The sequence below is a fragment of the Dipteris shenzhenensis genome, chromosome 8 (genome assembly GCF_047967505.1).
Source record: "Dipteris shenzhenensis isolate YYH24624 ecotype China chromosome 8, Dip_SZ_1.0, whole genome shotgun sequence".
NCBI classification, from domain to species: domain Eukaryota; kingdom Viridiplantae; phylum Streptophyta; class Polypodiopsida; order Gleicheniales; family Dipteridaceae; genus Dipteris; species Dipteris shenzhenensis.
The window spans coordinates 3,313,309-3,385,397 of NC_141603.1; the positions used below are offsets into that span (position 1 = coordinate 3,313,309).

At 42.3% G+C, this 72,089-nt stretch overlaps 2 protein-coding genes across 4 annotated transcripts; one reads left to right on the forward strand and one right to left on the reverse strand.

The window, feature by feature from the left end:
• Nucleotides 1–9,131: 9,131 nt before the first annotated feature.
• Nucleotides 9,132–33,331, reverse strand: LOC147898973 (uncharacterized). The gene is made up of 2 exons (XM_087378429.1): nucleotides 32,985–33,331; nucleotides 9,132–9,591 (listed from the first exon to the last, which is right to left on the reverse strand). Exons 1-2 carry the CDS (start codon nucleotides 33,139–33,141, stop codon nucleotides 9,491–9,493), a joined length of 258 nt encoding a protein of 85 aa, XP_087234555.1. The 5' UTR covers nucleotides 33,142–33,331; the 3' UTR covers nucleotides 9,132–9,490.
• A 30,649-nt stretch (nucleotides 33,332–63,980) lies between these two features.
• Nucleotides 63,981–69,873, forward strand: SDH5 (succinate dehydrogenase 5). 3 transcript variants are annotated; one of them, XM_087378122.1, is made up of 6 exons: nucleotides 63,981–64,024; nucleotides 64,140–64,290; nucleotides 64,439–64,761; nucleotides 65,040–65,225; nucleotides 65,334–65,402; nucleotides 69,437–69,873. In XM_087378122.1, exons 2-5 carry the CDS (start codon nucleotides 64,152–64,154, stop codon nucleotides 65,394–65,396), a joined length of 711 nt encoding a protein of 236 aa, XP_087234248.1. In that variant the 5' UTR covers nucleotides 63,981–64,024; nucleotides 64,140–64,151; the 3' UTR covers nucleotides 65,397–65,402; nucleotides 69,437–69,873. The 3 variants fall into 3 exon arrangements, with proteins under 3 accessions (XP_087234248.1, XP_087234247.1, XP_087234246.1); XM_087378121.1 differs by having other exon boundaries at nucleotides 69,446–69,873; XM_087378120.1 differs by having other exon boundaries at nucleotides 69,454–69,873.
• Nucleotides 69,874–72,089: the final 2,216 nt, after the last annotated feature.

Sequence of the window (72,089 nt, forward strand, 5' to 3'; positions counted from 1 at the left end):
GCACCACTATAGCAAACAGGGGTTGGAACAAGGTTGGTTGTAGGGCAACAAAGGCCCTACAACAGGGCCTTATATAGGCCTAGAGAAGGGCTTGGTTGGTTGAACAAATACCTGACTACAAGGGTACCTCATTGGGAGGCTAGCCAGGTCGGTGGAAGGGGCTGAGTCAACCCCTTCTCATCGGTTGGTTTGCCCCAGCCCCAGGGCTATAAAAGGGGGTCCTATCCCTCCTCATTCCTCACTCACTCCATCCCACTGAGTCTAAAAGGACAACGCATCCTAGGACAAAAGTGAGGAGAGTTTTGCAGCACAGTCTTGCCTAAGTTTGTGAGGTGTTTTGAGATCACCTTGAGATCAGTTTTCCCACACTTGGTGGATGAATATGCTCTCAATTTCTCTCTCTTGTAGTCTACATAGATCTCTATATGTGAGTGTTTTTTAGTGTACTTTGAGCTAAAGGTTACTAAAGGTCAATGAGAGTTGTGAGAGATTCTATCCTCCAAATTCTAACACGTTACCCATTAGCCCCTTGTTGTTTGCTAAAGTAGATGACTCCTAGGCTAGCTCATCCATTAGCAAGTTGAGGAAGGACAAATTATGGCATCAACCTTCCTTCTAGTAAGCATCTAGTCAACCAATAGCTTGGTAACGGCACAAATTTGACCCCAATAACACCCCTCAAGATGTAGCTGGGACCTTGGAATTCTTAAACACCTTTGAGGGTCAATAATTAGTCATGCCAAAATAGATTATTGTACCCTCATTTCATTAGGTTGTTAGAAATCCCAAATAGGACTATTTTGCAGATTGCTTGGGATTCCAATGGATTTTATGTTTTAATGAAAGATAGGTTGGAAAGTTTTCTTGAGAGGTTAAAAGAATAGCTACAAGAATGGAGAGGTTTCCAAGCAAATTAAGCTGGGAGGACGTTAGTCTCAAATCATTACATCATCTTATAGCCATCTTCTATTTATCATGTTGGTACCCTCCCTTTAAGGGTTGAAGAAAATTATTAGACAATTAGGGTCCTTATGGGGTGTGAGAACTAACATAAAATATATATCTTCTTTTTAAAATAAAAAAAATGGTCCTGTTTAAATGGTCCTTCTATACTAACATAAAAATATGTATCCTTTTTTAAGTGGTCTTTTCTTCTACATTGCCTTTTAATAGATGATTCGTCTCTCTCATTTTTATTTTTTGTATTATTTATTGTTTGAACCGTGCTTTGAAATATTCCATTATTGAAATGGCTTTGAATTCTAAGAATGAGAATGTAGGAATTATTGTATCTAGTAGTGATACTGCCATTAAAGAAGGAGATATGTTCAAGCATAGAATTTCGTAAGGAGTGACATCATTGACAAGTGGCAGAAGCAATATGACGACAAGCCAAAATCTGTCCAAATGGAAGAACCCCAAGAAAAACTTGCCATAAGAAAAAGATTCACCTAAGACGGCGGAGCTTAGAAGCCCAAATATGCTACGATCTTTTTTGCCACCACCAAGAAGAACATGTCATAGATCTGATGTGATTGGCATGAAGAGAAACCCAAGGAGTAGACAACAAAGCCTAATACAATGATGTAACCACCGTGATATCAGCTAAACAATAGGGCACCACTAACATGATCATGTGATTGTAGAACCCAATCTTTGAGGCAGTCAAGAGTCTCAAGACGAGGTAATGAATCCATAATGTCTCTACTATAATTTCCTTGAGATCATCTCTTTTCTAGGGCTAGCCCCTTTTTTGAATAATAATTGGCCATTAGAAAGTCATTATATTAGTGAGGGTATTGATCTTGAAGAATCATCTATTAAAATGCAATGTAGAAGAAAAGACCTCTCACCCAAGGACTTGGCCTCGTATCCATTGGAAAGCACCTCACACTCATACTCTAGAAACTTCTCAAGTTTGTACAGGTACACACTCCCCTGAATCAGATTTCCTAACTCACGTTTAGGCTGAATCTTGTCCATAGGTATCCACATCATAAATTTATTTTTGGGCAAACTCTTGCTACCCATTACGCTCTAATTCTTGGTCACTTTGTGTAGTATCGACATGTAGAAGATGATTCACTTCCTTGTCAAACATGGAAAGCGTGCACTTCTTCCAATGCTCAAAGCTAAGAGGTTTTTTTCTTTCTTCCTCTATGAAAATTGCATAGCATCCTTGGGCATTTCCCCCCAAAAATCACCATCAATTAATCCCATCTGGTGCACACTAGAGAGAGTGGTTGGGAAAGGCTGGGAAGTGACTCGGGTAGTGGAATTAGATTGTAAACAAGGGAAAGGAAGAATAGAGAATTGATTTACACTACATATTTCATAACTAATAAAGTAATAATCCTACTCAAGAATCCTATTAAAGCATAACCCCACTAAGGTCTCTCCACCATAATTTCTTGCATGTGTGATAATTTTTATATTTCATGTATCATCTAAAACTATACCAATTATACATCAAGTTTCTATGCACATATGATCATCATATTGAGATTCTCATTTGAACACCCTCCCTTAATATTAGCATGTGCATGTGTGTTTGCATGTGCATACATGTATGCACGTGTGTGTGTATGTGTGCATGCGTGCGTGTGTGTGTGTATGCATGTGTGTGTGTGTGTGTGTGTGTGTGTGTGTGTGTGTGTGTGTGTGTACATGCACATGTGTGTGCACGATCACACACCCACACAAGGACGTGCATGATTAATATGGTATGCTACTAGGCATCCTCACATTTGATCGAATAGACTAAACCTAGTAAGTTTTTCTCATACTCCACCTATAAAAGGTAACCCTAGTATGTTCTTCTCATCAAACCTATTAGGTCAAGAGTTTTTTCTTTCTTTCCTAATAAAATACTCTCCTCGAACATTCTTTTTAACTCTCTTTGAAAATATTTCCCTAGCCTAGTGTTCTCTCCCTAAGCTGATATAGTATAAGTAAAATCAATGATAGCTGGTCAAAGCTTTGCCATATAAAAATTTGAACTTAACACAAAAATTGCCTTTAAATCACATTCCCCTACACTAGTAAGACATTACATCAAGAGTAGGGTATAAGGACCATCTTCTAGTGACCTTGGTCTTGATCTGACAATAGACCCTAGATTATAAGGCACTTCTAGACAAAGGGTGTCTACTTCTAACATTATCTACAATTGGTTAGGACAAACTTCCCTCAAAGGTAACTCCCTACTCACAATTGCATAACAAGAACTAACTTGAGTACATCATGGAATGATATGGGATGAACATGCGTAGTAGAACAAACTCTTTAAGACATTGGCATTTGACATGGTGGAGGAGCCGTTTCTAGTGGGACAAGTAACTTGAGTGCATCATGCAATGGTATGGATGGACGTGGTAGTATGTAAGACATTGAATATCAGAATGGGGGAGTAGCTGTTTCTAGTAGTGCCTATCAGGACTCAGAACCCACATTTCTTCTTTTTTTAAGGTTCACAAACTATAGGTATGGGATAGGATACTTAAATCCCCTATCCCCCCACTCTATGAGTGCTAGCATCTTCCCTTCTCTCCTTTGCTTTCCATGATATGACAACCTTAGTTCACCTTAGACTGGTAAATAAGATCATTATGCTTCATCCCCTCTAGTTGCAAATCTATATCAGAAGCTCAACTAAGTCAAATGAAGGTCCAGAGGTTTTATACCATTGGATCTTTGAAGTAGATCAGCACTTGATTTGATTTTTTTCTTGCTCTTCGTATCAGTCTTGATAAAATTGAAAATTCCCTTTTTTTCCTTTTCTCAACTAAAGCAATTATTTTTCCTGACCAGGCTAGACACTCTTCTCTCTCACCACCCATGCCTTGTCCAGACCATTGTGATAAGTTTTTTTTTATCTCACATATCTTACAACTCCTAGACAATGGTGGCAATAAGATTAGTTAGATAGCCTACACAAATAAATTATACATGGAACTGATGAATTACAACTTGACATATTTCCTCACCCCTTTTGCATTTGTATTCTTGTCATAGCCACATGTAATGGCTTTTAAGACTTGTTGTCACTTGAATAGCACTTCAACTCGAGGAACTTTTGATAAAGCTATTCTTATTCCATCACCTTGCTATGTAGAATCATGTATACATATAGGTAAGGCAAGGCTTCTGCTATATCTAAATTGTTTACTTAAGTATGGAACCAATGGAATTGTTTTTCCCACTCATTGACTTTACTTTCATAAACATTGATATAGTATTAAATCTTTGTGTAATGGTGTGTCTTTCATAAACGCTAATATATTATTAGATACTAGTAGACACTAGTGCATAGAGACTATTGCACTAATGCAACTTGTTTCTTATTATACTACTTTCTTGGGTTTTGATGGGATGTCATTTATGTCATTCCTTTGTATAAATAGTTTAATCACGGAAAGTGATCACTTCTAGATAAGATATTATTACACCCCTAGCTAGCCTTATTAGCTAGCGACTCGTGTATGGGTCAAGGGAAACCTTAGAGGATGGATTTAGGAGGTTACAACGATGAGTAATACTAACTAGAGTGTTATATCTAGATGAGGGAATGGGGCTTATCTGCTAATTATAGCCGTGGATTGTGGCTATATATCACATTGATCATACTTGGATAGTGGGTGCTACTAGAGGCATGGATGTACCTGACAAGCTAGGTCAATGCATCGCAGGCTTCCATGGTATGAGACGCGGAGGGCTACTGATCTAGAGCCGGGCTATGTGTCTTCTCTATGACCTCTAATTCTTGGGGGTGAGCTAAGGGATTTATACTTGGTGGCGAGTTTCTAATGAAGTGCTAAGTGGTTCTTTGCCTAGCTCGTCATTTGGTGAAGATGATCTTTGTAGCAGGCTCATGGAAGGAGGCATCTATATAGATCTGCATCTAGTGTTTTTCGTCTTCAATAGCTTAAAAAAAGCGTCACATGCAGGATTTTTGTCTTGCAACAATGGCAATGGCAATGGCAATTCTATTTCATGTATAACTAATAGCTAGAGTATATCAATACTAAATCCACTAGAGTATCATGATTACTTATGCGCTTATACTAATGGAAACCTTAATAAACCATGTACGAAAGGAAAAAAAACATGACACTTATCTAATGTATGAAAGAAATGCTTGGTGTATGGATCTTTCTCCCTTTGGCGCGTATGCATTTCTTATTTGTTTTTTTATGAAACCTGAGTTTTTGTAGTCCAAATCTAACAACATTGGATTTTTGTCACATGTATCCAATGGATATTCATGTTTTAATGCAAACCCCATGCGAACTTGCTCCTTCAGTCTTTTTGTATGTGAGCATATGTTATTGAGCATACATGTCTCTCCATTAATTTGACTCTCATTTACACTTCCTCTCATAATTCCCACTGGTTTGATTTCCATTTATGCTTCCTCTCATTTCATACCTTTTCGAGCATGGGTTGATGAGAGGTTAAGCTAATGTTTATAGCTTCTGCTTGCTAGAAAGAATTTGCCAAACCATTGTCTACAACATACATCAATCAATTTCACAGATTACCTGATTCTTTCTTTTTGTAAAACCATTCTATTTTATAGTATTTGCTATAGTAGTCTCCCTCACCATGCTATTGCTCTTAAAACACTCAACAAGTCCTTGTGACAAGGACTCCCTACCATTGTCACTTTCACATGTCACATTTCTTCCTAATTAAGCTTTAATGATTTCTTGAAGGCCTTGAACATTTTGAAAGACTCATATCTCTTTTGCATATTAGATGAAGACTTTTCTAGTATAGTCATCAATGAAAATAACAAAACATTTGCTTCCTTCCAATGATAGTGTGTCTAGCATGTATCCTACAATATTTGTGTGAACCTCATCTAGTGGAGCACATGTCCTAGTTCCTCCTTTGGTAGGAGATGGTTCGTTGTGCTACATGTCATCTTTGGTACCCATTCCCTTCTAAAACTTTGCAAAAAAACAAATATGAAACCTAATGTACATGGCTAAGGTGCTAGGGTAGGGTGATAGGCTTCTTAGCCATGTGGCAAGAAAAGCTTTCTAAAGTGGCATGTGACAAAACATCTTATGTGCCCAAGGGTGCGAAATACCTTACCCACATAGGCTATTAGTTGACACGCTTGTATGGAACATCTATAACGAAACATTTAACTTCTACAAAAGTATAATGTGAGAATCAAAAGGTCAAGCCTGTTCTTGTAAGGGAAGACTCACACCCTCAACAAGTTCAATCTTGTAATATTAAAAACTGCAAGCGATCATATAGGGGATTGTTTAAACTATACGAGCCCCATCCACTTAAAATTTTGACATACTCAAATCCACGCATGAGTGAGTAGTGGCACTATTCGATCAAGTCCATAGTACATACAAATGGGGAGAACATTCCGCATGCAGAGCCTTCAAAGGGACTACACCTGGGGGATGGTGGCGTGGTTGACTAAGGGAGGTAATGCATTCCAGATATAGGCTATTAGTTGACGCGCTTGTATGGAACATCTATAACAAAACATTTAACTTCTACGAAAGTATAATGTGAGAATCAAAAGGTCAAGCATGTTCTTGTAAGGGAAGACTTATACCCTCAACAAGCTCAATCTTGTAAGATTAAAAACCACAAGCAAACCTAAGCATCATATAGGGAATTGTTTAAACTATGCGAGCCCCATCCACTTAAATTTTTGGCATACCCATATCCACACACGAGTGAGTGGTGGCACTACTCGATCAAGTCCATAGTACATTTAAATGGGGAGAACATTTCCTCATCATTCAATGAGATTACAAGCATCAAACTCAAAGCAGTGACAATCCATCTCATAAGAACATAACATCAAGACTTTCCTATTTACAAACAAAAAATATCACATTAAAATTTTATTAGTTGTAGAAAAAGTGACTTTACAAGAGGTGTAGCCATGATGGAGAGTGAGTTGCACTTGTTAAAGATGGATGATAATAACATATAGAGGTACCCACTTTTTATTATGGAGAGGCATCATAAATGAAGCCCATAAAGGGCAATCATGATTCTACAAATATCTGCATGCCTCAAGTTGATCAATTCTACAAATATCTACATACTACTGAATGGCCTCACGAACAAGCAAATGTCTCCAATCTATTATCTTGATGATACCTTTTCAACACAAGTACTAGAGGTACCGTATAAATTTTCAAAAAATCCCAATGTTTTCCATATTTTCATTACCAATAACTATAAAATACAAAAAAATCTTACAACATCTTCACAAAATATGGTTCCATTACTTGGCAGTGATTGCATAATCATGAGAAATTATAGATATAAAGGCACGTAAGTTGGATGAAATGAAGTTAGGAACATTGAAGGTGAACGTTGGCTATTAATAGGAAGGACACCCCATTGCCTTGTGCTATGTGCATAAAAAGGCAAAGGCAAGTAGTGTGATCAAGACATCAAGACATAAGGGTTGCCTTTTTCACGTTTTGTCCAAGTGCACTATGTATGGTTAAGCAATACAATGCATCAAGGTTGCCCGCATGCACACAAGGTTGCATACAATTGGCTTTCTATGAGTGCCCTAAGGAGCACGAGGATTGTTGAGGAACAAGAAGGGTCAACACCTAGATTGGGCTTGGCTTGTTCCCCCAATGCAGAGAATGCTTTGGGAATTGTAGGCTGGATTTTTTTTTTTTTAATTACTCATCGGTGAGTAATGTTTTGATGCAACGCTCCATACAATACCTTCCCCGGAACAAATTTGAATTGTGTGAAAGCAATTCATGTAACCCTCGTCCACCATTGATGATCTCATGCCCCAGTCGATATTAGCTAGCCGCTATAACTAGCTAACCGATATTGCAAGTAACAAAACAAAACATATTAACTTCTAAATGACAAAGAAAGCAACAAGCCATACTGCCCTTTTTTCCAAGTTCACGGGAGTCTCGAAGTATGCAAATAAGTCATGTGCTCAAGAGGAATGACAACATTTTTCTAGTATTGGCATACCAACATTCCTAGGCATACGTACTAACAATAACGACCATTCAGCATCCTCACCAAAGGATGGGAGACACCAAACAGTTGAAAGCAATTCCAGGAAGGTAATAACTCTAACACCCAAAGTGTAAATATCACAACTATCTTCTCACAAAAAAAGTAAATATCACAACTATCACTTCTTTCTTAATATGGACACCACTATTCTGCACTTGAAAATGCATATTAACACTCATTAGAATTTTACTGATAGATCTAGCATTTGAGACATCATTCTAGACTTGTAGAGCATATTGGTCAATATTATGCTACTTTGACAAAGCAGAGAACGTACTTTGAGAAAAACATTAATAGAATGTACTGGTCAACATTATGCCAATTTGACAAGCTCCTCTCTTGTATGTTATTGAGCATAACTTTGCATGATTCAGAAGTACTGAAGATGTTCCAAAGAGAGTTGAAGATGCTTCTACAGAATTATTGAATTCCTTATGCAGACTTACAACAAGTAAAATATGCCAAATGTTTATTGCCTTCTTAAGTGTTAAGAATTGATAGTGTACAATCCCAAAAAACGTGTAGCTAACTCCTCCAAAGCCCATCAGGGTGGCCAAGCTTGCAGGTTGATGCTCTAGATCATAAGGACTTCGGAATCCTTACAACCCAAGCCCTAGAGATAGCAAACACGTGTCTGAAATGCATGCTGATACTTGCAAGAATAAACATTGGTAGTCTCTGCATGTATGAGTTTACACAAATGGCGGGAAAAATCTCATGGCTGAAGCGAACATTGCAATGAAGCGTTTTGTGCTTGATTTAGTACATGCTCCCCTGATACCAAACAACGGCTGAAAGGCTGCATCAAAAAAAAACTCTGGGCAACTAAATGTTTTTCCACCCAAACATGAATAACAGTCGTGATGATGGGATTATAATGTACCTTATTCAGCTATAAATGCTCCAACAGAAAACTAAATTCCTGGAAAGGACATATACACGTGCCCTATAATTCCGGCATTCCAACTTGAATGCAACCCTATAAATGCTCCAAAGAGACCCTTCGAAGGGCGAATCCATTTACCAAACAAAAAGCGTGTGCTTACAGAATCTTGACAACATTCTGAAAATAACTTGCTGGACAATTAATGGAGAAGCAATCTAAATTCATGAATGTATGAGAAATTCTTGATGAAGGCTACAGACACCCCCCACGGAGAAACCCATTTATTGGCTTGGAAAGCATGTATGCATGTGAGAAGATTGGAAACAGCTGAACAACTTATGAGAGGATTAAGAAAGAAGCTACAATTCCCAATGAGCAAGAACTAGCCTGTCTGCTTCAGGCTTCAGCTGGAAATAGACATACAAGACTTACGTTTCTGGAAAGGAATTACATGAGATACTGGAAGATTTGTGAATCTGATAAAAAGTGTAGGCATAAACCAAAATATGCCAGCTGACAGTCCCAAGACTACAAAAATCATCTCAATGCTGTAGGCACTCAAGATGTGGAGGAAGATTGTGCTGGCGATGAGGACAGCCTCGCTTGCCGTGCTTTCTCTGCCCTGTCCATATAGTCTGCATGAGATTGATGCTTCGCATCTACAAAACGTAAAATAAAAGCCCCAGTTAGAAAGAAATTGTGTTCAAAAGCTTGTTATTCTGGCAGGCTTTCATACTGTGGCAGAGGAAAAAGACAGCTATATTAATTCATTTATGCATCGGAGAAAAGTCCTAGAGAGATATATCAACTTGGAAGCACCAACTACATTCTTACAGTAACTAAAATACAGCATGAAGATACCTATATGGAACCGGCCTCTAGCAAGCTAAAGGGCAGTAGACTGTAACTAACAAGACTTCCACACTATTCACAGAAACAATGCATCATTTCCAGCCACTTCCATTAATTAAATATCACTTAGAAACAATCTTTGAAAACACTGAAAGGGAGGCTAGACTGCCCCTGCTCAAAAACCAAACACAAGAAACGCAGATTGGCCCCAAACGCTTTGACACCCCTTTTGGTATTTATTTAATTCTTCTGGCAATGGAAAATGCTTTTACAACAAGGTCTCACCCCTTGCACTCTGCTTCACTAGCAGTTTCATTGTCCAAGCCAATTCCCGGCTTCAAAAGGCATCTAATCCCTAGCACACACTAGAACCCAACTGCCAAGGCAAGGCTAAGGCCTTTCCCCCTGTTTGTGTCCAACTGAAAGCTGTCAATGCATTCCACAAGGCATCCAGCTTGCTCTAGAGGGTTTGGCAGCCCCACAATCCACTGTCCAGCCTCTCAGGGCAACAAGGCAATAACACAGATCTCAAACTGAACACGGGACCTCAAGGCAGGAAGAAATCCACAACACTCTCTCTCTGGCACCAATCTAGGCTCACCCTCTGTGTCTGGGCGAAAAGAGAACTTCGAACAACAAAAGAGCAAGGAAAAGCTTCAAAAATGACAAATGGAAACCAAATGAAGGTCAGAACGACCATACCCGCTGTCCTTGGAAGAGGGCGAGCTCTGCCCTCGCACCTGTCCTTTTTCCAGGCCCCCAGCAATGCAGAGTTGACCCTCAGTCACGAGCAAATGAAGAAATAGTAGCAAATGAGCTTGAATCCGCTCCAAATGCCATCAAAACAACTCCCATGTGTCCTATTCCAGGCTGGAACACCTCCAGGAGGCAGCAGATCCACCAAGCAAGAGGCAGCAAGAGGGATGGGCAGCTAGGGGAGAGAGAGAGAGAGGAAGAGAGAGGATGTTCTGGAACCAGAGAGAGAGCAGAAGGATCACGGGCAGGAGAGGGAGAGCGTACAGCTAGCAAAGAGCGTTGGGGAGTGTAAATGGGCCGTACAAACAGCCAAAACAGCCTTGGGCTGTGTGAAAACAGTCCGTGCAGCAATAACCACACCTTGGGATGCATGCTAACTGATCCGTACAGCCAGGAATCAATCTCAGGTGGCATGCAGCAATTCTGAACAGCAGCAGCAGCAGCTCCGTACACAGCCTCGTATAGTGTGCCCGAATGGTCTATACAACCCATACCGCTAATCAACGCGCCTTGGGATGCGTGAGATATCCGTACGACCTTCAAATGCGTGCCAGCAGCCTCAATTTGCGTGCCAATGCTCACAAGGGAGAGGAGAAGTCACTGTACATTCACATAACAGCCTCAAGGTGCAAAGTAGAGAGAGAAAACCACAAGGTAGAGAGAGAATATAACACTTGCAAGCACATGCACACCAAAGACTGCCACGTGGCTCATTAAACCTCTAACCCTCTTACCAATGACACACTTATGCTTTCCCTTGGGCCCAACTTTTTGACCGCTCTATTCCTTGCCTTGGCCCTAGCATTTGGGCCTAGTGAGTGCAGCTAGGGGTTGAACCCACTTCTAACATCAAATCCTAGGGGTTTTTAACATCCTCAAGTTTGTTTGTACATAGAAAATCACGACCCTGTGACACCTACAACTTTGCTAATAATAGCAATTTGGTTGCTTGGTAACATAATTAACATATAGCTACACTCTCCGAGAGTTTTACAGCCAAGAACAAAAACAACTATTCCTAGTTCGTCTTGATTGCTACAATGTTTTCTCATAGCCATAAGCTTGACTTGGTTGTCATGAACCTCAAATGTCTTTTTACTTTGAGGCTTAGCAACAAATGCATGTGCAACCGTTTAAACCACAAGCTCAGGATTCACATAGGCATTACATTCAGAAAGCACCTCAAAATTTTAGAAGGGTTGAGGTCAAATATGCTAACCCTACTGGATTATGTCTTAAGTTTACATCTCTCTCTCTCTCTCTCTAAATATAAAAAAAGGAACTTCTACTGATGCTTGGAAAAAGTCAACCATACCAGTCAGCTTTCCCGAAAGCGCCGACCTAGGGAAAAATGAAAGCTTGGCAGAAAGAAAAACTAGCTTGCTTCTTGGGAACCCAGCTCACTACCTAGGGTATCTCGAGGACAAGGGCTAACAACTAACGAGTACCTCGCGGCGTGAAAATGTAAAAAGTGCATACAGGCGATGCCTTGCAGAACTGCTCCGTCTTTCGGCGGTCGCTCTAGAATCCAATGACCTGCACTCCCAAGTTGCACGCAGAGTATAGATGATAACCTGCCAAATAGCAACCAGAGTAGCCGCTGGTGGAACACGGTGCTCGCCCATCGCTAGGCTGCAACACACAACCCAAATTTTCCACACCATGATGTTGGCTACTGTCTCCCACACACCGTCCTCGGGAGAAGGAAGAGGACGCTGCCCAGATGGAGGGGTCCCTCATGCAACTTGATCCAGTGAATGATTTGCCCGTGTATCTTGTAAGCTGGGGAGACCATGTCAATGTGGAAGGCATGCCCCCCACTGTCAACCAGGCCACCATGCCCCAAGTGAAAGCTCAGTGAATACTCTGCATCCGGGTTATGATCTGAAAGGATCCCAGCCAGATCCTCTAGGTGCTCGGGCAGCGCCAAAGGCAGAGTGGGATCATCTCCAAGACACCATCCATGCATCCACCCGCAATTGCTCTAACCAAGGGCCTATGGATAGACCCCGTGGGCAATCAACCAGAAGAAATACGAGTTCTTCCGTGGTCGAACGCTAAACCATAACCGCGTCCCAAAATGAGATATGACCTCCGGGGGCACCTGTTGCTCATCTCAGTGTCTCTCTCGAAGGGGTCTAGACCAATGCCTCCATTTGTAGCCGCCATCCAATCCATGTCGTATAGGAGAAAAAAACCACCTCCTCCACTCTCTCTGTGTGGCCTACCCTGCCAAAACCACGCTCTCCCAAAGCGAGAGGTGCCACAGGGGGCATCCTCGTCCGAGATGCTACGAGGGTCGATACTATGTCCTACCCAAGCGGCCCACCACCCTAATCAACTGCCAATGAAGCGAACCCAGTTGCAGCGAGATGGCGCTTGGATGAGTCCTACCAATCTCTGACACACCTTGAAAAGACTCTGCATCAATGCGGATCCCCTTCCCCGTGAGGGACACCTCCAAAAAAAAGCCATCAATGAGACCTACTGCCACCACTAAACGCCTATGCATGGGATATTCCTGAGAAGCCCCCTCTACAGGAGGAGCGTCCAAGGCTCTGCGGCTGGAAAGAGACCACGTACCACTAGCTTGCCCAGAAGGGCTCTGCTCAATCTCTGGATCAATGATGCCCAAACCTCCTCACGCTTACGACATCATCATTGTCTACCAACTTCCAAGCAACTCGGGCTCCGGTGTTCCTCATGCCATCCAAAACGGCCTAGAGGAAATTGCGCACCAAGCGCTTACTGCCCTCTACAACATCTGGGCTCCTACTTGGGCTCTGATACCATGTTAGAAATCAACCAATAGAGGGTACGCACAGCGGAAGACTGATAGAATTGCCCAGGAGCTCACAGACTGTGGTGTGGGGTGTGGAATCACAAACTTCTTAAACTTATGTGCATAGCATAGGTGTTCAGACGAACCAATTGACAATGAACCAGCCAGATATAGAAGACACCAAAATAATATATTTCCGTCCAAAGCTATGGACACAATACAAAAGAGATAGATCCAGAGTCCCACCAACGGTGTGGTTCTTTGATCGTACCACAAGGTCCTTCTCCTATCTGCCGGCTATCTCTAGACTTGAGCCCGGGTGCTCCTCAAGCATAAGTAGACTTTCCGTCCAGATCTGCAAACCAGCCTAGGTGGGCAGCCCTCTGAGTGAGCTAAGTCTGCAGGTCTCCAGCCAGGCTCAACTCCAGAATGAGGCCGAACTGCTGCTGCTCCTCAAAGGCTTCTCCAAGTGATCATGAATGAGGGCCTGGAGGCCCTCCTTTTATAGGCCCCCAAGGGGCAGCAATAAACCGACCAGCCAGCAGCATCCTGGCCGACCAGTCTACTTGCTGGCCGACTAGGTTGGCTGGTCCAACCAGTCCTATAAAAGGGCCTTTGGCAGGCCCTTTTGGGCTGCTGCCTTTGCGCCTTCTGTCAGGCCTGCTGCAGGCACCGAGCCTGCCCATGTTCTCTGCCAGATAGCCCTCCATGCAAGCGCCTCCAGCCTGCTCATCTGCTGCAGCATCTCCACCTCTGTTCAAGGCTATTCCAGCCCTTTGATCCCACACCACTGTTCTGTACAAACAGCTCCAAAGCTCTGTACTGTTGCAAGTCCCTTCGTGGCAGATCCGTGTAGATTGAGGCTTCCAAATCCTCTCCAACCTTCAAGGTATGTTCTGAGGCGTGCTACCCACATGGCAGCCCATGTGCTGCCCATGTGGCAGCCCCTCCTCTCCTTTTCTTTTGGGCACATGCCCTAGGTCTCCCTCCCCCACGCTCTCCTCATATGGAGGCTTACAGATGGGGAGGTGACCTTTCCAACAAAGGCAGCTTACCAAGGGGAGTCCACATCAACATGTGACCCAAGGCCTGGAAGCCCCTAGGGTTGCCTAGTCTTTTGGCATGTAATTAGTCAATAGTTAGAATTGTCACACGTGGCAATTACCAAGTTTGAGAAGCTGCCTCCTCTCCTTTGTAAAGGATTCACGTAAGGAAAAAGAGAACACTTTTAACCTTGGTTAGTGACCTGGTTAGAGCTCCAGTTAGCTTGACCTCACCAGACAAGTCTGGTCACTGTAACCAGACTGTGCCCAGTTCAGTTACCTTGATCAGTGGTTCCGTTAGTGGTCTAGTTACAGACCAACTAGACTGTTTTTCTAACCAGACCAAAACAACACTAGTCTGGTTAGTGTAACCAGTCGGTTACAAATCCAGTTACTGTCACAAAAAAAAAAAAGACAGTTGCAGAGAGTTTCTGCCATTAGTTTTCCACCTACCTGTCAGACTTTCACTGTCAGAAAAGCAGCAGAAACACAGTAAAATCAGAGATTTGCAGAAAAAGAATATGCATGCCTTTGAGTAGTGAAAAAGGGGAAAAACAGAGGCTTTTTGAATGTCACTTGCAATAGCCAGAAAAGGGGCACACAGCTTTGAGTTTATGCCTTGAGTTGACAGCCCGGCACCGGCACAAGTTGTGAATGCAAGACGAGGTATTTTTCTCTTTGAAAAGCAAAGGCTGATTGCATCAGTTGCATACACAGTCTGTGTGAGTTGCAGATCTCAGACAAGTTGCAGAGATGGCTTCACAGCAGCATGCCCAATCATCCCATGAGGGAATGGCAGAGTCCCATACAGTTATGCTAACGGTAGGCCTCTCTCTGTGAGCTATCCAGGACCGTGGTTCCTTCAGAAAGGAACTTGAGCTGCGCTCTGATATCAATGAATATGATGGAACTGATGAGACAATTCTCTCAGTGAATGTATGAAAACGATGGAACGGATGAGACAATTCTCTCACCAAATCTCTCTCTCTCTCTCTGTGCAAGCACACTAGGGCCCAGAACCCAATCAGGCTGGACCCCCCCCCCCCCGGGAAAGATACTTCTATTGCAAAAAGATTGCTGAGTACATTCCACAGACTCAGCTCTAGACCAGAGTTACACTAACCACTGGTCTGCCACCTCAGCAGTTTTGTTGGCTGCCACATCAGCTGTCTGCCAGCATGGATTGCAATGTCAGTGCCACATGTCAATTGTGTGTCTTCCACGTCAACGCTGAGCATGCATATGCCACGTCATCTCTACTTGCAGTCCACTGCCACGTCACCCTAAAGTCAAGAAGCGACGGAAAATTTTCCCTGCAGCGTCACGCGTCAACGGAGATACCCATGGGCATGCCGGAACGCCTTTCTGTAGTGCACGCACGACACCTTACGAGGTCATCGTCGGAGCATTGCCTGAACGTTCCAGTCAGATGACCTGTGCAAAATCAATGAGCGTAGACACCTCCGCTGTTGACAACGTCACGCGACGGATCGCTGGCAATTCCGACACCCTGCATGAAACCATCTCGCCAGTGTTTTCTGCCTCCAGTCCTAGTGTCAAACGATGAGTGTATTCGGTGAGTTCACGTATCCCGAGCTTGGTTATCAACGTTTCGAGCCTTCACAAGAGTTCATCGGCAATCTCTGTCAACATCTCTGGAAGGCAATGCAAATAACCACCATTTTCCCGCCGTTTGTCACTTCACGAAAATACCCGGAAGAACACGACGCCGCCTGGACTCTTGCCTATCATATCGACCTCCACTCTTGGCTTGCTTTCCGTCAGAGGCGTCCTTATCGTGTCGCGTTGGTCATTGTGATGAGGCCCCATGCCTACCAACTAGCACCTCTTGAGCCCACACCATCGCCATCGTATGTGAAACTTGGTCGATTCCATCTGCTCTCTTGCTGGATCATCACAAACCTAAGAAGTCCATGAGCCTTTGCTCTGATACCAATGAAATCCTCCCAAAATCTCGTAGCAAATTACTGCAAAAACTCTCCTTCGCTCTCTCTCTCTCTCTCTCTCTCTCTCTCTCTCTCTCTCTCTCTCTCTCTCTCTACAAACACACTAGGGCCCACGACAATCATCGGGCTGGACCCCCCTGAAGGTTTTTATTCATGAAGAGAGAATTTGAGTACATAGTTCAACGTAGAGCTGTCTGCTACAAATTTCAAACGTGAATCCCTTTTACAGGAGCTTCAAGCTCATTTCAAAATGGCAACATGCCACTTGTCAAAAATCTAGATTTTAAATCCTATTACATGCCTCTGAGGGCAATTTCTGGGATCTTCGTAGCACTTGGTCATGCGGGTGGCCTTCGAAATGCTTGCTACGCTCCAAATTGCTTGGGTCTTTAGCCCCTCATAGTACCTGCAAATTAATTAAAGCGCACCACCATGGCACCCATTAATTGTTAGCGCTTTGCACGCAAATAATAAACTGTGGACTAATCCTAGTCACGGTGGGCATCTCCACGAAACAAACATGTGAACAAAACATAGAACACAATTCTTGGTCGACCGAAGTCAACCCTCTTGGTCGTAATTAAGGGACTTTGACCAATGGTCGTGGCGCCTTAATTATGGCACATCTCTCCAACCGAAGTTGGCACAACTTGGATAACTATAGTTAACCCTCTTGGCACATGCCAAGTCTCGTTGACCGGAGTCAACACTCTCTGACCGTAGTCAGCTCTGTGGTTCTCTGTTAACCGCAGTTAACCCTCTTGGTAATAAACCAAGTCTCCCAACCAAAATCAGGCTTACTTAACCAAAGTCAAGTATCTTTGACCGTAGTCAATTCTTTGACCATTAAGAAAACTCTTTGACCATAATTAACACAAATGAAAACTCTTTAATTATGATCAGATAAATGGTCAACTTTACTTTGACTTAGGATATTTACATTGTGGTCACACACAGTTATGTGCACAAGATACAATTCCGCACTACTTTTGGTTTGTATGAATACTTAGTAATGGCATTCGGGTTGACAAATGCCCCTGCTAGCTTTAATCGAATGATGGATTGCTTCTTCCATTTTTCTAGGTAGTTCATCGGTACCTTCTTCGATGACATCATAGTTTTTTCCAAGTCCAAAGAAGAGCACAAGGAACACCTTGCTACTGCTTCCAAGAGCTGCGTAATCATCAACTCTATGCCAATAGCAAGAATAGTGAATTCTTCCTAAAAGAGATCCACTATGTGGGGCATACCATTTCCAAGAATGGAATTCAAATGGATCCTGCTAAGATTCAAGCTATCCAAGAATGGCCTGAGTTGAAAAGTGTGCATGAAGTACACAGCTTTCTGGGCCTTTGCTCATACTATAGAAGGTTTATCAAGCACTTTGCTGATATAGCTGCCCTATCAGAATTATTATCATATTCCAGTGGCCAATGTAACGTAATAAGTGGGTTAGGGGCACTTTTCCCTCATTGAGGTTTTTCCCCCTAACCACAGTCTAATCCCTAACTACGGTTAGTGGATAAGATAGGATTTTGTCACTTAGACAAAACCCCTCACTTCTCTTCTGTACTCACTTCATTTCAGTCCACTATTCAGCAGACTTACGTTCAGCTCACTCTCTTGCTCACTCTTGCTCTCATTTTGTTCACATTTGGTATCAGAGAGGGTTCTCCCGGTTCTTGCTCCTGCTACACAACTATACGGATTCCGTATTGCTGCCCGTACCGCCTGTATGATTCCGTACCATCCACCCTGCACGCTTCTGCGTCATTCATCCATACTATTTGCCACTGCCATCCGTAGAACGTACGAATTTCGTACCACGTACGAATTCCATACCTAACGGCGCACATACTGCATGTGCGAACTGTTGAGTTCCCGTACCTGCATACTGTACCTGTCTGAGTGCCATACCACACGTGCGAGTTCCGTACAGCTCCGTCTATCAGCCGTACAGCTTCGTTCGTACTACAGGTTCCGTACACTTCCTGTCAGCACCATGCAGATTCGTCGTACTTCTGTACCAATCATCCGTACACTGTACGATTTCGTACATTGACTGTTCGTACTAGCTCGCTAATAGAGTTCGTACTGCACATACGGATCCGTACTGTCAGCTCGGTGAAAGCTGAAGGTGTTCATACACATTTGCAGGTGTTTTTTGGCAAGGTCCATTTGCAGGCATTCGTGCATTGAGCCATTGTTTGGCTGTGGACTCTAGCAGGCATTTCTTTGCAGCAAGTGGAAGTTTGGGGCTTTTGTAGGGGACTTGAAATTTGAGTGACATTTGCTCAATTTCACCCCAAAATTTGGGGCTTTTGGTTTTGAACTGCAATTTCAGGCATTTTTTAGGGTTTTAGTTAATTCGCCCTCTCTTGGATGCAATTTTCCTGAAGAAATTGGGACTTTTGGCATTCGGATGCAATTTGGCAGTCGAAAGAGCATTTTGGAGATTTGCAAGTACTTTTGGTGAGTCAATTTGCAGACTTTTGCCACTTTTTTAGTTGCAAATTTTTGGGCATTTGCAGAACATTATGGTGCATTTCGAGCCTTTGATAGGCTATGACAGTATTTGTCACTATGGGCAGATTTTCTTTGGCAGATTTTGGCTATGCATTTTGCATCCCAAGAAGGGATTTTACTTGTTCAGTTTGCTGTATTTTTTAGTTTATCTGGCGAAAATGGCTCAAAACAACCCCAATGAGGTGTTTGGAGTCCTCACGGAGGATAAGTTGGATGGCACCAACTACTCCTTGTGGAGTTTTATAATTCGCAACATCTTGGTTGGCAGACATCTTTGGGATTATGTCAATGGAGATGAAGCAAGGCCACATTATGTGGCTACACCTGTCACTCCTACAGCTGGAGGCAAGGGTAGAGGTCAAAATGCAGCACAAGTAATTGGAGCTGCTGCTCCAGTTGCTCCCACAGCAGAGCAGAAAAGATGGGATTCTAAGGATGCACAAGCTCTATCAGTGATTTCTCTTTCTGTCAAGAGGTTCATTATGCCTCACATTCGGTCATGCAAGACCTCAAAGGCAACTTGGGAGATATTAAAGAGTATGTTTGCAGCAAGAAATGATGTCAGAGTTTCCTTCCTGAAGAGAGAGCTATCTCATACGCATATGGATGAGGGAGATTCCATGAATACTCACCTTACAAAGCTTCAGGATTTGAGGGAGCAGTTGCTGAATATTGATGAAGTTATTATGTCAATGGAGATGAAGCAAGGCCACATTATGTGGCTACACCTGTCACTCCTACAGCTGGAGGCAAGGGTAGAGGTCAAAATGCAGCACAAGTAATTGGAGCTGCTGCACCAGTTGCTCCCACAGCAGAGCAGAAAAGATGGGATTCTAGGGATGCACAAGCTCTATCACTGATTTCTCTTTCTGTCAAGAGGTTCATTATGCCTCACATTCGGTCATGCAAGACCTCAAAGGCAACTTGGGAGATATTAAAGAGTATGTTTGCAGCAAGAAATGATGCCAGAGTTTCCTTCCTGAAGAGAGAGCTATCTCATACGCATATGGATGAGGGAGATTCCATGAATACTCACCTTACAAAGCTTCAGGATTTGAGGGAGCAGTTGCTGAATATTGATGAAGTTATTCCAGATTCAGAAATGATTACCACCACTCTGAATTCTCTTCCTGACCTATCTTGGTTTCCACACCTTGCTGAATTTGTCATTGAGGGGGGGCAGCAATCCTCTCTCTTTTCACGAGTTGGTAGGACTTCTGTTGCAGGAAGAGCAGACACGAAGAAATATGGCAACACAGGCTGGTGAGCACGGCAACAAAAGCAACATGCCAATCAGCCCGCACATCAGCATAAAGCTGATTCAGGACAGCCCTCTTATAGAGTTCCTTTTAAGAAGGATGGTGCCGTGAGAGCTACACGTAAATTACAGCTCATTCACAGTGATGTCTGTGGTCCCATGAGGACACCTGCTTTTGGTGGTTATCTCTATTATGTTACATTCATAGATGACTTCACCAACTACACTTGGGTCTATGGTCTTAAGGCTAAATTAGAAGTGTTTATGCATTTCAAACACTTTGTGGCTATGGTTGAGAATGAGACAAGACTAAAGGTGCAAACACTTCGCACAGATAGAGGGGGGGAGTATATGTCTCATGAGTTTGAGGCATTTTTGAAGGAGAAAGGCATCACGCATCAGCTTACAGTGAGGCTTACACCTCAGCAAAATGGTAAAGCTAAGAGCAAGAATCGCACTCTTATGGAGATGGATAGATGCATGCTTACCAGTAAAAAGTTGCCTTACAAGTTTTGGCTCGAAGGCCTCATGTGTGCAAACTATGTTTTGAATCAGGCTCCCACAAAGGCTTTGAAGACAATCACTCCCTATGAGGCATGGCATGGGAGAAAGCCTTCAGTGGATCACTTTAGGGTTTTTGGTTGTGTTGCATATGCCCACGTGCCTATGGAGTTTCGACATAAGTTGTCAGATAAGGCACTTAAATGCATTTTTGTTGGGTACAGTGCACAAAGCAAAGGCTATCGTCTCTACAATCCTGCTTCTCGCAAGATTTTTGTGAGTAGAGATGTTATATTTTCATAGAATTCAGCACATACACATGCTAAATTTACTATTCCAGCTTCTTCAGATGATATTGCTTCCTATAGCATTTGATTCCCCACCTGGGACTCATGCTGGAAATCAGAATTTACAGCAACCTCCTCCTCATCCACATGCCCCGAATCGGCTGATTTTGTACCTCCACAAGGTGTGGATGAAGTTGTTAGGCAGAATTCAAGAGATACACGCAGCCAAAACAGTCCCGAATTGGTTGCTACAGACTCTCAGGGAGAGTAGGCTTGAGGCCCCATTGCCTGGCAGGACTTTTAGTGCAGTAAGGCACACAGGGGGGGCTCTTTCAGTTGAGACAGCTTATGCAGATACTCTTCTTGATGAAGAAGAACCTAACTCTTTTGAAGAAGCAAAGGATAATGTGCATTGGATGCATGCCATGCACAATGAATTGCAGTCCATTGAGAAAAATCAAACTTGGGATGTTGTGGATTTGCCACCAGGTAAGCATGCCATTGTTACCAAGTGGGTTTGTAAAGTGAAAAGGAAGCCAAATGGGTCCATTGACAGGTACAAGGCAAGGCTGGTTGCCAAAGGCTATGCACAGAAGAAGGGCATAGATTATGAGGAGACTTTTGCTCCTACATCCCGGATGACCACCATAAGGTCAGTTATTGCCATGGCTGCAAATTTTGTTTGGAATGTCCATCAGTTGGACATAAAAACAGCTTTCCTTAATGGGGACTTGCAGGAAGAGGTTTATGTCTAACAACCTCCTGCATTTGAACTTTCTGGCAATGCACTTCAGGTTTGCAAGCTTAACAAAGCTTTATATGGGCTCAAACAAGCCCCACGTGCATGGTATGCCAAGATTAATGCATTCCTGGCAAGTAAGGGGTTACATAATAGTCCCACGAAAAGCACCCTCTAATCTACAGTGGCTACTTCCTCATGTGAAGCTGAGTATAAGGCAGCCTTCACGACGACAATTGAATGTATTTGGTTGCGACGTTTGTTCGCTGATCTTCGTCTCTTATTGGAGGGTCCTTCTCCAATTCTCACTAATAGTCAGAGTGCTATAGCAGTGGTAAAGAATCATGTGTTTCATGCTCGCACGAAGCACATTGAGGTTCATTATCATTATGTCAAAGAGAAGTTGCATGCAAGGGAGATCAGTATGATCTATGTGTAAACACATGACAATGTTGTAGACATCTTCACCAAAGCACTTCCACGTGAGAAGTTTGAGGCATTTCGCAGTGCCCTAAACTTATCTCCTTTTGGTGATTGATCACTACCTTGTACACCACATTGGCACTGCAGGGGGGTGTTAGAATTATTATCATATTCTAGGCAGTGGCCAATGTAATGTAATAAGTGGGTTAGGGGCACTTTTCCCTCATTGAGGTTTTTCTCCCTAACCACAGTCTATATCCCTAACTATGGTTAGTGGATAAGATAAGGTTTTGTCTAAGTACTTAGACAAAACCCCTCACTTCTCTTTTGTACTCACTTCATTTCAGTCCACTATTTAGCAGACTTACGTTCAGCTCACTCTCTTGCTCACTCTTGCTCTCATTTGTTCACATGCCCCACTTCATGACTTGACTCAAAAGAATGCAGCCTTCAGATGGCATGAGCCACAAAGGACAGCATTCAATACACTCAAAAGCAAGCTAACTACAGAACCAATTCCGGTAGCCTCTTGATGTGAATTGTGATGCTTGCGGAGAATGTGTTGGGGCTGCACTTCATCAGAATGGCCATGTAGCAGCTCATGAAAGCCGGAGACTACGGGATGCTGAGAGATGCTTGGGAATCTATGAAAAAGAATTGCTAGCTGTGATTCATGCCATTAATACATGGAAACACTATCTCTTGAGTGCAGATTCTACTATAAAGACTGACCACCAAAGTTTGAGATACTTCTTGACATAGACTAAACTCTCAAAGAAACACATGAAATGGGCAAATAAGTTGTCAATGTAACATTTTCAGATTGTCCATACACTGGGAGCTCAAAATAGAGTAGTTGATGCTTTATCTCGAAGACCCCACATCAATAATGTGACTATCGCCTATCACAGGGATCTTGAAAAGATGAGGAAGCACTACACCACTAATCCAAACCTTGGAAAGATTATGCAGCAAATGCAAGAGGGGCAAACGACAAGTCAGTATTCCATGAAGGATGGCTACTTAATGAAATATTACTGCCTATACATCACCCAAGATTTAAGGCAAAAGATTATGGAGGAATGCCATGCACCTCCATATGTTGGGCATAGAGGAACTACAGCTACCACTCAAACTTTATAGAGGTATTTCTATTGGCCAGCTATGCGTAAAGATATACACCAGTTTGTTACGGAATGCCTTACTTGTCAAAAAGGTCAAATATGACAGACGAAAGGAACCTGGCCTACTAATGCCTCTTCCTGTGCCTCATGTACCATGGGAAAGTATAGCAATGGACTTCATCTTTGATTTACCACGATCAAAGTCAGGGAATGATGGGATATGGACTATCATTGATAGATTCAGCAAACATGCCCATTTCATTCCAGTACTCAAAGCCATAAAGGCAATTCATATGGCCAAGGTTTTTATGGCACAGATCTTCAAGCACCATGGTATGCCAAAGTCCATTGTCAGTGACCGAGAGTCCAAAATGACCAGCCTATTCTGGAGAGCCTTATTTGATAATATAGGGACGAATCTAAATTTTTCTTCTTCTTTCCATCCCGGACATATGGTCAAAGTGAAGTAGCAAATTCAAAAGTGTTAGATCTTTTGAAATGCTACGTGGTTGACCAAAAATCAGATTGGGAAAAGTACCTTCCACAGGTGGAGTTTGCATATAACAATACTAATCACAGCTCCACAAGGATTTCCCCCTTTGAGGTCATTTATGGAAAATTATGCCGCCTATCCTGGGGACTGAAGACGAGATATTGCAGCTGATCTGTAATTCACAGACCTCTAGACGGCATTCAGCCAGGTTCGGGCAGCGATAGAAGGGTCTTAGGAGAAGCAAGCAAGCTGCAAATAAGCACAGGAGATAGCTAGATCTCAAGCGAGGGAATTGGGTACTTTTGAAGTTTGAAAAAGCCACACTCCGCAAGCTTAAGGGCAAAGAGAAGGTGTATGCCAAGCTATCTACCAGGTATTATGGCCCTTTCAAAGTCATTGAGGAGATTAATGAGGTAGCATATAGACTGGAGTTGTCAAAGCATTGGAAGATTCACAATGCCTTTCATGTGAGTCTTCTAAAGAAATATCAAGGACCGGAGCCTACAGAACCTGTAATGGAAGATCCACCGGAAGTGGATGACTAGAGAAGGCCCCTCAGCCAGGGGCAGATTGTGTACCACACTGTACGCAAAGGCCCTCAAGGCAAGAAATGTTACAGGTACATTGTACAATTCAAGAATGATTCGGCATTGAATGCGAAGTGGATGGATGAAGACATGTTGTCACACTATCCACAAGTTTTAGATACTTACAAAGAAGCTTTTCAGTTGAGGTCAACTGATTAGAAGCCGAGGGGATGTCACCAAGTTGTAAATACTCCAAGTCAAAGTACCAATTGAGCTTTTAATTGGCCAATTAAAGAGTTTCCTAATGTTTTTATATTTTTCAATTTTTTCTAAAATCTTCTTGAAATTTTCCTATTTTTAATTATGGTCAAAGAGTTTTCTTAATTGGTCAAAGAATTAACTTTGGTCAAAGATACTTGACTCCAATCAAATAGACCTAACCTCGGTCAAGGAGACTTGGCTTAGGCCAAGAGGGTTGACTTCAGTCAACCAAGAGAGTCCAACCTCGGTTGGAGAGACTTGGCCATAATTAAGGTGCCTTGACTATCAATAAAATTAATAATGATCAAGAGGGTTGACCTTTGTCAACCAAAGAAATTAATGTATGTTATGTGCGCACGTGTTTAGTGGGGACGCCCACAATGACTAGGACTAGTCTAAAGTTTTATTTTGCATGGGTGCCATCGTGGTATACTTCATTAACTTTGTTGGAGGTACCAAGAGGGGTAAAGAAATGCCCTATGTTTAAGGGTTAGGACGACGTACGTCCACATCAACATGTGACCCAAGGCCTGGAAGCCCCTAGAGTTGCCTAGTCTTTTGGCATGTAATTAGTCAATAGCTAGAATTGTCACACGTGCCAGTTACCAAGTTTGAGAAGCTCCTTTGTAAAGGATTCACGTAAGGAAAAAGGGAACACTGAGCTGAGTCTATGGATTGTACTTAGCAAACTTTTTACAATAAAAGTAAGGGGGTCCAGTCTGATTGGCTTTTGGGCCCTAGTGTACTTGTAGAGAGAGAGAGAGAGAGAGAGAGAGAGTGAGAATTGTCTCGTCAGTTCCATCGTTTTCATAGATTCAATGAGAGAATTGTCTCGCCAGTTCCATCGTTTTCAGCTCCTGCTTGAGACAATGACATTGACTCGCCCCAAATCTTGGCCCCCTTTTGCTATTTCTTTATTATTTCGAGATCCTTGCATATAAGATACACAGTGCATTCAAGCACACTTGCATTCAATGCACATTACGCATCCGTGTCCCAGGCAACAACCCTGTTGGGCTCCATGCACACCATGCATTCTAATAAGCATCCAATCAGTTCCCAGTAATAGCATAAAGCCCAAAATTGTCACTAGCCTATTTCAGGATGAATCAAGAAACATGCCCAAACTGATCCTCTAAAAACACAACATAGTGCAGTTTCAATCTCATGATAGTCAATCATAAGGTTGAAAACCATAAACTTCATCACGCATACCAAGGACTAGCTACTATGACATCCCCACTAATGTCATCAGCGCCCAAAAGTGGATGTAGACCATAGTATAAACATATGCTCTCACACATACTGGAGCATCCATTTATACAAAGTCTTCCCACTGAGTTTCTGTCCGCACTCCGGAGGTGAAGGGTAGACTCAACCACGACAAAGGCTAGCACTAAAGGAGATGGCTAATAAAAAAGTAGCCCAAAATCTCTTCATTCAAGCTATACTACTTGTGAAGACTAAACGATTTCATTTTAGTATTTCCCAGATGAGCATTTAAATCTAGCAGCCCAAAGTTGTTACTAGCAATCCAAATGGGATCACACAACTCCCTTGCCAACCTCAGATACCCACTGGATCACTGATGTGCCCGAAGGAATAAATGATAGAATTTAAAACCATCTTGCATTAGAATTGCTCCACGGCCGTTCTTCCCACATGCACCATAGAGGAGATGAAAGCTTTTAAAAGATCTGGTAAGATAACACTAGATCCGAAGTAAGCTTTGCTCTGTTCTTCTGCAGGTGAAGCAATCTCAGCAAAATTACGTATAAAGAGTCTGTAATACGAGCATAAACCCAAAAAGCTCCATACATCATGTAGACTTCTCAGCTGTAGGCTGTGGCCAATTGTGGATTGCTTCCTATCTTAGTAGAGCTCTATCCTTGGAGACAATGTGTCCCAGAAAGTAAATCTCATGCATAAAGAATTCACTTTTCTTTGCATTAACAACCAGCCTATGGTTTCTGAGGTCTTGAAACACTATGGCCAAATGCTTCTTATGCTATGCCTCATCCCGTGAGTATACAATCATATCATCAAAGAAAGTACCCACAAAGGATCTGTGCTCAAGAAAGATTATGTCCATCATTCGGTTAAAGGTGGCAAGAGCATTTGTAAGCCCAAATGGCATCACTAAGAACTCATACAACCCAAACGACATCCTACAAGCTGTCTTGGACATACCCTGTAATTGAATGTGTATCTGCTGATGCCCTCTCTTCAAATCTATGCGCTGAACACAGTCGATCCCTCCAACTGATCCAAGATATCATCAATTCTCAGAATGGGGAATCAATTCTTAATTGTAAGAATTGTAATCTTGTTCAAGGTGCGATAATCTATGCACATACGCTATGAACCGTCCTTCTTTTGGACTAACAAGACCCAATATTGAGCAGTAGGCTGAATCAGCCAAGTCCTTCACCTGGCTCCTAATCTCTTCCTAGGCTGTACTAACCCTGTATGGTGGCTTGTTTGGCAGGCTGCTACCTGGTATGATATCTATGCCATGATTCTCAAGCCTCTCGGGTGGAAGTTCCCTTGGCAAAGAGTCATAAAAACAGTCCCCAAACTGTTTTAGGAAACCTGTCCGTGCTTTATCCAGCTTAGATAAAACAATTTGAGGATCATCAAACTCAATATCCTTTACAAATACTAAGTAGGCAGAATATGACTTTTCATTACTAAAGAAATTGCAGAGGCGAATACAATACGGATTGACTCTCCCTGGAGTTTGACATCCAATACATGGCTCTTCCCTCTATGCATCAGGGTAATTTCCAATTGAAGCCCTAAAAGTGTGGGCCATAAAGGCCTAGTTTTGTGAGCCCTTAAAGGGCTGGACCAGCAGCAGACTGGTCGGCCAGTGTGGTCGGCCAGTATGAAGCTGGCTGGTCGGTTTTCTACAGCAGGCCTTAGGGCCTATAAAAGGAGAGGCTCAGGCCTCATTTTATCATCCAGCCTAGCAGCACTTCAGGGAGCAGGAAGGAGCAGCAGAGCAGCAGCAGTTGGGCCTATGGCCAGGAGGTGAACTGTGCTGAGGTGCTGCAGACTTAGCTCAGGGAGAGGCTGAACCTAGACTGTCTTCTAGGGCAGAAGGTTGCTGAGATCATCATCTTCTGGAGCAGCCATTCACAAGCAGGTTGGAGCAGTGGAACAGGGATCTGTGTGCTGCAGACAAAGCTTGGCAAGGGCTGCCCACCTAGGCTGATTCACAGGCAGTAAGGTGGAGAAGAACACACTAGACGGAAAGTCTACAGACGCTCGAGGTGGAGCACGCGGGCTCAAGTCTAGAGATAGCCAGCAGATAGGAGAAGGATCTTGTGGTAAGATCAGAGGACCACACCATTGGTGGGACTCTGGATCTATCTCTTTTGTATTGTGTCCATAGTTGTGAACGGAAATATATATTTTGGTGGTTTCTCTATCTGGTTGGTTCATTGTCTATTGATGAGTTTGCACACCTATTGTATGCACATAAGTAAAGAAGTCTGTGATTCCACACCCACACCGCACACTGTGTGAGATCCTGGGCATTACTATAAGTCTTCCGTTGCGTGTACCCTCTGTTGGGTATTTTCTAACATGGTATCAGAGCCCAAGTAGGAGGCTCACAGGTGTGGGAGCCTGAAGGCAGGGACCTTGCTGAAGGATGACCCTGATTCAGAAGCTCTAGGGAATCGACTTCCACGACTGGAGGATTGTGTCCTTGCAAGAAGGAGGGTGACTCAGGTTCAGTCAGGTGCGTTTAAAGTTCGGGTCCAGGTTATCTGGAGATGTACTTTTGTTGCAGACCTTGCCAGAGGAAGGACGGGTTGAAACAGACCCTCAGAGCATGGTGCCTGGAAGACTCCAGGTTGTTCACTCATTATGAGGGGGACGACTGGAAGATCGTGACGGATGGATTGCTCGAGTTCAAAGGCAGGAATGTGACAGAAGATGGTGGTGCCAGGAGGTGCTACCAGAGTTGGACCTGTGTACCAGGATGGTGTGCGGAAGCGGAACCGGACCTGGTGGAGCAGGAGCCACTGGATGAAAAGCCAAGAAAAGATTTTGACACCGAAAGGTTCCAGAGGACTACGACCAAGGAGTTACTGGAGCATCTTCATCGACGTGTTGGCATTGGGCCGAGATGTGTCGGTGAGAGGGGGTGTTGGAAAGGTCACCTCCCCATCTGTAAGCCCCCAAATGAGGAGAGCGTGGGGGAGGGAGACCTAGGGCAGAAGATGCCCAGAGAAGAGAAAGGGAGGGGGACTGCCACATGGGCAGCACCTCACACAAAGCAAGAAGGGTACCTGGCAAGTCGTGGAGCTCCTGATGTACGGGGCAGACACGTGGACATCAGGGACCTGCAGCAGCCTGATTGCATAGGGATTTCCAGCAAGGACAGACGGCGCTTCAGTACGGAGAAGGTATGGGATGCATATGTGACTGTATGGAGCTGGTATAGACCTGGCAGGAGGCAGGGATGCTGCAGCAGAGAGGCGCAACCATGGCGCTGCAAACAGGGCAGGCTGGAGCCTACAGGAAGGCCCGCAATAGGGCGCATAGGGCCTGGACCAGTGGCGCAATGCCACGTGGCAAGGCATGTACAGATGGGCCTGCAAGTAGGCAGATCAGAGTGGCGCAGCAGAGGCGGGACAGACCAGCACATGGGTCGGCCAGGAGAGAGGCTGGTTGGGCTGCTTTGAGGCAGCCAACCAGGCCTTATATAGGGCTGACCTAGGGGCTGGGCCCTTGCCTAGGTTGGAGGGCCAAAAGCCCTAAAAGTGTGGGCCATAAAGGCCTAGTTTTGTGAGCCCTTAAAGGGCTGGACCAGCAGCAGACTGGTCGGCCAGTGTGGTCGGCCAGTATGAAGCTGGCTGGTCGGTTTTCTACAGCAGGCCTTAGGGCCTATAAAAGGAGAGGCTCAGGCCTCATTTTATCATCCAGCCTAGCAGCACTTCAGGGAGCAGGAAGGAGCAGCAGAGCAGCAGCAGTTGGGCCTATGACCAGGAGGTGAACTGTGCTGAGGTGCTGCAGACTTAGCTCAGGGAGAGGCTGAACCTAGACTGTCTTCTAGGGCAGAAGGTTGCTGAGATCATCATCTTCTGGAGCAGCCATTCACAAGCAGGTTGGAGCAGTGGAACAGGGATCTGTGTGCTGCAGACAAAGCTTGGCAGGGGCTGCCCACCTAGGCTGATTCACAGGCAATAAGGTGGAGAAGAACACACTAGACGGAAAGTCTACAGACGCTCGAGGTGGAGCACGCGGGCTCAAGTCTAGAGATAGCCAGCAGATAGGAGAAGGATCTTGTGGTAAGATCAGAGGACCACACCATTGGTGGGACTCTGGATCTATCTCTTTTGTATTGTGTCCATAGTTGTGGACGGAAATATATATTTTGGTGGTTTCTCTATCTGGTTGGTTCATTGTCTATTGATGAGTTTGCACACCTATTGTATGCACATAAGTAAAGAAGTCTGTGACTCCACACCCACACCGCACACTGTGTGAGCTCCTGGGCATTACTATAAGTCTTCCGCTGCGTATACCCTCTGTTGGGTATTTTCTAACACCTAAAGGGTCTCAACCACCCCCACTCTCTTTCCCACGCCCTTCCTCCTATGACTCCTTTCTTCCCAGTATATCCTTGTGTTGAGTTGGTGGTGTTTATTTTGTTTCAATAAGTAACTTTAATCTCTCTCTCTCTCTCTCTGCGTTTCTTTCTCCTTCTTCTTCTTCTTCCTTTCATTGTTGTACTATTTTTGCATTTGATTTATTATTTCAAATGCATTGGATTTACTCAAGGGATTCTGAAATTTTTTGAAAAAGTGTCCATGTGAGGCATTCCTGTAGTATTCAAAATCCATACTAAGGTTTTAACCTTAAGAAATTTGAGAAATGCTAAGATTTAAAATTTTATAAGAACTTCCGCTTGCTATACAATTAAGATTTAAAAATTCGGCGATAAACTCCTCCACCAAAGAAATTAGACGTTTGTAAGATTTTTAAAGTTTGGAAGGTCTAGGACAAATAAGTCATCTATGAGCCTCCTAACCTAACTGAGTTTATAAGGAACCAGCGCACATGTTTCAGAAGAGATCAATCTTTGCATAGACTCATAAGTAAAAGGTAGGAGTTCACTAAGAACAGAACAGAGTTAAAGCCAATGGAAATACTAATTCTTTGTTGACACAAAGAGTTCCTAGAGTTATGATCTTCTACACTCCTTGAAGAGTACAATACTTTATCACAGAGTTTACCCCCACAAAGTCATTCAAAATCCAACTTAAAACTCTACATCAGCCTCTCTCAAAAGATTTCTCCGAAGCTGACGGACCATTGGTAACATGACTTTGAAACAATAACTAACCACTTCGAGAAATCTATTACAAATGTCATATTTGCAGCCACAATGAATTTAGGTTCCAAGCTGCACAAAGATGAGAACAACTTGTAATTCGGCTCTGGATCATCGGTAAACTCAAGAGGTTAGATGATGATATCAATGCTGTCAAACCATTTGATAAGCTGCAGATGCAGCAGCTCTCGGTCGTAGTCCAAGAGTAAATTAAAGAGCTTGAGCTTTTGTCTAGCAAGGGTACGTTCTACACGAGGTATCTTGTATACATTGGGTAGGTTGCCAACTGAAATTCGATGTTCCTGGGATGTTCTATCCAGAGTGTTGGTTGTGACGTCTCAATACTCGAATGCTTTTGGTATTTCAGAACCACACTATTTTGAGATATACAATATTTATAATCCCTTCTAGAATAAGTAAATTGTATAGCAAAAAAATTTGTGGATAGTATTTGTAATCCCTTCTAGGATAAGTTAATTGTATAGCAAAAAAATAGGTGTCCTTCGAAATAGTCCACATTTCGAAGGATGTCACCACAAAGCTGTATGTGAGAGATCACAGAGTTTTCCATCATCTTGATGATGAGAGAAAGCACCTCGGTAATTTTGTCTTCCACTCCTCTATCTTATTCTGAATAGCTTCCTTCCAATCATAATGCCTTTTGGGGTTTTGTCACCACACCTTCTAGATCTTCCTTGCAATCAAGTAGCTCCAAATTTCTTAGATAGTTGGTACCATCCAACTTGCTCCCCTTCATAACGTTGGAAATAGCAGAGAGAAGCAATCTCAAAACGGGTCTGTCAACAGGTCAAGTTCTACCATGTGAAGCAAACAGTTTGCTTCCTCCCCTTCATACTCCAGGTCAGCCTGTTGGACAAATACCCATGGACTCGTCATGAGAACAACACGATCTGCTATAACTATAAAGCCTAGGCAAAGTCCCAAACTGACATAAGCTGACATAAGCTGGCCCCCACCATACGTTAGAACAGAATACCAGGATTTTAGTGCAAACAATCAGTTGGCCCCAGGTGGGAAGATTTGCAGAGAAGGCACTTCTCCCTTGTAGTCAACCAAAGGAGCAAAGAGCTGAACCCTGTAGGCAGCCCCTGTATGGTCTATAGGACTAGGATTCTAGTGCAAACAATCAGTTGCCCCAGGTGGGAAGATTTGCAGAGAAGGCACTTCTCCCTAGTAGTCAACCAAAGGAGCCAAGAGAACAGAATACCAGGATCTCGTGCAAACAATCGGTTGCCCCCAGGATTCTAGTGCAAACAATGAGTTGGCCCCTAGTAGTCAACCAAAGGAGCCAAGAGGTCAACGATGTAGGCAGCCCATGTATGGTCATCGGACTGGGAATCAGCCACTTAGATGCCCTCTTGCTTGCCTTAAAGGGCACTACTCCCCCTTTATTCTCACATTCAATCTCTAGGTTGGAGAGGTCAATGGAGAATAGTTCAAATTGCAGCCTTGATCTCTTTTAGCCTTTGGAGATCTTGGTCAAATGCCGTTTGCTGTTTCATTTCAGCCTTGTGATTTCAGCCACCAGATTGTACATGCTCTCGTTCTCTCCATCTTCCCTCACTTTCAATTTCAAGAAGCTCCCATTGCAGAGAGATCAGCTTCTCGAAATAAGAGTATTAAAGAAGAAGATACTGCTCTTACGGTCAAGAAGATAGTGCTATTACGGTCAGATAAATGGCTCAGCCATGTGCGAAAAGACTTTGGCTGCTGCTATTCGTCCACATATATGATAGACATATGCACACACATACGTGTGTATGTATGCAAGTAAATGTTTATAAATAAGATATCATTTGATCCTACAGATTGAGTTTTTGAATTTTGCTAAGAACTGCATCCTCTTTTTCTGTAACGTTCCTCCATCTACCAGTTTCAATTACATGTTTATGTCGTAACACCTTCTTTGAGAGCTATAAGATTGAAAAGCATTATCCTCACAGCAGATACAAAGAAATTGTGGTCTGTGCCATTGATCTCAATATTAAAGGGTCGGACTTAACGCGTGTGTGCGCACACACGCACTCGCAGAACCGTAAAGGGTCTGGCAATCAGCTCTACATTCGTTCCCATATTACTTCAATTGTAAAGGTTGACGAAAGCATGTTGAAGACACAGAAATCTCTACGCCAGAAAGACCCACCCCGAGTGAAAAGCAGCCAAGGGATGGCCCCGATGGCTGCAACGATGAGGATGCCAGCTAGCACATGCTTCTTGTCGCCGCTATTGAGGTAATAATCTAAGCGGGAGGGCACCTTGCCACCGCTTCTGCCTCCACCATTGGTGCTGCTACTGGTCATAGCGAGGAAACCTGAGCGAATAATACGCTTTTTTGGTCGATTGCTGGCAAACTCCCTACTTAGATCGAATTCAATCGGATGCTAACAAATGCCATCCAGTACCTTTTTGGCATGCCATAGCGTCTGTTTTGGGTTCGGAAATTGTGCAAGGGCCTTAAATGAATGCTATGATAGAAGAGTAACTTGACTTTGTCACATCAATTTTTACCTCCTTCTTCTATGCAAAGGGTGGGAATTTTGGCCGTGGGTTGGGACGGGCTTAGTGGAGGGTTAGTGGACTCCTTATGGCTGGTGGTTTAGGTTTCTTTGTTGGTCCTCCACTTGCTGTGGGGCGGCTCCTTCTCTTACACCTCCATTTGTTGCGGCTCCAGCTCCACATGGGTCTCTTGTGATGTTTCTATCTTGCTATTCGGGGGTTTACATTGCTATGCAAGATTGTTGCTATATCTCCCTATGCGGGGGTCTATTGCGGTGGTTTGACAAGGCATGCTGGCAACTAGCGAGGAGAATGAAGGGGCTTGTATGTTAGCAAAGTCATCTTTGCATACAAATGCTTTCACAATTTTAGTGGCCATGGAGGCACTTCAATAGACTTCTTCTCTCTTCGGCATTGCTTTTGTGATGTTGGTGGGCTTTGAGATGTTTCGATAGACTTCTTCTCTTTGATGCGCATTGGCGAGGTGTTGTGGGGCATTGTGGTGTGTCGTGGTCATAGATTTGATGGATTTCTTGTGTTCTCGAAGTGTATCTACCTTGTCCCGGTGTCAAGTTTGGATTCCCTTGGACTCCTTAGATGCAGCAAGCTTATTGGTTGCATGATGTTGTTTAGGGGTATAGCAAAGCAGTGTTTCTAGTATCGTCTCATGTTGCGTGTGGTCTGTGTAGCAACTATAGAAGGGTCTAGAGGTCAGTTATGTGCTGTTGTGGTGCTATTTCAACATGTGCAACATTTGCAGAAGAGTCTGGTTGATTCGGATAGTATGTGCTAATAAGATTGCTTGTTCGATAGTTTCTCTTGCTTGGATGTTTCCTATATAAGGATAGAGATGAGAGTCTGTTGCATTGAAAGTGAGCTTCGAAATTCGTACAATGAGCGTGTCAGACGTGGACATGGTGGAGATGGGAGGTGCTTCCCTTATGCCACTTTATTGTATCTTTATTTAGTTGTGATCTTTGTCATGGTTTGTGTTTATAGGAAGTGTCAATGTTCATGATACGTTTGTTGGTTTTCAAAAGCTACTGTGCTACGTAGAAACTCCTACATTTTTCTCATGTTGGTGCTCTTACATATGTCTATAATGCTATGAGATTATTGTGTTTTATGATGAAGTTAAAGAAGGTGACCTTTGAACGATCTGAAAAGGCCTCTTTTATCGCATTCACCATGCAAAAAAGTCCCTAGTGCAGGTAGTAGACTTGATTGATCGGCTGGCATCCCTTATGGAGAAACTAGACATTCACCTCTTGGTGTTGTTTTTCTAATATTCTTAGCGATGTTGAGGAGAGAATGGGAGGGCATGGATAGGCCTCACTTGGATAAGTTCCATCTTTTGCTTAGAAAATACATGTCATATGTTTGTGGTTCTTGATATGCATGGATGGGCAATGGAAGTAATGAAAAGGTTCATGGATGCGTTTTTGGAAAGGACGTTTTTGGGCCTACCTTAGAAAAGGGTGGGTTTTTTGGCCGTGGGTTGGGAAAGTGGGGTTTTTGCATGTTTTTGACTACCGATCGAACTGAGGTGGATGGGATTAATCTTTATATTCAAGTTGATATTTTCCTTCATGACTTCAAAATTTTAGTTCACTTGGCGTAACTCTTTGTATTCAAGCTAATATTTTTCTTCATGACTTCAAAAGTTTTAGTCCACTTCCATTGGATGGCCAATCTCAAGGCAAACTTGAACATCACTTTTACTAAAAGGATTTGTAGTAAATAGAACTTCATGTACGTGATTTTTTGTGTAGTGTTAACTATCAATTATGGCTCTTTTCAGGAGGCTGTTTAAAGTAGATTATTAGCAATTTTTGGAACAGTGATTATAGTTGTAAACCAACTTAATTTCTAGGTTGTAGGTGGCAAGTCTTTATAGTTGCTAGAGCAACTTATACATGACTATTATTAAATTGCCATTTTTGGTTGACTACATGATAGGTTTGCAATCTATAATGTGGCTGATTTTGCTCCTTGAAGGTAACCATGTGTTGTGATGATGACCTTGAATAGAGCTTGATTAGAGAAAGTGATGGTGCGGTTTCAAACCAAGTAGACAACCATCTGTTGTTACAGCTCTGATTTAGGCAATGGCAATGTTTGCCTAGATTTTCCTTGCCAATTGAGAGGGGTTATTGTCTTGAGATTCTAGGATGTTGAGCACCAGTCTCAACATGTCTGAACACCAGTCTCATAAAATAGTCCATACTGCAATGTGGACTTCACATACCTCAGTATGCATCTAGACATCTCATGGCCAATGGAAGCAGTTGAGGATTGACTGAACGGGAAGCCATTTGTCAATCAAGGCAAAAAAGGCCGATTCAATCACAATCAAGATCAGTCTGCTACTACTGTGTGAGGGAAGAGGAGAGGGTCATGAAGAGAGTGAAGGGAGAGAGAAGAAGAGAGGAGGAGGTTAGAGGGAAGGGGGTGACGAAAGGGGCTAGGGTAGAGGGCTGAGAGGAGGGAGGGGGAATGGGAGGGAGAGGCTAGAGGGCTGAGAGGAGAGGGAAGGGGTCTATAGGTCTATATGGTGTAGCCATGGGGAAGGGAGTACCATCTGGAGCCCCTCCCCAAGTCCCATTCAAACTAGAACAAGGGACCATTGGATATGGCAAGGTGCTCTCCCCAAAGTTCATTTGATCAATACCTTACCCCTTGGGACTTGCTGGCCAGAACCTAGGTACCTAGGGCTCAGAAGGAGGGTTCATACTCTCTCTCTCTCTCTCTCTCTCTCTCTCTCTCTCTAGCTCTTGCTTTCTCCTTATCTCATAGGAGACGGAAGGGGGCATGGGTAGAGGGGCTGAGAGGAGAGGGAAGGGGGCGGATTAGAGGGCTGAGATGCAAGGGGAAGGGGGCAGGAGGAGGGGGCTAAGAGCAAGTGGAAGGGGGCATGAGTAGGAAGGGAGAGACGGAGGGGGAAGAAGGCGGGGGAGGGGGAGGGGGGGAGAGGAGGTGAGGGAGGGGCATGGAGGGAGGGGTTAGCTAAGGGGAGGAGGGAGGCTGAGGGGGAGGGATGAGGGAGAGAGGGCTGAGAGGGGGGTTGGCTGAGGGTGAGGGGTAGCTGACGGAGTTGAGGGAGGAGAGTGTGGGGGATAAAGGCCACTATACCTTAGCCCAGGTTATATGCAATACTCAAACACATATATATATGGATGACATAGAAGATTAGGGTGTTTTGCACCCACCAAAAACTTGTGTGGCTCTCTCTCCCTCTCTCTCACCTTCTTCTATTCTGCTTCCATTGTTGAGATCTCTCAACTAGTATCAGAGTGCGGGTGTTCTAGTAGCTGAGCCCGGGTGTGAGCCTGGAGCTCAAAGTTTGCTGGTGCAGCTCTATGGGAGGAAGGAGAAGCTCTATTGGGTGACTTTACCTACATCATATGTGTTGGAACTCGAGTTTGAAGCAACCATTCATAGATTTGTCAATTTTGGTGGACTCAAGAGGTCCTAAAACTTATGTGTTGCTCATGATTCGCACTCCAGTGGTGTTTACAAACATGTCTATTTGCAAAAACCTTTTTTGGTCCATGTGTTGGACCATGTGATTGGGACTACAATTTCCTAAGCCATCTGTTTCATTGCATTTCGAAGGCCCAAAGACCCCTACCTGTCAGCTCTTGCACGATTTCATAGAGATTTGGAGAAGTTTCGTCTCTCTGAGGTACCGAATCATGTATTTCTCTGTCAAAAATCCATTCAAAGGTTCAAACCTTTGATTTTCGGATTACAGGTTAATCAAGGGTTGACTCCCCATTTCCTATTCATCGGATGGGATTTTTGGAGTTCCAATAGAAGAGAGATATTTGCAGATTGTCTTGCTGAGTCCGATTATGCAATGATGCCCATGTTTTGAGGCATCCCAGGTTCTATTTTCACTAGCAGTCATTGTCGTGGGGTCATGATTTCTTGGATATACCTTATGAAGATCACTCTGGAAGCAGTCTGAGCCATGTGCTCTCATTCATGGTTTGCATTGGGTTGCAGTGGATGCTTTATAGGCCATTTGGATGCATTGCGATCCTTGTTGGATGCGTTGATAGGCCCAAATTGCCTTGTGGGATGCTTTATTGATGGGAGTTTAGCACACAGATGCTATTTTATGCTGAGGGAAAGCTTCAACACATTGCAGTTGATGCACTCATAGTGCTATGCTCTCTTGGACGAGACATTATTGATGCTTATGCCCATGGATGGTGTTTATGCTTGAGGCATTTGGCTCTTATTGGCCTCGGGTTTGCCATTGCAGTTGGCATTTTCTTTTGGGCCAGATTTGCTCATATGGATGCATAATATATGCACATGATTCAGATGCATTTTGATGCTTTGAGCCTTTGAGGTTTGGTGATATTACCTTCCGTTTTGGCATACACATTTGGGTGCACCTGGTATTTGGTGTGATCATCCTCTTCCATGTCTGAAAAGGAGTTTTTCAACATTAAAATGTTTGATATACAAACTTTTCTTTATGGAAAGAATAGATAAGGGATGTGCTTATTCAAAAGAAGCAGATATTAAACCCTTGGCAGGGATTGGAGCTAAGCATACAGACATGTCTGAGGATGATTGGAATGAGTTGGATGCATTAGCAAAGTCTACTGCTAGACTTCATCTTGCAGAGTCAGCTTAGTAAATGAGTAAACTACGGAAGATTTGTGGAAGAAATTATGTGCCACTTATGAGAAGGAAACTGCCTCTAATAAAGTTTACCTCATGTAGAGGTTGTTTGAGCTACAGATGAAGGAAGGGGTCTCCATTGCTTCTCACTTGAATGAATTCAATATTATTTTCAGCCAACTTCAAGCTTAGAAGATGAATTTTGATGCGGAGACTAAGGCAATATTTCTCTTATGTTCATTGCCATCCTCACGGGATACCTTTCGTACAGCTGCCAGTAACTCTGCGCCTGGTGGAGTATTGAAGTTTGATGATGTTGTGGGTAACTTGTTGGCTGAGGAGATTAGACAAAAGTCTATGGAAGGCAAAAAGCAGGATGCAGCCTTAAATGTGCAAAGGGGAAGATCACAGTTCAGAGGGAAGTCCCAAGAAAGAGGGAAGTCTATTTCTACCAAGAAAAGCCAGTACTGGGGATTCATGGGTTTTCGCAATCAAAGATTACATTTTGGAAGCTATTGCTGGCACATACTAGAGTATAATATTTTGACCTAAGAACCACAATGAGCAAAATGATCCACAATTTTATGAAACTTTAATACATTTTGAACTCATACTCACATGCAACACCAAATTGATTATATTAACCAATGTTGCCTCAAACAAGTGCCCCTAGATCACACATTCTCACATTTATTCTTCACATAATTCCGGAAAGCACTTTTGCTTGTATACATAGGAAAAGTAGCATACAAAATAAATATAACTCAATCAAAATGGCTAAACCTAAATAGGAAAACACAATGAAGCAAAGATGAAACTATACTCATACAATCTTCAAATGCTAGATCATTACAAAAACATAAAGAAGACATACAAGCCACAGAAGCAATTATAAACTCCAACATTATTTGCTTCCAAGCAACCAAAACCAAACATCGTGATCTGCATGTCCTAAACAAATTCCAATGCATTAACAATCACACTATCTACACCTTAATACAAAACAACATTAACAATGAAAAATAAAATAAAATTGTGCACCATGGCATCAGAATTACAACAAATGCATAAGAGTGAAAAATAAAACCTATGTAATTTCTAACATCTATAGACCACCATCCAAAAACTTCAAAATATTCATTGAATTATGACAAAATCTACTAACACATGCTTTGACAACAAGTAACATTATACTGATAGGAGACTTCAACATTGCCATTTTGCAACAAAGAAGAGAGTCATGGACATTAACAAAAATTGTGAGCACTTTCAATTATACAATATGATTCAATCACATTACAACAATATATGGAACACAACGAGATCACATTTGGACTAACACACCAAATATAACAATCATTGCAGAATAACATATGCATATTAAATAGATCACTTTATAAAGTATATACATGCATGACACCATGCTACATTCCAATAAACTCACCAAAATACTTGATAGTCATAAATTGTCTTACCACCCCATATTAAATACCCTTTTGTACCTACTCCAATGAATCACCCTCAAACTTCAACCATGACCAATTTACCTACTCTTCAAATCCACCCACAATGGTACCTACTTTGCACCCTTAAAAAACAATTAAAACAATTATACCTTCCACCACTTCATCATTCTTAGTGTCCAAAACAACAAGGCAATTCTTCTTTGTGAACACAAATATACAACAAAATAAAGCACTTATTAGTTAATCAACCAAAATACCAACAATAAGTGTACTAATACAAGCCAAAAGCACAACTAATCAAAGTAACATACTAAGCACAAAATAATAGTGTGCTTGACATTTCACCACCTGCCAAATGAAACATAACCTTCCCCCTCATCCAACTATCTATAACATCGAACGACAAAATAACTAATCTTGTTATAAAAATGAACTTGCTCAAAAACAATATTATATAAACTATTGGATGTGGAAGTGAGTGAACAAGTAAGAAATTCATATACAAGATCATTCAGTTTTAGAAAGCATCCTGACTGGTAATCAAAATTCGCACAGCTACTCGAGTTTCACAAACCATCCTGACTAGTTATCAAGATTTCATTGATTATATTGGTAAATCTATTAGGGACTTGACTACAACTCAAGTGGGGGAAGAAGTGTATCATCCCTGAGATGCACTCATTACAACTATGTTTTCATCCATTTCTATTCCTAACTTATAAGGTGCACCTCATGAAGAGTTTTTTGCACCTACGAATGATGACAATACAACTATTGCATTATCTATGCCTACAGCAATGGAATATTTCCACATGGGTCTAAATAAGAGAGATCTTAGTTACTTTAGTAAGTACATCCAATCGAATCCAACACTACTACCTATTAATATTCCACAAGATTTCACTAAACCGTCACCACCTAGTTCCCAACTCTTCAAAAATATATTAGCTGATGAGTTAGTCCCTATGATGCTTCTAGGGTCACAAACACATGCCACTCAAGCTTTGATTCTTGCAAATCTTGTTGCAATTTACATAGTCCACAAATGGTCATCTCACTAACCGAGTTTCAATTTCGATGAATCATTGGATTAAGATACTCATAATTACCTTTGAAACAATTGCAAATAGTTCCTCTCAATATCAAACCGATATAATCTCCTTCTCCCCAGTCCTCTAATCCAATATTAATAGATTTATAGTTCCCACTTCACAATCATCCAACTACAAAGCTTAACATCTCTTGCACCCTCATATCCATACAAAAATTGCATTTGAAGACTTAGATAGATTAACCATGAATAGGCAAATTTATAACTCCTATAATGATCTCTTTTTAAAACTCCATTATGTCACCCCCTTCATTCTAGCCATAGCTTCAAGTATCCACCTCCTATGACTTCAAATGCTACTTCTCAATCCTTTTGACTTCCAAGTAATGTTCTTCCCATTGATGTAGACACTTACCACTGCACAATGGTTCATCTTGCTCATATATGAAAAACTTGTGGAGACCCTCGCTATCAACAGTCATATCTAACAATGCTCAACTCTTCTTCACAAACATTTCCTCAATTTGCACAACCCTCACAAATTTGAAAACTCCTCACAATTCCTCTAAGATGAGGCTCTGATACCAATTGTTGGAAATTGAGTGCATGCAATACCAAACACATTCAATAGAACATCAAGATCTTTACAACAATAGCGACTGTAGCAAACTGAAAAGTCACGTCATATATATTCTAATCTATTGCTTGATTGAAAGAAGAGGAGTGAACATAGTAATTCAACCAAAGACAATATGAATTCATGTAATTCACCTGACCCAATAGAAGACCTCTTGCTCAAGTCAACCAGCTTTGTTGCAAGTTACATAGAATCAAAGGGGTTATGGTGGTTCTTGTGGGCTAAGGAGGCAAGAAGAAATGACTAGATTATGCTCCATGGGATGTATTGAAACTTCACAAGCATCAAGGGGGGCTTGGGGCTTGAGATTTTGGACGCTGGGATCAGGAATAGGGCTTGAATTTGTAAATTTTTGCCATATGTGTTTATCAAATCAACCCCATGGGCACAGATTTTGAAATGGTTTGTGGACCTTGATGTGATTGAATTGGTACCATAGCGTTATCCTATTAAGATTTTTGAGTTGAATTTTTTCTCAGGGATGGTTGAGCCTAGAAAGAATGGGAAGAACAAGTTGTATGCCCTCAATCAATTGGCCCAATTTAGTATCTTATTCTTTTTTGGGAGTGACCACCCCAATAATATAAGGTGGCATTACATTTTTTATTTTAAAAAGCTCCAGATCCTCTATTCCATACACATGAGCATTACCACCACTAAGTTATACAACACTATAACATGCTTATGGGGAACCATACGATTTATAAATGAACCCTCACCAATCGCATGCCCCTCCTTTTAATGCTCCATTTATTAATGTACCCTCCATCATTCCCTCTTCCCCTAAATGGGCACTCCTTCCCTTCCCCCTTAGTTTAATCAAGCACTTGCCCTCTTCCTTTTCACTCCTCTTCTATTATCCACAACTAATAGTCCCCCAATTAATTAGATTTTATTTTTTTGTTCACTGAAGGGACATATTGCAATCGAGGTGAGTTTTTCCTACTAATATATATCATACACTTAGTGCTCCACATAACCGCTCCTTTTTCCCTATGTGTGATTAGCTTATATGGAAATCCAAAGACACAAAGTACCTTAACACCGTGGTTTCAGTTATGGCACTGAGAGAGAGAGAGAGAGAGAGAGAGAGAGAGAGAGAGAGAGAGAGAGAGAGAGAGAGAGAGTGGGGGGGAGGGAGAGGGAGAGGGAGAGGGGGGGGAGAGAGAGAGAGAGAGAGAGAGAGAGAGAGAGAGAGAGAGAGGGGGAGGGAGAGAGGGAGGGAGGGGGGGAGAGAGAGAGAGAGAAAGAGAGAGAGAGAGGGGGGGGGGGGGATGGAGGGGGAGAGGGGGAGAGAGGGAGAGGGGGGAGAGAGAGAGAGAGAGAGAGAGAGAGAGAGAGAGAGAGAGAGAGAGAGAGAGAGAGAGAGAGGAGAGAGAGAGAGAGAGAGAGGATGTGAGGGGGGGGATGATGGAGATGGAGAGACATGTGGAGGGGGAACATGCACAAACTTACATAAAGGCTCAAGGGATTTATTGACATTCTATTTTTCTCATTTGATGTCTTTTGGATGTTTCTACATGCTCCATGATGTGGATGCCCATTTTACTATGTAGTTTTAATTGGAATCCACAAAAAAAGAAGACAAGTGAAGGTAAGGTCATCATGGTAATTGAAGAGGATATTAAGTGCATGGCAATGTTTAATACTTGATCCTCAATAGAGATTCATCCCCATGCTTTGTTATGATGTCATGATTCAGGCTCAATGGAAAGGAAACACCACTACTACAACTTGCACTCTAAACAACGTAAGCTAGTGATGTTTAAAAAATAAGTAAAATAAGCATCATTTAGCCATGTAATTTTTAATATTTTAAAATGCAATGCTAGGAGTACTTGTATTACAATGATTTGGCTAGAAGTGGTGAATAACCCAAGTTCCTTTTAGCTTGAACCTTTTACCTTATTTGCCCCCTTTTGTGCTACCTCTTGCTCTCTCTTTTGCTACCTTGCATAGCCTTTTGCCCTCCCTTTTGCTCTCTTTGAGGATGATCTTGGGTCTAAGTGCTAATTTGGATCTATTAATGATCTTATTAAGCAACACAAGGTTGCAACCCACTTGATATGGAGGCATCTACAATCCTTTTTCTTTTCCTAGAGATCATCTAGTGAACACCATTAATTCACTAACTATTCCTCATAGGAATGCTCCATCCAGACCTCAAGTGGTCCCTATGACAATCAGGAAACTAGATGAGTCTCAATGGACCATGGAGACACGTGTCTCCAAAAGGGCAAGAAGTCCATGGAGGATCATACCTCCTAAGAGAAACCGATTGTGAGATGTCATCAATCCTCTAAAACTCATGGGAGTGGACCACTATCATAGGTGGACTCTACTTACGCATAGCTTAATGGTACGATGTGCCCTACAATAGCACCAAATGCACCCGGTCCTCTCCCACCTGCCCAATATCCTACTCCTCGCTTCTCACCACTTTGATAGAGGTCCATAATGGCTCACTTTTATTTGTCACATTTGTTTGATGTTGGGGGGCTCTCTAATCACATACCCCCTCCCTCGTTAATGACTCGTTTATGAATGTGTCCTCTATTATTCCCTCTTTCCCTTAATTGGCATGCCTTCCCTTTCCCTTTATTCCAAATCCCCTTATTTTAATCTCATGAACTTGCCCTCTTCCTTTTCACCCCTCTTATTTCCTCCACAACTCATATTCCCCAACTAATCAAATTTTGAATTTTGGGGGGACATATTGCATTCGAGGTGTATTTTTCCCAGTAATAGTAATCACACATTTAGTGCTCTACACAACCTCTCCTTTTATTGTACATGGTCCCCTATCCTCTCCCAAGAGGGTTATGAGCAAACTATGAGGCCGAGTCACAAACAATGGAAGACCAACAGGAGACCAACCCACTGATGAAGGTGTCTCTCAATGGGATGATGCCACCCTCCTAAGCACGAGAGAAAACATTGGAATTAAATGCACTAAAACAATTAACTTGTAGTACAATAAGGAAAATTTTCAGCTGAAACATTTGAAAACAAGTATTTTTACTTCCACTCAATGTGGATACTAAGCATGTAGACAACCACTTTACAACCCCATAGATGGAAATATGTTTTGGAGGCATTATTAACAAATATGACCTCTAATGTGATATCAAGCCTAATGTGTGCATCCCCTCTACTCTTGTCATGGGAGTAGGCTCTGAGGAAGGTTGCAAGAAGGGAGGAGTACGTATTGAGGTAGGTGGGAGAGGATCGGGTGCATTTGGTGCTATTGTAAAAGTAACATCATACTATTAGATAGAGCTCTAGTAGAGTCCATGTATGATGGTGGTTCACTAGAACAAGTTGTGGAGGATTGATATTATCTTATAATCAAATTTTTAAGTAGGATCCTCCATGGGCTTCTTGTCCTTTTTGGAGTGTCTCCATGGTTTATTAACACTCATTTGGTTTCTTGATTGTCATAGGACCACTTGAGGTCTCAATGGAGCATCAGTTTAGGGATTGGTTAGTGAATTAATGGTGTTCACTAGGAGGGCAAGAGCAAAAGAGAGAGTAAGAGCTCATCTGATATGGATTTCAGTTACTCTGACTACTTTACTGATGATGGTACAGATGGTACAGATGATACAGAGGAACCCCTCTTTTACATCTGCTATTGTGACAAACTCAGAAGTTTCCAACTTCTTGAGTTTCTGTCAAAATTGTTTTGTTAATGTAACTTCTCCCCATGGGGGCTGGCTTTTCTAGTCTAAAGACTATGTATTGATCATATCTTTGTGGATATAATATATAACAAACTTTTTTTCTGCCCAAAAAAAAAGGGAGAGTAAGAGGGAGGGAAAGACAAAACGCAAAAGGGAGGGCAAATAGTCAAATGAGCAAGCCAAAAGTGAATGGGTTATGCATCACTTCTAGGGGAAAACCCTATAATACAAGCATTTTTCATCACTAGGACCATTGTTTTGTGATTCAATATTGTCATGCAATGCTCCTATAATTGCATTTTAAAAATTTTAAAATCACATCATTTAAAAAAAAAAGTTCATTGCTAGCTTATATGGTTTAGAGTGCAAGCTTTAGTAGTGGTGTTTCCTTTCCAATGAGCCCTAAGTCATGACATCATGAGAAAGGCATGAGTTTTTCAAAGGATGGCTCTCCATTCAACACCAAATATCAAATATTATCATGCACTTGATTTCCTCTTCAATTACCAGGATGACATTACCTTCACTTGTCCTCTCTTCTAGTCGATCCAAGTAAAACCTAAATAGACATACACATCATGGACCACATAGAAGATCCAAAAGAGGTCACGTGAGAAAGATAGAACGTTAATATTATAGAACAGATAGACTAGGGAAAGTTGAGCCAAGTTGAGGAGCAACACTTTGAGCATTGTAAATGAGTGTGTGCTTGTGCCCCCTCCAACTCTTTCCTCAACTCCATCATCCCCCCCCCCCCTTTTGTGCCTCTAACACCACTACCCCCTCCCTCCCTCCCTCCCTCCCCCCCCCTTCTCTCTCTCTCTCTCTCTCTCTCTCTCTCTCTCTCTCTCTCTCTCTCTCTCTTTGAGTGCCAAATTGAGAGCATGGTGTTGAGGCAATTTTGTGTCATAGGATTTCTATATATGGTAATTGCTTGTGACATTACTTTGGGAGACTCGATGCAAGGACATTTAGGTTTCAATGGATGAGACCTTTACTAAAAGTATCATAAACTAATGATTTATGACACCTCAATTCTCTATGGAAAGCCACCATTAGCTAGATGTGCCTCTAAGGCAGGTTAAAATTAACAAGGTGGTGCAACCACTATGGACTTATGATCTTTAATATGCATTTATCTATAGCATCTGGGATGTAGATACCTCAAATGGCACATCTTGTACAAGAGAGTGTTCTCCTATTGCTACTTCAGCCAGAATCTAGATACTAGAGTTTAAAAACTCTATTTTTGAACAAGTACTTCAAATGCATGACTCAATGTTTCATGGCTAGAGGCCTTGTTGAGTTGTTCTTGCATTTTTTCCATCAGTTGGGCCATTATGTCATATGCATATGCAGCCAAGGCAAAGGCTTCATAAGGTCTCTTCGCAAATCATCGTGAGTCAGTTCTTCAAATTTTCTTATAGACTTTGGGAGGTCTAAATTAAGTACATTTTGAGTTTATCAAGTTCAGTGGATGACATGAAAGTATTATCGACTTCCTCAGTCATTTCTTTTAATGGTTATTCGACACCTTCTAGTGCTCGGCGGATCCTTTCCTTGAGGATTGTGTTTTCAATTTGCACATCAGTATTGTCTGTCGCTAGCCTCTCGAGTTGCTAACTTCATTTCCTCTAGCCATTTAGTCATTGTGGACATGCGCTCTTTCTAAACTTTGACTTGGGCTAGCAATTTGGACACCTGTTGCTCTTTTGATTCTTTGTATTGCTAGTACTCCTCCTACAACTTTGCTAGTTCATGTTTGCAGTGTGCCAATTCTTGTTGCTGCTAGTGTTGTATCTCTAGCTTGTGCTTAAAGGCATCATTCTTTATTTGCATCTTTTGAATTTGCTTGGTGAGCTAGTTGTTTGCATTCCCTTGTTGCTCATGGAAGGACTTTAAAATATCCATAACATAGTGAATGTCAATGAGAGACACATTACTCACCATTTTTCTTGTCAAAACTAGTTGTGGCGGAGACTATTGATAGTAGGTAGCTCTCTTTGGTAGTGTGATCATGACCGCCATCTCTAGATGTGCAAGGATGGACTGCACTATTCGAAGATGAACATGCAAAGGCCACGTTGCCAGTTTCCAATACTCAAGCTTTTTTCGAAGCTTAGCCAAAACCCAATCAGTTTGTTGTCGGTGAGTGAGTTCCCACCCCAAAGGGTAACCAAGATGACGAATAAACTGAGTGGGTGGAATGATATCCCCGGGTCATAATAGACTATGCCAGTCTTTGGAATGCAAAGGGAGCAGCTTGGACTTCTGAAAATTAACATGAAGACCAGCTGCCAAACCATAAACTACAAGGCTTGTGGCAATGATGTTGGGAATAGCCAAGAGGCTTTACAAGGCTGAAATGATGTGCTAATTGGTATCTTTTTGGGGATGAGCTTTGTCTTTTTCATTTTCTTGGAGTCGGATGTATTGCTAACAATTCTCGTCCTCCTATGGGGGTATCCCAGAGACTATCGGCTAGAGACTTGCCATAAACTGACATGTTGGCCTCCTTAGTGCTATAGCTAGCCACCTTCAATCCCTCCACTTCTTGCCTATCTTTTGTTTGGTGTTCCTTCTATTACATAATCATATCCTAAAATCTGTCATTAGATTTTTGAGCAAAATCGTATAATGTGAAGATGATGTGAAGATAGTGGGAGAGAGGGAAGGAGTCTCACTTGCGGCTTTCTCACATACACAATGGGGGAATACACACAAAGTTGGAGGCTAAAAACAGTTTTCCTCTTCTTAGTTATGAAAGCCAAAAGAACTCTAGTACAAAGAAATAGAAGAACCCTATATGTGGGTCTCAAACCAAACTCAGCTAACTAAGGTGGCATACTAACTGAGCCACAAACGAGAGTAGATAAGGATAGCTGTCATCCAGCTATTATTCATGGGTGGTGTACCAATCGCATCTGCAGCTAACAAGTCGGTGACATAAATGCACAACGGTCACCCTAGCATATCACGAGTGGAGCTCGATATCTCAACGCTCCCCCTCGAGCTCAATCCCAATTCCTGCACACCAAGTAGGTCTCTGAACTTGCGCAGCTTCTCTGTGCCCAATGCCTTCATGAATATGTCAGCTACCTGATCCTCTATGCTGACATAAACTAGATCAATAAGACCTAGTAAAACCTTCTCCCGCACATAGTGATAATGCACCTCAATGTGCTTTGTTCTAGCATGATAGACTGGGTTATTTGCCAAGTGTATATTGCTCATTGTTACAATAAATGACAACTGGCCCATCTGTAGACTGATGCATATCATAGAGTAGCTTATGCAACCAAGCTACCTCACATGCAGCCATTGCTGCACCCCTGTACTCAGCCTCTGTGCTCGACAAGGCAACTGTAGGCTGTTTCTTGCTGCTCCAAGTGACTGTAGCACTCCCAAAAGAGAACACATATCCACTGGTAGATCATCTATTTGAAATACTACCAGCCCAATCAGCATCAGTGTATCCATGCAACTGTATCTGGACCCCAGCCTCATAAAATAGTCCATACTACAATGTGGACTTCACATACCTGAGTATGCGTCTAGTTGCATCCAAATGCGGTTTCCTTGGAGCCTGCATAAACTGACTTACCAATCCAACAGCATAGCTCAAATCTGGCCTAGTAATAGTCATATAAATCAAACTTCCTACTATGCGTCTGTACATAGTAGGGTCTTCCAAAAGCTCACCTGCATCTGCGCTCAGCTTCACATTCTGCTCCAAAGGAACTGAAATAGGCTTACAGCCTGTCATCCCATATTTGGACAGCATGTCCAATCCATACTGCCTCTGCAAGAGCCGTATCCCACTTGGTGATCTAATCACCTCAATGCCCAAGAAATAACGCAGCTCTCCCAAATCCTTCATCTCAAACTTTTGCTTCAATAACATTTTCATGTGAAGGATATCTTCATCACTATCACCTGTGATGACAAATCATCAATATAAATGACAAGCAACATAATACCTTTCTCTGTTTTTCTCACATAAAGTGAGAAATCTGCCTTGGAAATCTGAAAGCTAATAGTGACAAGATACTGTCCTATCTTGTCAGACCATGCTCTAGGTGCTTGCTTCAAGCCATACAAGGCTTTCTTCAACCTGCAAACAAACTCAGGATGAACAGCATGAACATAACCTGGTGGCTGCTCCATAAACACCTCTTCTTGCAAATCACCATGCAAGAAGGCATTCTTTACATCCATCTGATGTAAAGACCATCCCTTTGATGCAGCCATAGCAATGACTGCTCTTACGGCTGCCATCCTTGCAACTGGACTGAATGTTTCTTCATAATCAATGCCATATGTCTGTGCATACCCCTTAACAACTAATCTTGCCTTGTATCTGTTCACAGAACCATCTGCATTGTGCTTCACCTTATAAACCCACTTACAGCCAATTGCATTCTTCTCTTTAGGAAAAGGCACCAATTCCCATGTAGCATTTGCTTCCAAGGCATCCATTTCTTCATCCATGGCTTTCTCCCATTTTTCTTTTCCCATGGCTTGCTCAAAAGAAGTGGGTTCTGGTTCCTGTATCACTTTGACCATATATGCATAGTGAATGGCTCTAAATCCATCATATTTCAGCCTATCCACAGGATACTTGACTCTGGTAGACCTGTGCAAAATAGGCTCACTACCAGGTGCTCTCAAAACATCCCTGGTCTTCCTTACTCCAGGTGTAACAACAGAAGGAATACCCAACTCATCATCAATGCTCTGTTCTAAGCCACTGGATTCACCATCCACATAAGAGTGACCTGCATTCACATCAAACATGGGCTGATCTACCTTCTCTTTTCCTTTTCATGATACCTGCATACCACTATCTGCATTGCTTTGAGGAGATTCTGCTGATCTCAATCTGCCTGTCCATGGCGAAGTATGTGAACCACTGCTAGAGGACATTGCAGGTCCACTAATATTTTGTGATTGCTGCTGTGAATTCTGTGCAGCATTACCATTTTGTGCATCTACATCATCAATCACATTTATTGGTTTATACAAGCTGCTCATCTCATCAAAAACAACATCTCTACTCACTGTAAACTTACAAGTAGAAGGGTTATAGCATCTATACCCTTTCTACTACAGAGAATAACCAATAAAGATGCACTTCTCAACTTTTGGATCCAACTTGGACCTCAACTCATCTGGCACATGAACATAGGCAATGCAACAAAAAATTTTCAAATGAGAAATATCTGGTTTCCTACCAGTATACATCTCCTCTGGCGTCATGCCATGTATTGCTACAGTGGGAGTCATGTTCATTATGTAAACTGCTGTAGCAACTGCTTCAGCCCAATAATAATCTGAAAGGTCTTTTTCATTTAGCATGGCCCGAGATACCTCTCCAATATGCCTATTTTTCCTTTCTGCAAGTCCATTTTGCTATGGGGTATGACTGCATGAATATTGTTGCTTTATGCCATGCTCCTATAGGAACCTTGCAAACTCATTTGAGAGGTACTCTCCCCCTCGATCTGACCTTAGGCATTTTATTTGCAAGCCTGTTTCTTTTTCAACCATAGCTTTAAAAGCTTTGAAGGCCCAAACACTTCACTTTTCTTTTTCATAAAATACACCCAAACTTTTCTACTGTAGTCATCAATAAAAGTGGCAAAATAATGACAGCCTCCAATAGATGCAGCTTTAGTAGTCCACACATCAGAGTGGATTAATTCCAATGGCTTCTTACTCTCTTGAACATGTCTAGGAAATGGTTTCCTTGCCTGTTTTCCAAATTTGACAGGCTTCACATACCTTATGCATTTCTGCAACCTTGAATTTAGGCAATCCTGCAACAATGTTTTGGGCCTGCATTGATTTAAGTCGCTGTACATTAACATGACCAATGCGTTTATGCCAGATATCAATATCTGCAACTACACCGATCCCATGTGCAAACATTGCTACACTCAATTCAGGCATGTCCGCATCCAATGTAAACATCCTGCCCTTCTTCTTTCCTTTTGCTATCAAGCGACCGTTATTTTTCATATCCTCAACAAAGCATCCATGAGGATTAAATCAGACCTGCAAGCTGTTTTCAGCCTCCACCTTTGTGTGTATTCCCCCATTGTGTATGTGAGAAAGCCACAAGTGAGACTCCTTCCCTCTCTCCCACTATCTTCACATGGTATCAGAGCCCAGTTCGTGGTAAGGAGCTCAAGAAAGCAAACCAAGTTCGCGGTGTCCTGGTAAGAGGACCAGTGTTGCTTTTCTTTTTCGAGTTTGGGAGCAAATCTCTGCAGGTAGTACAGCCGGAAGTGCAAGAGTGCACTATCTCAGATTGAGATGCCCTTTGCGGTATGGCAAGAGGGCAGTATATGATGCTGCAGGTAAGGGCAAGGCCCTTGGTGACTTTATTTTTCTGATTCGAGGCCATTTCGAGGCCCATTTTGAAGGCGGAAGCTCTTCGCAGGCACTCAAAAAAAGGCTCGGTTTTTTATGTGCGACCACTGCTCTGCAGGTCGGTGAAAAGTTGCCGCAAAAATTGCATCGTATGCCTATGTGCAGAGATACTGGGAGTTACATAATCATCCTTATTGCTTGTTGGTGCAAAATCGTCACTAGGAAGTGACTGTGTGGTCGAATACCAGTTTTGCAGATTTGCCCGTGTGAGGCAGAAGCTATGTTTTTTGCAGTGATAGAATTTTTTACAGTGTTCTGTAATGGCGTCTAATTCTCTTTCACAGATTGTCACTGAAAAGCTTGACAAGAACAACTTCCAAGCATGGAAGTTTAGAATGACAAATTTCCTTATAGGAAAAGGCTATTGGGAGTTCATTACAGGAAATGAAGAAGAACCAGTTCTTCCTAATGTTCCCAATCAATAGGAAATGCACGCATTTAAAGGATGGCATGAGAGAGCTAGAAAAGTTATGTACTGGCTGTCTATCAGTATTTCAGATTCTATGATTGTGCATATTCAGGATGCAAGTACGCCAAAGGAGGCATGGGATACTTTGGCAAAAATGTAGAGCACAAATACGCAAGCCAGGAAAATGCAGCTCAAGCAGGAGTTACACAATGTGCAGAGAGAAAATATGAGCATCAATGACTACCACATGAAGGTGAAGAAAATTGCAGATGCACTTACTTCCAGTGGGTCGCCAGTGGAAGATGATGATCTAGTTTCTGTGACCTTGAATGGTCTAGGAAAGGATTATGCACAGTTCCGGACATCCGTTGCCGTCCGTGAAAAATTTCTTGATTTTGAGGAGTTGTTTGCTCTTCTAATTTCTGAAGAGCAGAGAAATGGTGGTGCATCTTCTTCAGGAGGAACTTCAAAAGAAAGTGTCTTCTACTCAAATGCTAGAAGAGGTAGAGGCAGAGGTAGAGGAGGCCGATCTGGAGGCTGTGGTAGAAATCAGAATATGCAGCAAACTTAAGAAAACCAGTTCTTTGGAGGAGGACGTGGTAACTCTAGAGGCAGGGGGAGCCAAAGAGGTCATGGTGGATGGCAGAGAGGCCAAAATGCAAACAGCAATGTTGAATGCTACTATTGTGGTAAAATGGGTCATATGGCTAAAGACTGCTACAAAAAGCAGAATGACATCATGAATGGAAAATTGCAGCAAGGCAATTATGCATCTTCTAGTAGACAGGGTGATGACAGAAATGAGCATCTGTTTATGGTGCAGCACATGACCAATTCTGTGACAAGTGCAGAAGAAAGAAATGATGTGTGGTATGTTGACTTAGGTGCGTTAAACCACATGACAAGTCATGCAGAATGGATGCAGGATGCAAGGAAAATGGAAAGACTAGGATTTGTGGAGACTGGTGATGATACTGCACATCCTATTGTGCAGATTGGTAAAATTCCTTTGTCTATGCAGGATGGGAAAGAGAAATACCTGTCTGATATATTTCATGTCCTGAACATCACCAAAAACCTGGTTTCCTCTTCTTAGTTGTGAAAGCCGAAAGAACTCTAGTACAAAGAAATAGAAGAACCCTATATGTGGGTCTCAAACCAAACTCAGCTAACTAAGGTGGCATACTAACTGATCCACGAACTAGAGTAGATAAGGATAGCTGTCATCCAGCTATTATTCATGGGCGATGTACCAACCGCATCTGCAGCTAACAAGTCGGTGACATAAATGCACAACGGTCACCCTGGCATATCACGAGTGGAGCTCGATATCTCAATAGATGAAAGGTGCCACCTTTGAATGTTTGTTGATGTTGCTGAGGTCCTTCCTTGTTACCTCGCTCATCAGTCTTGATGCAGCACATTGGCCCATGAAATTTGGTTACCTCTTTCAACAGCTCTAAGTATTGCATAGCTTTCCCTGCTCATAGTGTTGGTCTTCACGAGGAGTTGAATCCTCTCTAAATACCACTCAACTTGCTGCCTCCGATAAGGATCTTGTACCTTGTTGATGAAGAAACAATTATGTGGGCTTTTTTGAACTGGTGTTTGCCCTTTCTTCTTCACCATGGTTGCTTCAGCAATGGCAGTGTTTCTCAGGAGTGCTAATTGCAAATGCTCGTCTCCCGTAGTTTGTGAAGATGCGAGTGGAAGGGAGCACTTTGGTGCCATGTCACTGCATGTGTAGATCTTGAGAGTCGAGTTCGGTGTTGGAGAGGATTGCAAACCACCTTGTGTTAGCTATAGTGAAGTATGCATTGGAGTTGAAGTTGTCTCCTTCCACAGGAGAGCGGTGAATATAGCTTGGAGTGGGCAATCAAGAGTGGCAAAGTGGTGCGAGGTGTCTGTCCACATCATGTGAGATGGCTTGTTGTTCTCGAGTTTGACTCGACATTGTACAATTCGTGTTGTGTGTGATGATATTGGTGACCTGTCGGCATGGGTTGGAGCCATTTGTGGACATCGGGTACCGTTGTTGCGGATTCTAGTCGGATCCAGCTCTAATTTGATGATTGTCCTATCTCTCTTAGTCTTTTCTTGCGTAGGTCAGGTGGATCTTGGTCCAACTTTCGGTTGGCAGAATGTAGTCAGATGGTGGGCCTAGTTGGAGTCGCATTGGCAAATTGGATTGTCACCTAATTGAGCTCTACCATTGTTCCGCTCGCTGATAGTGGATTGCTTGCTGAGTGGTGGTCGACTATTGTCGAGCATCGATTTCATTCCTCCTTTCTCCCTAAGGACTAGTGTGGTTGTGAACGGCTGCCGTTTCCTCCCTCTTTGCCATTGTGTTGTGACTCATAGTATGTTGTCGGGTCTACATTTGCGTATCGGACCATGCGAGTGGCTCCTTCGTGCATTGTCGTTGGTGCTATGTGCTCCCGATACACTTTGCTCAGTGTGGGGTCTATTGGATCCCTTGGTGATCATCTTATGTTTGTCGAGTTGTTTTTGTTGTAGTCAGAATGCAGTGCATCTTTGAGCTCTTGAAATCTGAGTGGGATATAGCAGTCAATTTGTTCATGTTGCCTAGTTTTGTTTTGTTGTGCCATTTCGTGAAGCTGTGGCTTGTATGATGCCAAAGTATATTGGAAATCTTTGTCATCCCTCGACGTATTGATAATGTCGGTTGACTGGTATATGTAGTTTCTACTTTGGGCTAATATGTGTATCAAAGAGATTAGGATTGCAATTGACTGGTAGATGTAGTTTTCACTTTGGGTTTATATCTATATCATAGAGATTAGAATTACAATTAACAGTGTCAGTTGACTAGCAAATGTAGTTTCTACTTTAGGCTAATATCTGTATCACAGAGATTAGAATTGCAATTTGATGGAAATCAGTATAAGCTTCTATAATTACAAGGTTGATCTTTGGATCTGATGGGTCAGGCACCACATAGGGCTTTAGTCAGAATCCATTTACTAGTTTATCAAAGATATTGCCATGAAGATCAACAACCTTCAAAGTGCCCTGATCAAACACCTCCATAATTTTGAAAGGGCCATCATACCTAAGTTTAAATTTACCTGGTCTTTTTCTTAATTTTGTGTTGAACATTAATACTAGATCACCTTTTCTGAAGAGTTCAAACTTGATGTTTCGATTGATCCAAGCACCTCTTTGGTTTTGGGTGATGTCGGTCATGTGGGAGTTTTATAACTTGTCTTCATCTAGTTGTAATAGTTGTTGGAGTCTGAAACTGATGATTCTTTTGGAGAAGCTTGTGTTCCACATCCACTCTTCAGCTCCCTGGAACAAATTCCATTGGGACAACAACTTCACAACCATATACTAGTCAGAAAGGTGTTAAGCCTTTTGCTACTTTGTAGGTTGTTCTTAGTGCTCATAAAACTGAATCTAACTTCTGATCCCAATCTGTAGGATTATCAGCCATTGTCCTCTTGAATATTTTCTTCATAATTTTGTTTGTGATTTCAACTTGTCCATTTCCTGTAGGATTATCAGCCAATGTCCTCTTGAATATTTTCTTCATAATTTTGTTCGTGCTTTCAGCTTGTCCATTTCCCTGTGGGTAGTATGATGTTGATTTGTTTTGGAGCACCATGTGGAGCTTTGTGACCTTCCTAATTGTCTTGTTCATGAAGTGTGTACCCCTATCAGATACAATCTCAATAGGAACACCAAATTATGTGATAATATTGCGGTAAAGAAACCATGTAACACTTCTTTCTTTGTTGTCTTTGAGGGCCACTGCCTCTACCTACTTTGTGTAATAGTCAGTTACACCCAGGATGTACTAGTTTCCAATGTATTTTGCTACTGGCTTGATGGGACCTACAAAATCTAATCCCCATTTTTGAAAGGCAAGGATGGGCTGATGTGGCATTTTGTCATCATCAAGTGGCCTATCATCTTGCTGGCATGTTAGACAAGATTTTGCATAATTATGAGCATCTCTTAGTACTGTTGGCCACCATAGGCCTGCGTGCATTATTTCTCTGCTGGTGATTTCTCCTGAGAAATGACCTCCTGCTGATCCTCCATGAGCTTCCGCCAAGACCGCCTTTTGCTCATGGCTTTGCACACCTCTCCTAATGACTTGATCAATTCCTCTTCTGTAGAAAACTCTAGCAATGACCAAGTAGGGTTTGCTTTGCAATACAAGCTTTCTCCTATAGTCTCTTGTCAAAGATTAAGGGATAACCATTAGTAAGAAAGAACAACATTTTATCATACCAATCTGGAGGATTCTCTATTTGGATCATGAATATTCCTACAGCAGGTAGTTCATCTAGTATTCCAGCCGGATCTTCTCCTAATGCTAGTCTGCTCAGGTACTCTACAATTGCATGATGTTTTCTAGTCTATGAACAATTGATAATCAAATTCCTATAGCAAAAGCATCCATCTTGCAAGTCTACTAGTAGCCAATCGAGGTTTGTTGACTAAATAGAGTAGTGCTTGATGGTCGACATTAAAAAGAACCTTGCTGCTAAGTAGATAATGCCCAAACTTGTACAATGCATAAACCATTCCTAGTGCTTCTCTTTCAATCACTGCATAATTCTTCTCACATTTGGATAGAATTCTACTTGAATAGTACACTAACCTTAACCACTTGTCTTTCTTTTGCTGCATCAAAACTACACCAACAGTGACATCTGATGCGTCACAAAAGCATCAAAGGGTAATGCGCAATTGGGTGGCTAGAGTATAAGTGCTATGGCCAACATCTTTTTCAAGATATCAAATGCTTCTTGTTGGTCTTGTACCCCATACATATGGTTATGACTCCCTGGTCATCTTGGTGGGTGGGAAGCATACTTCTGATATATACCTTAAAATTCTACATTGCCATTTGATTTGACCAACAAATCTTTGCAATGTTTGATAGTTTTTGGAGGGTTTGCCTTCTGTATCATTGAGACTTTTTGGGATCAATCTCCATTTCTTCTTCTGAGATGATATGGCCCAAAAGGACTCCTCTTTTTACAACAAATGCACATTTAGTAGGGTTGAGGCTGAGCCTAGCCATTCTACATTTCTCAAAGCATAGTCCTGAGCTGAGTGAGGTGCTCATGTCTCTTTCCAAATATAGAGACATCATCTAGAAATACTCTCATGAAAGTTATTAAGTATTCTGCAAATACCTCCTGTATGTACTTTTGGAGAGTTGGCAATGCATTCTTGAGTCCAAATGTCATTACATTTGATGTAAATACTCCCCACTCAGTTACAAATGCTATTTTATCCTTGTCTTCATTCTAATCTGATTATAGCCGCCACTGAACCCATCAAGAAAACTATAAATTTTGTGTCCTGCAATAGCATCTAAGACTGAGTCACAAAATGGTAGTGGGAATGGATCAATGACAATTGGGGACATTGACAATTGGTGACAACCATGTCACTTGGTCCAATGGATAGATGAATCCAACCTTGAGCAGTTTATCTAGCTCCTCTTTTACTTATCTGGCATAATTGGTAGCAATGTTGGATCACTGGAGTTGCATCCTTCCTCAGGTTGATCCTGTGGAAGAATGTAGGATCCTTTTACTTATCTGGCATAATTGGGGCTCATTCTATACCAACGTTGGATCACTGTGGAGTTGCATCCTTCCTCAGGTTGGTCCTATGTCGGGGTAGAATGTAGGATCTACCCCTTTCATATTTATATAATGCCATGCAAACACGTCTTTGAATCCGATTAGCAATTATTCGAGGTGTTTTTTGAACGGATCTTAAAGTCTAGTGCTTACAAGCACTATTTTTTGGTCACTAGGGTCTCCCAGATTCATTTCCTTGTGATCATCCTCTTTTACTCTTGCAGTTCTTTTCATATGTTCTTCAAACTATTGCTCTACCTCAATGATGGCCTACACATGTGTTTTGTGATTGTCATCTAATTCAGTATCCTCATTGTCTGACACAATTGCATCATTATGTTGTATAGTTACCGAATCGGTATCCGCTTGCTGTCACATTTTGTGTCTACAGAGTTTGCACATTATGACCAGGATTTTGTGGTTGGCCTTCTGTACTGATGTATTGCTTGACAATGCTTTGGACATCCACCTCAAATAGGGGTTTCACTGAGGGGTTCCTTCTCAAGAACATTTCCTCCTCATCTTCCTCTAGCTCAGCCACCATGTTGACTTCTTTGGCCTCTAATGGCTGCATATGTCTAGGGAAACCCTTTTTTGTTGTTAGGGGGATCTTGAACTTTTTCTTACCCTTTCTAATGGTAATCTGCTTAGCTCCCCAATCTTGTTTCACTTTAGCAGCCTGGAGCTAAGGTTTGCCTAAGAGCAAGCAGTAGGAACTATCTCTTTCCTCCATGCGGAGTGCCACAAATGTCACAATGAAACTTTAGCCCCATATTCTGATTTCTTGACCTTGAAGAATTCCTAGTGCCTGTATCCTTCTCTGATCATCCATTCTTACTTGGAAGGGTGCTGGAGCTAATTCGTTAGAGCATAATTTCTTGAATAATTCTTCAAACAATATGTTTACTCCATAACCCCCATCAATAAGTACATCAGGGATTCTCTATCTTTTATATTCCACATCGATTGGTTGGTACTCGAAAATCCACTTCTTCCACCATTGAGGTGTAGATTTTGGTAGCTTCTTCTTCATCCTCCTCGATTAGGTCCTTAGGTGCATTTGGTAAGTTGTCATTGTATGCGTTGAAATAATTGTCCTTTGAATGTAGGTACGAGATTCAAGAGTTGGTCCAAGGTAATTTGTACCTTTGAGTGTAGGGGTTATTTGAAGAAAGCATCAGGCCAAAATTGAATTTTTGCAATGTGAGCATTGCCTTCTTTCAAGATCATAGTGCTTTTATTGGAGTCAGGCATGACTATTGTTGCTACTTTCCTTGTTGTAATGCCTTTCTATTTTAGCTCCGACAAGGTTTGGAATCTTTGCTTTAGGGACATCTGCTTGAGTTGGCTAGCTATGCCTTTTTGGTTTTGATTGTGTTGAATGCTTTGTTGTGTTCTCATGGGGCCAGGCATATTTGTATATCCATCCTCCTTTGCATGAATGGGCATCTCATTGATTCTTGGTAATACTTTAGGCAATTGGTAGTCGAGCAATTGTATTTTTGGCATCTGATCTACGACTGCCTTCCCCTTTTTGTGTATTGCGGCTTCCCTTGCATCCTTTGTTGCATTGATTTGCAAAATTTGCTCCAAGTCTTTATTCCTCAGTCCTTCTTGCTCAACCCAATTAATTGGCTTAATTGTATTCTTGGGAGTTTCCCCCAAGCCTGGGAGTGGTTGTTTTCCCTTGGATCTGGTTATTGTTATTGCCTCCACATATGTGTGAGCTTTTGTAGTCTCCTTGTTTTTTCTGACTGTTGTACTTTCGCCTTCATCTTCAGGAAATGAGTTGTCTTGTTTGGTTGTATTGACTATTGTGATTGGTCGACTAATGTTGGGATGTCAAGCCTGCTTCAATTCCTCAATGCTCGTTAGGAATATCATATTAACACCTGCTGGTGGTTGTGGTGGGGGATTTGGGTTCCCTCTTGCATTATATTGCACAATTGGAATGCCTCTTTCCTCCCTGTGCTTACACCATAGTTCACATTGTGGGCCTTGTCGATGTCCATCTACACTGCAATAATTACAAGGTTGGTTCATGTTGGGTCTTGGTTGAGCTGCCTAATTCTGGTTGTTCGGCCTTCATGGTGCAATATTACTGAACCATTGTTGCATTTGCCCTCCCATCCCAACCTGATTGACTGCCGGAGGTGGGAGCATATTGTTTGCTACTTGAATGTGATGGGGTAGCCTCCCTCTAAAGTTTGGGTTGTACCAACACTTGTCTTTATCATGGTTGTATTTTCCACAATATTCACAAGAAATCTTGTCTCTATTTGGTGACAACCTCATGTTTTGAAATTGCTCCTTAATCATTTGTTCCAATCTAGAGTCTCCCTTTGAGCTCTTATCCTCTTTCTTTTTTATCTTTATCTTCTCCTTGGTCTTTGACTTCTTGTCATTTTTCTTCTTTTTGCTTGTGCTAGATTCCTCATCATTGGAGTCTTCATCAGAGCTATCTGACTCTGATTCTTCACTGTCCTCATCCTTTGCATCATAATTAGTTTCTGTGTCTAAATCTATGTCAGAGTCATGGGATTTTTCTTCTTTGATTTCTTTGATTTCTTGTTATCTTCTCTCAGCTCTTTGGGCCACTTCCACTAAGTTGTTAAAGTCATTTGCTCCTGCCAACTGGTCTCTTGTTGCTACTATAGTTTTCAATTGTTTGTTTAGTCCTTTTCAAAAGTAGTCACCAAGTTGTTCTTGGGTAGGCCTTTGTAGGGTAGCTATCCTCTGGTTCAGATTTTTGAACTTCTGTGCATAGTCATTTGTTGCTTCCTGGATTTTCGATCTATGAACTAAGTTTGTTGATGAACTTTCTCCACTCAGTATATGTAGTCAGGATCCTCGGACGTTATTGCTCACGACGGCGATAATGTGCATCTCTACAGATTCTTATGAAAATTGTGGTCACCAAACTGTTAATGATAGTTTCTTATGTTAACTATCAAATGTATTAAGAGCACCTTCATACTAAAACGAACAAATATGAGTTAGTTTGAGTACTCAGCTAGACGATGCTAAAACTCAAAATAGGCAAACGACAGAAAGAAGATAAAATGGAAATGCCCGTCATATATTGAAATGATGCAAAGCTCATTCCACCATGGAGTTCTCCACTCAATGCATGAGACAATTGAGGTACAAAGATGCACTGGTTCAATTACAAAAAATCTGATAACTAGTGACCTTTTCAATGGTGCAATCCACCATTTAACCCGCCAATGATCATCCACTTCTTGTGATGATGCTAGGCGTTCAACCTATCTAGATGTTTTAACTAGATTGACTTTCATTCACCTAGAGCGATGATTAACATAACTAAAGTGATGACAGTATTGCCTTAAATGCATGCTATTTGCATTCTTTGATAGGAGGTCAAGTGAAACCTAGCCTAAAGTCGGATAACACTTGCCATGGGAGAAGATCTAGATGATGCAAACAGAAACTCAAAAAGCACATGAAGACTTCCTTGTCATTGGCCTAGCAAGAAGCTATGGTGAGTGTATGATAGCTCACCAGAGGTTTAGATGAAGCAAACATCAAATTTGGCATGGCTTGACACTTATGTCCCCGGAGGCTACAACACTTTATAGCTATAGTAGGGAAAGGCAAATCCAAAAGTACTTCTCACTGGTTAAAGACCTGACTAGTCGCCCACCATGCAAGCTCCACATTCTCCCCATCTACATGATTGCTTCTAGCATCCAAGAAGGGGATGCACCAATTATGCCTTATGAATGGTGACTACTAGAGGCTTAGGGTGATGGTTTGCCTCCTTCTACATATACCATTGCAAGTGATGAAAGAGATGGCTTACTTTTTTGCAATCCAAATCTTTCCTACAATTAAGACCTTTCCTTTACCCTTGAGGCAATTTTTATAAGCTAAAAGTGTTGTTGGCCTTGGATGCAACTATCAAGCATGATCGAACATTTGTTATCTCATGCAATACCCAAATGATATTAGTTAGCAGAGTTGAAAGCAATGTTGCCATCATAGCTGAAGTGTCTATAGAGATGACTCATATCGTTCTTAAAAAGGTAGCATGGCAATGATGGTCGAAAACTACGCAGATGGTGGTGAGTTGAGCATCATGATAGCAACTTCTTAGTGCTTCATCCAATGAATGTTCCTACATCCAATGTGCAGGATATTGAGGAGTAGAATCTAGAGAAATGAATCATCGCAACCCTTTGCTACACAATCATGGAATATGTTTCCAAAGGTAGGAAATGGCAATGTTACCACCATGAAAATAGTAACTTCTCACTTTATAATTTCCTTAGCCTATAACATACATGTGTCTTTGTAAAAGCCATAGTTGAGGCCCCAACAGCCAATTGGTAAGAATAGGTAGGAGTAGTCGAACAACACGGAGGGATTAGCATGGTCTAACTTCATGAGTAAAGACAACTACAAGTCTTGTGTGCAAGATTATGGACATCCTCTGCAACATGACAGTAGATTACAAATGTTCAACATAGAAGGGATAGTCAGCATGATAGGTGAGATTAGGTTCTAACTGAAGAAGAGGGTCGATTCCTCTTTTATCTTTCAATTCTCTTTCTCGGAGTGTGTTTTGCTAGTAAATCCTATTTTCTCTTTGAGTGTTCTTTCTCAAGCATATTGGAGTGTGTTTAGTAAATCCATTTTGTTTAAGTACAAGTTTTCATTTGAAAGGTTATGTTATAATATTTATTAGGAATGGGTTGATTGCCATCTACATTGCCCGTTTTGTAAAAGATGCATCGAATAATATTGTCCCCCATCACTTTTGCTATTGCTTGATGATTCATTCAATTTTAACGAGGACTCAAGCAACCATAGGGGGTTTTAATTTGATGCATGACTTTAATGTGCATGGTCGATTCAAACAATATGTGTTAGGTGGCATTCTTTTAGCCTTCGTCCATAGTTGAAGTTTGGCCCATTATTCATGCCCATCTATTTCTTTTGGATCAACCCACGATCAAATTAAGTAGCCTCATTAGCCTAGGTTACTGGAATCTATCATTGCCTATACGAAGCAAGGCTTGAGGTTAGTTGTTGCATTGATGGGTGGAAAGTATGCCAAATTGAGTGCAGACACACTTTGGGGGATAGTTGTACATCTTAGTTGATATTTATTGGCTTTTTGTTCAAGAAGAGCTTATACAACCATGGCCATCCTTTTGTTTTAATCTTCTTTATTTTGCCTCTCTTTTAATAAGAGTTGGTTACTTATATATATTTTTAATGTAGGTACCCTAGCTCATGTGCCTTTGTTGAGATCATCAGTTGTGATAAGATTCAACATTAACATTGATCTTATGGAATTTTTTCTTTATTGGATGGCTTAAAAAAAATATTTGCTCTCTTTTAGTACGATATCCCATACTTTGAGAAAGGGCATCCATAATCTTTCAATCGTATTGGCAAATCATAACGATGTTTGTTCTCTTCTTATCTTTAATGAAACGATCTCCCATACTTGGAACAAGGGCATCATAATCTTTTCAATCATATTGTCAAATCAATAGTGGGCAATGTGTAACTTACAATGAAAGGATTTGGAAAATTAGATTTTGGAATAGATACATGCTATGCACATCGGAGGGAGTTATTGATGTTTATTCATAAAGATGGAGTGATAAAAGGATGGATAAATGCAACTTGCATCCACCAAAATGAAGAAAAGAAGGAAATGAAAAAAGAAGGATAGAGAGATTCACAACATGATAGTGTACTACATCATGGTTATTTTGGTTCATGATTTTGGGCAAGGTTATCACTGGAGGTTGCAATAAACAAAATAGTGCTATAAATGACATGGCTCCTTGATGGATCAAGTGGGCATGAACACTTCAAGAATTACTACTTCTCAAGAAATTGAGTTTTGTGTTGGGAATCAAGGTGTAAAAAGTAAGAAGGCAAGAGTCTATCATGGGGTCTTGTAGATGTTGCATGGAAGGTTATCGCGTTGGAGTACGAATAGGAGAATTGAGAAGTTTTATCAGGTTAGTTTGGGTGAGAGATAGTTGGGGTAAGGGGCATAGAGGTAGAGGTGATGGAGAGGAAGGAAGAATGTGGGATCTTTTTAGTGATAAAAAAGGTAGGCAAGGCTAAGGGTCTATGGAAAGTGGGCGACTTTAAAGCCTCTTTTCCACTTACAAAAGTGCTTAGTGAATAATGATATGTCAAGTGTTAAAAAATTTCAAGCATGTAAGCGGTGCCTCAACTTTCATTAAAAGCAAGATCATATTGATTTTACAACCTTGTTTTTCAAGGTCTCTCCTTGAAAAAAGTGTCAAACATTTGGTGACAACCCAAATAGGAAGTATCATGAAGTTTTACACCATGTTCCATATACTTATGCCTAGTATAATGCAGTTTAGGTCTATCTTTGGTGATAAATTGTCAAAAAATCACATTTTAATCAAAATTTTGGGGATATTATTTGATTTTGGAGCCACATTTTCTCTCAAAAATTCTTGGGAGTGCTAAAATTTCCCCCCAACAAAGTACATTGGCAAGGTGAGGAGTACCGGACGAGTACACAATATTATGGACGTTTGCATTTTGGTTGATAGGGGATGATGGTAAATCTGAAATATGTCCGGCAGCAAAGCGATGGACAAAGCGTATTTTAAATTGAATATGTGCAAATCTAAGTTAGACTCTATAGTGTAATATATATACTATATTATGATGAAGGAAAGAATCATACGAGTTTTCACACAATCAGGAAACGAGGTGAGAGATTTCTGTATAGAATCATCAATCGGCAGAAAGCCAGATCGATTGATTAGTCGTCTGTCCGTCGCACGAGCAATCCGTTGATCGTTTTTCGCCTGTTCGGGTTGTGCAGACGCATCTAGGTATGGCAATGACAGGTAGAATCCTAGCCTCGCGCGCCACTCGGGGCCTCCTCCGTACTCTGCGGCCCGTCACTGCTTCCTTCCCCCATGCCCTTTCTCACCACGATCTGTTCAACCCTAGCATCAACGTCTCTATTCCAGGTAAGAACACCCCCTTCTAATCCTCTATGTTTCCTTGCACGAAGAAGCACATACTGTACATGCTAGGAATGTAAGAATGTGCTTGTATTTTAGAATAGTAGGATACTACATGTTTGGCGCATTTTGAAGCGATCTTGGGGTTTGATAGGATTATTTGCTCTAGACCAGCCATTGTGCTTCTCCAGAATTTGCCAGCGACAGTGCATGAGCTCAGATGCCGCACAGCTGCCCCCAATTTCCGACCCTGATGTGTTGAAAGCCCTTCGCCAACTCCTGGCAGTGAGTTGGTCAGAGATTCCGGAAGAGGTAGAGGATGCTGTAGAAGCCGCACTTTCCAAGAAAACAGAGGATGTAGTTGGTCAAGAGGCATTAACTAATGCTTGGAGGTCAGCTGAAGCGGTCGAGAAATTCTCGGGGACCTTAGTATCATTGAGAATGGAATTGGATGAATTGAGTGGGCTTGGTGGAGAGGTATGCTTGCACTTCCCTAGTGCTTGGACTAAAGGGTTGCATGGTTCTAAAAGTACTACTCTACAGAATGAATAATGCCGCTTTACACTTTGTCTCGGCACCAGCACTGTAGACGATTGAAGGATATGTAGTGGGCGAAATCCAAGGGCTTTATACTCGAGTCCTCATTCTTTTCTTTTCTTCTTCTACAATGTTAATGTACGGTAGAATTGCTGTCATGAATGGTAACAATTTAGGTAGTTTCTGCTTCACAATGGTCGAATTGAATTTGGATGCAGAAGGTGAGACCGTTGCCTAGTTTGTTGGTGGATGCTTTGACCTCTGCATTCTCTAGATACTACACGTATCTCTCGACGTTTAGCGAGGATGAAATGTACTTGAAGAAAAAAGTGGAAATAGAGCTTGGAAGTCTCATGGTTCATATACGACAACGCTGCAGTGGTCTAGGTCCTCAATGGGGAAACGTAAGAGTTTTAATGTCTTGGTTTTTCGAGGGATTAAAATGGTGATTAGGTTTGTTTTAAGCTCTTTTTCCTGAATAAGTTTCCTTGTTTTGATGTTTTCATCCACAGATTAGTCTGCTTGGAACATCTGGCCTTGCTGGATCTTACATCGAGCATCGTGCTGATGATTAAATTCATGTACGTGACTTGCCATATGGAAGCTTTCCCTGAGGAGACATGTAGTCTTTTGTTTTAATTTCTCAATTTGGTGAATCATCCAAGTTAAGGCCAGCCGTTCTGTGCATTTTGCATCTTAGATAGTACCTTTGTTCATCCAGCTGCCTGTACAAGTTGTATGTTATAATTTAAGGATAATATGTGCCGATCATGCTCAAGTCTGACGTTTGTCAAGATTTTGTTTCCTGGGTTGTTGGGAAGATTGTGCATCTCAAGAACGGGTTTGGTTGGTCTCCTTCCATTAGGGGTCTTATCTTTAGTTGACACTGGGCACCTCAGAACTGTCTTCTAACTTCTTCTGGCACCTCCAAAACTCTGTCAGCCTGCTTCTATGGAGCTTCAGCAGGCCTCTCAGATACTGCTCCCTCAAACCTCCTTGCTGCTCTGCTATGCAGCCTATGGTGAGGTACTGATGTTGCACTATTCATTGATCTCCTTATTTCGTGCATACATCCAATTGCTCCTGGCAGTCTACTGACCTGTCCTGTCCATGCTACTGGGGTTGTACTGTCCTGCACGGCCAAACAGCAGTTCCAGACTGGCCCGCCTTCTGCTCCAGCCATCTGCTGCACATCCTGCAGCCTCCCACCTGCTCAGCCACCTGTATATGCTGCTGCTGACCAGGTACATGCCCATGAATGGACCCGCACAGTCTGTCCTTCAGCCGTACGAGTCTGTGTCCTTCGCAGGTCCTGCTGCAGCTCTGCGTGCTGCTTATGTGGCAGGCTGCATGTAATCTTTGATCTGCCCATGTGGCAGACTTTAGTCCTGCCCATGTGGCCTCTCTCAGGCCCAATCTCTGCGGCTGGTACACCTCGATCATGTCCCCCTCGTTTGGGGGTTCACAAGTGAGGAGGTGACCACAATAGTCCCAACACACTGTAGACCTGTTGTGAATCTGTCCTCAAGACTGCAGATGAAGACTACTGAAGAGCTGGGCCTGTTGCTGTGGTGGATGCAGAATGAGGCACTCATGGGCTGGTTTTATAGGCAGGGAACCCTCTGGCCAGGGACGACCTTCTGCTGACCTGGCCGACCAGGTCTGTAAAATGGCCAACGCGGTCTGTGAGTCAGCTGACCTGCAGGAGGGCTAGAAATAGCCCTGTTCCTGCTCCATGTTTGCTCCTGCTCCCGTGGTTATGAGGCCTGCTGCTGCCTCTGCGTGCTGTTCCAGGCCTGTCGACCTGCTGCAGACCCTGCTACAGGCCTGTTTACCTGTTGGAAGGCCCAACCTCCCTGCTGTGATATCTGCAATTGCTGCATGCTGCTGTTAGAGGGCTGAAACCTTGCCTCTGGCTACCTCTGGCAGACTCTATCCCATGCAGGTCTCAACAGATGGCCAGATTGGCTTTGCTAATTGGAGGTTTGTGAGAGGGGCTGTCCTTTTTGGCAAAGTAATGTACGAAACGCCTGTAGAAGGAGGCAAGGCCCAAAAATTATCTCAATTAAGTGGCTGCAGCCACGTCTGAGGGGTCCACTTGAATCCCATTGATTATTTGCAGCCTTGTTTCTTGCTCTTTCATCTCCTCATCTACATCACACATATTGATCTTATTATTCACCGTTGCTATGAATTCCTGTTTCATAGACATGAGTTGAGTGAAAACTAATTCCCGTACCTTGGTCACAAGCTGTGGTTGTGCGGGTCCTGTTGTCCACAATGTGCCTGAGGTATTCAACCTCCTCTACCATAAAAGTGCATTTGCCAGCCTTAGCATAGAGCTGATGTAGCTTCAAGATTCCAGGCACCTGCTTGACATGCTGAATGGGTTCATGCTTATCTTTTCTGTAGATGAGGATATCATTAAAAAAAACCAGCATGTAATGGAAAATAAGTGGCTGCAATATCTGGTTCATCAGTGCTTGAAAGGTAGCTGTGCATTTGTTAATCGGAATGCCATCACTATGAACTCTTACAGGCCTCTTTTTGCCCTCTTTCATCTTGAATTGGTGGTATTCAGACCTTGGGTGTATCTTGGTGAAAAACTGAGCACCCTTGAGTTCATCCAACCAGTCATCAATCCTAGGTATTGGAAACCTGCTTTTAATAGGGCCTTGTTGAGGTCTCTGTAATCAATGCACATGTGATACAATCCACCTTCCTTTCTCACTCTAGGCATTGACGAGGCAGATAGGGAAGTGCTGTGAGAAAGGGAGTTCTTCTTGAGAAACTCCTTTACTTGATCTGCTGCTTCCATCCCACCTTAGATCCACGATATGGAGCCTTGTTGATGGACTTGCTTCCCGTCTCTAAGACGATAGCATGATTGACATCTCTCTTTAGAGACAACTACTGTGGCATATCAGCAAATACATCAGAAAAATCTGAGAGTAATTGCTGCATATCAACATCCTTGGAGAAGTATGTCTTACCTCATGTTTGGTCACATGTAATACATATAAGGCGGTCCCTTTCTTGACTTCTCTGGCTAGCTGCCTTACTAAAATCAGCTGCATTTTTTGTAAACTGTGCAACACAATTGTTTTGCCTTTGTGCGCAAAGCGTAGAGTCATTGAAGTCAAATCAACACTGAATTTCCCAAGAGATTTCATGTTGGAAAACACAACAGAGGGTACACACAACAGAAGCCTCTCAAGACTAAAGACACAGATAGATATAGCCCAGGCACTCACACAGTGGTGTAGTGAATTTCAATCCAACTTCGCTCCTTGTAAATACATAGACAATGCTCATTAATTTAGGGGTGCTTTAGTGAGGGTTAGAGGGAATAATGGGGACTATATAAGTCCAAGCCCTCCACTTTTGTAATACCTTTTGGATGTGTCATCTAATCCTATCTACCCTCCTCCTTCCTTCCTGCTACTTGCTGCCTGCTCTCTCTCTCTCTCTCTCTCTCTCTCTCTCTCTCCGCCCCCCCCCCTCCCCCCCCCCAAGCCCTCTCTCTCCTTCCCATCTCTCTCTCTCTCTCTCTCTCTCTCTCTCTCCTTCTCCTACCTCTTCTCCTATCCTCTTCCTCTAAGCTGCCCCTACCCCTTTTCTACAACTTTGAGGAGAATGGTAACATTGCTGCACCTGGATGCCACGAAGGCTACAAAAGGAATTCATGGCAGATGCCTTCACTCTTATATGATCTGTTTTCTACAAGATATTTGGGAATAGAGAGCGTTTTGTACCTGTAGCCAAAAGGTGGCGGAGACAACTTTTCAATAAGCTAGCACTTGTGCTTGAGGTGGACAGGAAACTGCCACTCTAATCCCATTGAGTAAACAGTGGATTGGAAACTCATGAACTTTTTTTGTGGAATCCACAGTTGAAGGCAAGAGTCTTGTTTCAAAGGAGAAGTTGTGATCCTCAAAGAAACTTGAATGATGTGCTGTGGCTCTATTCTTTATTTTGATTCCTCCACTGACGTGGTATTTTCCAGTTTGTATGGAGTTGATAAAATAATATATCTACTCCCGTCCCGGTTTGGAGGGAGCTAAAGCGCAGCCATCTTATCCACTCAACTAGCAGGAAGTCGAAACACTGAGAGAAACCGGAAAACGCAATGGCAATAATACGGAACCACGGGACCCCCCCAAGGAGAAATCCGATGTAGGGATACAGAGTCCTCTACGTAGGCGGCTAAAAAAATTTCCAGCCGAGGGAGGACAGCCTTTAGAAGCAACAGGGAACCCGAGAAAACGCTTTCTCTTCGCGCCTTTTCCCGCCCGATCGAGAATCAGGTAGCTTGGTAGCACAGAAGAGAGGATTAGCATTACGACCATAGAAGATCAACCACTGACACTTCCCCTGTTGGGCCATGAACTGGAATTTTGTACTGGCAGGTTTTGATCTAAAGCTCATACAAGGGGAATTTTGTACTGGCAGGTTTTGATCTAAAGCTCATACATTTAATCTGTTAGAGTTGCAGGTTGTATTTGTGGCAGTTCTGATCTTGTTTGCATTAGTGTCAGTGAAAAATATTACATTATGTCTTGAGTCAGCATGGGAATTTATGCTATTTATGTTATTCACTCATGATCTAACACAGGTTTAACAGATCCGCAGATTTGGGGGCAAGCAAGCTTATAAAAGATGAACTGGTTTTGTTCCTTATGTGGAATGAATGGTGATCATACTTGGCAAAGCACTTGATTGTTGACACTCACTCTATGAGAGCACAGTTAAGGGTGATTACTTCTTAATGGTACTGAGGTTTCTGGCATGGTACTTTTGGCACAGTAACGGACCAAGGCTCATTGCAGGGAGTTACAAGCTCATGGATATTCCTTGCTTCCATAGAGAGTTTTTCCTGATGGTTTATAGGGTAAACTTAAATATTTGATTTACCCTTGGTTATAAGAATCCGATTTCTTTGTCTTTTCTTTAGAGTTTACTCGTTTGGGCTAGTTTCTTTTTTGTATGTTGAGATTGTGAAAACCTTGCTAGATTCAATTCCTGATTCCAATTGGGTTATCACTCAACAAACTTTACACCCTGTTCCCAATGTAGTCTTGCAAGCCATTTACAAGATGGCATGTGATATATGCTAGATCAGATGCCAAATGTTTGGTAGGTATTATGGTTCTTGTTCATTTTTGTGGCGTCGTGTTGCCTTCCCTTTGTAATAGTTGCAATCAATGATTCATGAAATACTTTTGTCTTAATGTGCATTGTGAGGATGGGGTTTGCTTTCACAGGACTCTACTTCCACATGCATTGTCCAATGCTAAATTCTAGCTAGATCTTCTTCTTGACATGGTATATCTGTGTTTCCTTGTTCTAGTTGCATCTTGTTGCATAAAACGTGAAGTAACAGCTTTGGATGGTTTTACAAGTTTCACGTGCAACTTTGGGTGGACTGAGGTAATATCTTGCATTGGTACATAATGAAATTTTATGAAGTTTTTGATATTAAAGTGCCCTTGGTCTTCTTCAAGTGTCTTAAGAGTTCTCTTGGTGTTTAAAAGCCTGAAACACATTTGTCAACAACTCTATCTCTTGTTCCACTATCAAAGACTCTATTCCTACGTTGATATAGATCACGGGCGATGGCATTTCTTTTGTTCCACCCAGCCTAACTCTCGTGAATCACAGACATTCGAATTAGTTCGTTCCTTTATTTTTCTCATGCTTATCCACGAGACCCTCATTTCCCTAGATAGTTCTCCTTGCCAAATGTCATCATTTTAGCCTCTCCACTTGGTGCACCTTTTTTTACCCCTCTCTTGGGACACATTTAAAACCACTTGCCCCTTGGCATTATTGCACATTTAGGTGCACCTAGGCCTTAGCACTCAGAACTACCTAGTCAATGCCATTTCACCCTCACCTAGGACCTTGGCAGTTACTTCTCTTGACCATTTCAATTACGCACATTAACTACTACAAAAGTTGGTCATCTAAGAGAAAATGCGCACCGATCTTTCCGAGGTCATGCTATCTCGGCTAGAGCATAACATTCCTTCCCTCTTCAAGCATCAACGTCCTCGATGATGAAATCTGGGAACACTCTCCGTAACTGGTATACGGATTCTCGGGTAGCTTTTGATAGAGGTTGACCATGCCATGCAACCAACACCGTGGGTATCTTTCGATTTCGTATTTGCATTGTTTCTCGGTCCAGGATTCTTGTTGGCTTGCGCCTTGCAATATCCTCTATCTCCTGAAACAAAACCACACCTTCGATTAGTGAGTCACTTGTATGCAAAAATTTCTTTAAGCGTGAAACATGAAAAATCGGGTGCACCTTACACCCCTGTGGCAATTCTAATTTATAGGCTACACTGTCTATTCTCTTTAGAATTAACCACGGTCCACAGTATCGAGGTGATAACTTAGCACACTCTCATGAAGTCAATGACTTCGAGTGCGAAGGAACTCTGAGAAAAACTTTCTCTCCTTACTTAAATACTCTTATAGACTGGTTCTCATCCGCATACACCTTGGCTCTATCCATAGCCTGGCGGATATTAGCTCTCGCAAGTGCTAGCATCTCCCGCACCTGAACTACAAAGTTCGCGGCACTAGGCACTTTTTGAGGTACTCCAACTATAGTTGGATTTGTTGGTCTATAACCATAGTTCAGCTCAAACGGAGTGAACCTAGTAGAGGAATGTTTCCTATCATTGTAGGCAAACTCCAACAATGGCAACCACTTGTCCCACGTATGTTGCCTCAATGACACATATGCTCTTAGCATATCCTCTAAAGTCTGGTTGACTCTCTCCGTCTGACCATCCGTCTCAGGATGATCCCCACTACTCATTTCCAACTCAGTCCTTAGTGTCTCAAATATTGCTGTCCAAAAATGATTGGTAAATCTGACATCTTTGTCTGACACTATGGATCTAGGCAATCCATGCAGACGAAATATATGTCTAATGAATAGATCCGCCACTTGCGGGGCACTAACAGACTCTCTAGTCGGAATGAAGTGAGCCATCTGGGTTAGACGATCAACCACCACAAGGATAGAATCATATCCTCCTTGCGTCATAGGCATCCCTACAATAAAGCCCTAGTGGTGAGATGGCCAAGCTGGCTAATCTTATAACAAAGGAGTTCTCTGAATGTTTTAGGGATGAACTACCTTATGGGTTACCTCCAGAGCGGAAAGTTCAGCATAAGATTGAGCTGATCCCGAGGGCAGAACCTGTAAATAGACCTCCCTATAGAATGAGGTTTGCTGAAGAGGCGGAGGT

Bases quoted from the DNA above. Each gene is read 5' to 3' on its own strand.
- LOC147898973 (XM_087378429.1), bottom strand. From the start codon at position 33,141: ATGACCAGTAGCAGCACCAATGGTGGAGGCAGAAGCGGTGGCAAGGTG. The intron at 9,592-32,984 runs GTGGGTCTTTCT...TACGTTTTGTAG, and splicing joins TTGGCTGCTTTTCACTCGGG to ATGCGAAGCATCAATCTCAT.
- SDH5 (XM_087378122.1), top strand. From the start codon at position 64,152: ATGGCAATGACAGGTAGAATCCTAGCCTCGCGCGCCACTCGGGGCCTC. The intron at 64,762-65,039 runs GTATGCTTGCAC...ATTTGGATGCAG, and splicing joins TGAGTGGGCTTGGTGGAGAG to AAGGTGAGACCGTTGCCTAG. The intron at 65,226-65,333 runs GTAAGAGTTTTA...TTTCATCCACAG, and splicing joins TAGGTCCTCAATGGGGAAAC to ATTAGTCTGCTTGGAACATC.